The 69,053-nt window shown below is 44.1% G+C and overlaps 2 protein-coding genes and 1 long non-coding RNA gene across 6 annotated transcripts; 1 reads left to right on the top strand and 2 right to left on the bottom strand.

Moving 5' to 3' along the window:
- Positions 1-9,965: 9,965 nt before the first annotated feature.
- Positions 9,966-13,280, bottom strand: LOC144680537 (uncharacterized). Of its 2 annotated transcripts, none has more exons than XR_013576576.1 (2): positions 12,973-13,280; positions 9,966-10,453 (listed from the first exon to the last, which is right to left on the bottom strand). It is a non-coding gene; the product is annotated as an uncharacterized LOC144680537 (long non-coding RNA). The 2 variants fall into 2 exon arrangements; XR_013576575.1 differs by lacking the exon at positions 12,973-13,280 and adding an exon at positions 10,545-12,732.
- A 211-nt stretch (positions 13,281-13,491) lies between these two features.
- klf11a (Kruppel like factor 11a) lies at positions 13,492-19,007 on the top strand. Its single transcript, XM_078541617.1, has 4 exons — positions 13,492-13,741; positions 14,946-15,203; positions 15,457-16,423; positions 18,305-19,007. The coding sequence occupies exons 1-4, from the start codon at positions 13,691-13,693 to the stop codon at positions 18,607-18,609; spliced, it is 1,581 nt and encodes a 526-aa protein (XP_078397743.1). The 5' UTR covers positions 13,492-13,690; the 3' UTR covers positions 18,610-19,007.
- Positions 19,008-36,722: 17,715 nt separating this feature from the next.
- LOC144680283 (uncharacterized) lies at positions 36,723-53,533 on the bottom strand. 3 transcript variants are annotated; one of them, XR_013576520.1, is made up of 4 exons: positions 52,426-53,082; positions 45,270-45,322; positions 42,127-42,283; positions 36,723-36,978 (listed from the first exon to the last, which is right to left on the bottom strand). XR_013576520.1 is itself a non-coding variant. In XM_078541276.1 (3 exons), the coding sequence occupies exons 1-3, from the start codon at positions 53,026-53,028 to the stop codon at positions 36,876-36,878; spliced, it is 759 nt and encodes a 252-aa protein (XP_078397402.1). In that variant the 5' UTR covers positions 53,029-53,533; the 3' UTR covers positions 36,723-36,875. The 3 variants fall into 3 exon arrangements, 2 of the variants coding, with proteins under 2 accessions (XP_078397402.1, XP_078397403.1); XM_078541276.1 differs by lacking the exon at positions 42,127-42,283 and having other exon boundaries at positions 52,426-53,533; XM_078541277.1 differs by lacking the exons at positions 42,127-42,283; positions 45,270-45,322.
- Between the last annotated feature and the right edge of the window lie 15,520 nt (positions 53,534-69,053).

The raw sequence follows: 69,053 nt of genomic DNA, 5'->3' as shown, positions 1-69,053 counted from the left end.
CTTAGGGGCGGGGCTTCCTAGTTGTGGAACTGGTTTAAGCATGTAGCTTCATCAGGAGCTCTGTAAACAAATTTTACTGTTTCTAACAAGAAACCTGTCAGGTACACCAAGTTTATTACAATTTGTGATGAGGATAAATAGCTTCGACGCTGCACCTCTCCTGAATGTGAATATTTCGATTTTTATGGGAAGAAAGAAAAGTATACTCACCAGTCATGCCACTCTTCGGCAGAATCGACCCTTACGACACATCCATGGAGTCAGTGCATAGAAAGCCTAGCTTTCTACTTTGTAGCGAATGAAATAACAGTGAAGGAGAAGCAGAGAGCAATTCTTCTAAGTGTCTGCAGCAGCAAGACACATAGCCTCACCCGTAGTCTCTCTGCCCTGAATGTGCCAAATTCCAAATCTTTTAACGAGCTAGTAGACTTTGTGAAGGCACATTTTCAGCCGAAGCCATCGGTGATTATGCAAAGATTCAAGTTCAACTCTAGAGTAAGGGCTCCCAGTGAGTCAATTGCAACGTATATTGCGAAGTTAAAACACTTGACTGAGCACTGCAACTTCGGAGAATCTCTCAATGATATGTTGCAAGATCCTTTGGTTTGCGGCGTACACAATAACGCCATTCAGCTCCGTTTACTTGCAGAAGTTAATATTGATCTGAAGTGCACCATGGAAATAGCACTAGTGATGGAGAGTGCTGAGAGGGACTCGCAGGCTTTACAGAGTGTGCAACATGGCGCTGTTCTTCAGTTGGGGTGGGAACCTGTCGCCAGGTGTGGGACGAAAACTTGGGAGGCGACCGCGAAGTGGGAAACAGTCTTTACCGCTTGTAAAACAAAAAGGAATACTGGAAGTATCTCACCAGTGATTCAGAAATTAAATTGTTACCACCGTGGGGGTAACCATGTACCAGAAACCTGCAGATTTAAAGAGGTAGAATGCCACTACTGTCATAAAAAAGGACATGTAATAATGCATTGCAGGGTGAAATCAAGACAGCCAATCAGACAGCAGGCCAAGATGATTGAAGTGCACAATATAACTAAACCAGAAGCTGCTGATACTGATATCTATTCCCTATACAATGTCAAAGCAGTAAAAAACTGAACCAATCACCGTCACCCTTCAAGTGAATGGGAAGCCTCTAGCCTTGGAGGTTGACAAAGGAGCATCGACCACAATGGTGGGAGAACACATCTTTAATACCTAAGCGAAGGTACCCAGCCACTGAATTGGGAAAAAACCACAGCTCAACTGAAGACGTACACTGGAGAGGCAATACAGATGAACAGCATCACCTCTGTACCTGTATCCTACAGGCAACAGACAGCCCAGCTGCCAGTGATTGTTGTAACAGGTGAAGGACCTAGCCTTCTGGGCCGTGATTGGTTGAAAGAAATTAAACTCAAGTGGTCAGAAATTTTTCAGGTTAAAACAGGAGGAATCCCTGAGCTGTTAAAAAAGTATGACAGTGTATTCTGTGATGAGTTGAGAAAGATAAAAGGCCTACAAGCAAAAATATATGTAGATTTGGAGGTAAACGCCCTGGTTCTTTAAGGCCAGACCTGTGCCTTATGCCCTAAAGGAGAAGGTGGATTCAGAATTGTGCTGCTCAGAGAAGTTAGGAATAATCCAGCCAGTCCAATTTTCAGAATGGACCACGCCCATAGCATGAAACCAGTGATGAAACCAGATCAAACCATTTGCATTTGTGGAGGCTACAAATTAACTGTGAACAAGGCCGCTAAAGTAGACAAATATCCAAACCCGAGGATTGAAGATGTGTACACTAAACTTGCAGAAGGAAAATCCTACACCAAACTGGACATATGCCATGCTACCAACAGCTAGAGCTGGACAGCACATCTAGAGGGTATGTAACCACCAACACGTTCAAGGGCCTGTACTAATATACATGCCTACCCTTTGTTTTATCATCTACCTGTGCGATTTTCCAAAGAACCAAGGAAAGCCTACCACAAAGACTTTCCCAAGTTGTAGTGCACCTGGATGATGTCCTGATCACAGGATCAACAAAAGCCAAACATCTGGCCAGCCTAGAAGAGGTTTTGAGGAGATTTTTGGAGGCTGGTGTACAATTGAAAAAAAGAGAAGTGTACTTTCCAAACGACTGAAGTCACTTACTTGGGTCATCGAGTGGATGCCCAAGGGGTGGCATCCAGTAGAGGAGAAAGTCAGGGCAATCAAGGAAGCACCCCCTCCTACGAGTGTCACTGAACTCAAGTCTTTTTTGGGCATGGTAAACTATTACGGTTTCTTCTTGCCTAATTTGTCTACAGTGTTAGCCCCTTTACACTTATTAATGCAGCGAAGGTTTACCCGACTGATTCCTGGGATGGCGGGACTGACATATGAGGAGAGATTGAGTCGGTTAGGATTATATTTGCTGGAATTCAGAAGAATGAGGGGGAATCTCATAGAAAACCTATAAAATTCTAACAGGACCATACAGGGTAGATGTAGGAAGGATGTTCCTGATGGTGGGGTGGGGGGTCCAGAACCAGGGGTCACAGTCTGAGGATATGGGGTAGACCATTTAGGACTGAGATGAGGACAAATTTCTTCACCCAGAGAGTGGTGAGCCTGTGGAATTTGTTACCAAAGAAAGTAGTTGAGACCAAAACATTGCATGTTTTCAAGAAGGAGTTAGATATAGCTCTTGGGGCGAAAGGAGTCAAAGGGTATGGGGAGAAAGCGGGAGTAGGCTATTGAGTTGGATGATCAGCCATGATCATAATGAATGGTGGAGCAGGCTCGAAGGGCCGAATGGCCTACTCCTACTCCTAGTTTCTATGTTTCTATGTCTAATGAAGAAGAACCACAGATGGTCATGGAAGATGCAACAAAAAGAAACCTCTCATGAAGCTATTAATGTATATAATATTTAGGAAAACATTTTTCTTTTAAAATAGAGGTTTACTCTGCGGATCTGTCTTAATTGGATTAAAGTCAGCTAGTCTGGGTGCTTTGATGGGTACTAGTTTTGATATGGAAGATAGTGTGCATTTGCATTTTTTGAATAGAGCATTCAAGAAGTGGGGTGAAAACTTGATGCCTTTCTAGCAGCTACCAAGCAATATGTTTATATTATTAATAAAATTGGTTTCAGAATTTTGAAGTTATACCTACCAGCCCCATTGAATGTTAATTCTCATTGTATCAACAACCTCTTTGAACTCCGCCTTTTAACAATGAAACCCCTTTTTCTGAATTTTCAGAATGGACCGTGCCCATAGCCCCTGTGATGAAACCAGATCAAACCATTTGCATTTGTGGATACTATAAATTAACTGTGAACAAGGCTGCTAAAGTGTTGGTTGTTACATACCCTCTAGATGTGCTGTCCAGCTCTAGCTGTTGGTAGCATGGCTTATGTCCAGTTTGGTGTAGGATTTTCCTTCTGCAAGTTTAGTGTACACATCTTCAATCCTCAGGTTTGGATATTTGTCTGCTTTAGCAGCCTTGTTCACAGTTAATTTGTAGCCTCCACAAATGCGAATGGTTTGATCTAGTTTCATCTGAGGGGCTATGGGCACAGTCCATTCTGAAAACTCTGAAAATTCGGAAAAAGGGGTTTCATTGTTAAAAGTTGGAGTTCAAAGAGGTTGTTGATGCAATAAGAATTAACATTCAATGGGGCTGGTAGGTATAACTTCAGTAGTTTTTGGGTGTACAGAGCAGAGGCAATATAAAATCAAAAGGCAGCTGCAAGCCTCCAACTGGCTCCACAGCGAAAAGAACCTCATTTTGAATTCATAATGCGAAAATGCTTTGCCTGGTATTTGGTTAAGTCTATGGGTTGCTGGTGCCTTAATGGAGATTAGTTTGGGAATTTGTTAAAAGTTATGATAGTAGTAATTTGTAGCCATATTTTTAACCTGTATAAATTAATAAAATGTTTAATTTAGTTTAATGCAAAATCTCAACAACTAGTGGTTTGATTCCTGAATTTAGAGTCCCATCTCAAACATAACTCTTAAAATTATTGGTTATGACAGCTGTTTAAAGTTTCCCTCTGGGATTTTTAAAATAACCCCTCTTTACCAACTGCATCATTCATGACAAAGCCTACATAAAAGTCAAGAAGCTTTTACACTCATCATGTCTGCTAGTACACTATAACCTATCAAAAGAATTAATATTAACCTGTGATGTATCTCCCTACTGAGTGGGAGCGGTTTTGTCATACAAGGTGGAAGATGGTTCCGAGAGTCCAATAGGATATGCCTCCAGCCGAGAAGGGTTACTCACAACTTGAAAAATAAGGCTTATCTGTAATATTTGAAGTAAAGAAATTCCATCAATATTTGCATGGTCGACATTTCACCATTGTGTCAGATCACAAACCACTTATGGGTTTATTTAGGGAAAAAAGCAATTCTGCCGATAGCTTCTGCTAGAATTCAAAGATAGGCTTTGATTTTGTAGGCATATGAGTACAGCTTTTATACACTGTCCGAGCGTTCATATAGGAAATGCAGACACCCTCAGTCATCTTCCTGTGCCAGATAGCGTTACACATGCTCCAGTGCCACAAGAAGTTGTACTTGTGTTGAATTTCCTGGACTCCTCACCGGTCTGTGCAAAGCAGATAAAGAATTGGACAAACGGGATCCAATTTCATCAAGAGTCTGAGAACAGGTATTGCAAGATGGTCGGATGCACAAGCCTCTGAAGAGTCAAAACCATTCTATACCCATAAAGCTGAATTAAGTTGTCAAGGTGGTATCTTGTTGCGGGGAGAAATAATCATTGTCCCTTCACAAGGAAGTCTTGACAGAGCTTCATAATGCGCATCCAGGCATTTCAAAAATGAAGATTCTTGCGCAAAGCTATATCTGGCAGCCAGGTGTAGAGAGTGATACAGGAAAAATTGTTAAATGCTGCCTCCAATGTCAGCAACAACAGAAGTTGCCCATTTCAGCTCCACTACATTCGTGGGAGTGGTCTGGTTGACCCTGGTTTAGACTACATAAAGACTATGTAGGTCCATTTTTAGAAACCATGTTTTTATTGATCATCGACGTGCATCCTGAATGGATGGATGTGTATGAAGTTAGATCACCGACATCATGTGCAACTATTGAAAAGCTGTGCCAATGTTTTCGTGTACATGGCCTACCAGAAGTCATTGTTTCAGATAATGGTACTGCTTTCACTAGTACAGAATTCCAGAGATTCATGTACTTAACTGGAATTAAACATATTAAAACAGCCCCATATCTTCCCTCATCCAATGGGTTAGCAGAAAGAGCAGTGCAAACTTTTAAAACAGGAATGAAGAAATTATCTGAAGGAGCGTTAGAAGTACGAATTTCACGATTTCTTCTTAACTATCGCACGACTCCTCATACAACTATGGGTTCAACACATCTGGATTATTAATGACATGCTGCCTACATACAAGATTGAGTCTGGTGGTCCCTAACTTAGAGGGGAAGGTAGAGAAGAACCACATTAGTCGGAAGGTGAATCATGATATTCACAGTAAAGCTCGAATATTTACTGTGGGAGAGATAGTTTTTGTACGAAGTTTTGGAAATGGACCGAGATGGGTTCCTGGTATAATTGCCTCTGAAACAGGGCCTTGGTCATACCAAGTGGAAGTGGAAAACAAGATTGTTAGGAAACATGTGGATCATCTAAGAAATAGAGAGACACTCCAGCAACCAGTTACTCCACCTGAAATTGAAGACAAACCTTTGACCCCTGTGGTGCCAGATCAGCATAGAATAGACATACCTGATGTATCTGTTGAAGTAAATAATTCTGAACTGCCATTGTCTAAGGATGTCCCTGATGGTGCAGTTCCTGGTCAAGCTAATCCAGTGGTAGAATCTCAAGCCGTAGAGCTACGTCGCTCCACCTGAATCAGAAAACCACCTCAGAGATTTAATCTATAATTGCATGAACTGTGTATATTTGTCTTTGTTATGGTTTAAGATATTCTTCTGAATAAGAGATGTAAAACAAAGTTAAAGGGGGAGGAATGTAGTGATTGTAAGTAAACCTTTCATACTGTTTTGGGGATCATGTGACTGTACAGATGAATCAGTCCAAAGTGTGGGTGATCTTAGGGGTGGAGCTTTCCATTTGTGGAACTGGTTCAAGCATGTAGCTTCATCAGGGTCAGATTGGCTTTGTCCTGTTTTTTTCTGGACAGGACATACCTGGGCAATTTTCCACATTGTCAGGTAGATGTCAATGTTGTAGCTGTACAGGAACAGCTTGGCTAGGGTCACAGCTAGTGCTGGAAGAAAATTCTTAACTCTACTGCCGCGATGTTGTCAGGGCCCATAGATTTAGCAGTATCCAGTACCTCCAGGCACTTCTTGGTACCATGTGGAATTAATTGAATTGACTGAAAACTGTCATCACACTGGGGACCTCTGGAGGAGGCTGAGATGGATCATCCACTCAGCCCTTCTGGCTGAACATGTTTGCAAATGCTTCAGTCATGTCTTTTGCTCTGATTTGCTGGGATGCCCCACCATTGAGGATGGGGATATTTGTGGAGCCTCCTCCTCTGGTTAGTGTTTAATTGCCCACCACCATTCAAGACTGGGTGTGGGAGGGCTGCAAAGCTTAGATCTGATTCAGTGGTTATAGGATCGCTTAGCTCTGTCCATCAAACGCTTCTTCTGCTGTTTGGCATGCATGCATTCATCGAGTTGGCACCTTATTTTTAGGTTTGCCTGGTGCTGCTCCTGGTATTCCCTCCTGCACCCCTCATTGGGATTGTAAGTAGTATAATGTTAATGTTATGTAAATGCTTGCCATTTATGTTTCAAGAGTGTTATTAATTATGAGGAAGAGATAGGTCATCCAATTATAAACAAATACATCCTCTAACACCAGGATATCCATAGCAGCCTTTTCAGCAGATGAGAGCTTATGAAACAATATAGTCCCTTGCCCTCTGCGACTCCTCTACCCTGGTATTGCGCAATAATTTGTCCCCTGTAGGATTACATAAGCACAGAAAGTAATTAAGACAACTAGACAGGTATTTGGAAGGGTATACAGGTACACAGCAGGCTGGGAACTGAGAGTTTAGTGTAAGGGTGGAATTAAGGTCAGAAAGCAGAATGTGATAATAGCAGGACAAGGGTGCTTACCCTTGTCCTGCTATTATCGCATTCTGCTTTCTGATCTTAATACCACCATCAGCACCTCTTTTAGCCAGTACCACTACCATTAACACCCCTTTGTCCTTTAGTCCATGACATTTCTGGCAATCTCTCCTATGCCTCCACCTATCACTGGCCATCTATCCAGCTTCACCTGCTCCACCCCCCATAAACAGTATAAATTTCATCACATTTTTACTTCTCTTTAGCTCTGAAGAAGAATCAGACAGACTCGATACGTTAACTCTGTTTTTTTCTCTCCACAGATGCAGTTAGACTTGCTGAGTTTTTCCAGCATTTTCTGTTTTTGTTTTGATACTGTAATTGTCTAGTATTGTTTGTGGTCATGTGACAGACTGGATACCTGAGTAACAAGCACAATTGTAAAGTGTATAATTATGTAAAGCAAACTTTGTTCGTTGAACAGTCTCTCCTGAGCTGTATCCCCATATGCATACTGGTAGAATAAAGTCTTTGTCTTGTTTGGACCTTTAACATTTCGATGTCGAGTGTCATTTGATACACTACCACATCCCCAAGGGGTGAAGGAGTATTTAGTGAGTGGCATGCTAAACATGGGCACATAGGAGCAGAAATAGATCTTTCAGCCTCTCAAGGCTATTCTGCCATTCAATGAGACATGTATGATTTGTAACTTAATTCCATATACCATTCGTAAAGTGACCAAACACCTCAATTTTCCAGGGACAGTTCCCAGGTGAGGTACCGCAATTTTGTGCAAACAATGCCCATGGAAGAGATCCCACTTCACAAAAATCATCCACAAATGAATACCATAACTATTAATGGCCAGGTGAGTTTAAACCAGGAGCCCCCGAGCTGCCCTTCAGCTGATCAATTAAGTGGGTGTGCGGCAAGGTGGGTCCTGACTGGTGGGAGGGATGTGAATCTCCTGTTTTTGACCAGTACAAGGGGTTTACTCACTGAGGGACTTTAACTTATGTAGAGATCACACTCTGTGACAGCAGTATGCATCTTCTGCACCTCCACCCTCACCCCCACCACCAACACCCCCCCCAATCCCAGACACTTCCCAAATTTTGCGCAGTTTTCCTGCAGAATTTGGTTGAAGAGAAAAGGAAGCCAGACCAAAATAGCCGAGTTACAGAGGCTGTTTGTAACCAGACTAATGAGCAGCAACTGGCGCCATGCGTTTGGATTTCCTGGAAACAGCTCAGAGCTGGCTCTGCAGCCTCAGACTGTATGAGCACATGTTGGGCATTTGTCCCTGAATTTGATTCAGAAAGTATGGTCACCCTAACATATCCATGTTGCCCCATGTCAACCTTTGGTTAACAAATCTATTAGTCTCAGGTTTAAAATTAGTACTGAGGGTTACTGTGCATGCATGTGAATGCAGACTGTGGTAAATAAGATTGGTGAGTTACTGCCCAGGATTGCCATGTTGAAATATGATATTTTGGCCAGAAGAGAGACCTGGCTGAAAGAAGGGCAGGACTCAGTGTTAAATATTCCTGGATATGAGCTGTTCAGGAAAGATAAGAAAGGAAGGAAAGCGGGAGGAGTGTCAGTATTGATTAAGGAGAACATTGCAGGCTGGTGTGAAAGGATGTCCCAGAGGGGTCAAGGACAGAATATATTTGGCTAGAGCTAAGGAACAAAAAATGTGCAATTACATTGCTTGGTGTAGTCTATAGGCCACCAACTAATGGGAAGGACGTAGAGGAACAAATCTGCAGGGAAATTACAGAGAGGTGCAATAATTATAATGGGGTCTTTAATTATCTGAATATAGATTGAAATAGAGGTAAAGGGCAGAGAGGGTCAAGAGTTCCAAGAGTGTGTTCAGGAAAATTTTCTCCAGTATGTTTCCAGTATAATGAAGAAGGAGGCACTGCTGAACCTGGTTCTTGAGAATGAGGTGGGCCAAGCAGATCAAGTGTCAGTAGAAGAACATTTAAGGGACAGTGATCATTGTATCATAAGGTTTAGGTTGGCTCTGAGAAAGGACAAAGAACAATCTGGAGTAAGGGGAAAGCCAACGTCAATGGAGTAAGAATGAATCTGGGCCAACTAATTTGGAACCAAAGATTGGCAGGCAAAACAGTAGCTGATCAATGGGCTATCTTTAAAGAAGAGATAATTTGGGAACAGCCCTGGCATATTCCCACAATGGGGAAAGGTAGGCCAAACAAATCCAGAGCTCCCTGGATGACAAACAAGATAGAGATTAAAATGAAGAAGGAAAAGTATGCTTATGACAGATGTCAGGTGGATGATTCTTTGAAGAACAAGACTGAATATGAAAGGTTCAGAAGGGAAGTGAAAAAGCAAATAAGAGAAGCAAAGAGAGAGTATGAAAAGAGATTGGCAGCTAACATAAAAAGGAATTCCAGAGTCTTCTATAAGCACATAAATCGTAAAAGGGTGGTAAAAGGAGGAGTAGGGCTGATTAGGGACCAAAAAAGGGGACTTGCGAATGGAGACGGGGGGGCATATTTGAGTATTAAATGAAAACTTTGCATCTGTCTCTACCAAGGAAGAAGATGCTCCCGAGGCCATGACAAAAGGAGGTAATTAATACGTTAGAGGGGTTTATAATTGACAAGGTGGGGATGGGGTATTAGATAGTGTTACAACCGGTTCCCTGGTGAGGTTCCCCCAATTTGTTATGCTCCTGAGTGAGGAGGAATAAACTGGCTCCCTTTCTTTATTCAACTCCCTCGGTTAGTCGCAACAAGAATAATTCAAAAAGGATCCCTTCCCTTGTGGATACCTTTTCCCAGTCCAAATATATGTATGTTTAAAAGGCCAATTTAACCAGGCTTTATTCAGTTAAAGAAAGAGCGAGCTTATTAGTTACTAAATTGCAAGAAAAATAAATAAAAATGTAATACACATACACACAGATTAAAAATGAGAAGTGAGTCCAGAAATAAAAGCTAAAAAGATATACGAATCAGTTTTTGGCCAGTCCATGAGGAGTAGATGATGAAACATTGCAGCCATTAAGTTGGATGATTCCGATAGAGCTGACTTTGGTAGTTGAGCAGCAGGTTTGGAGATTCTTGGTTCTGCAGGTTAGCTGAAAGGAGTTGTCCTGTTTCCTTTTTGACTGTGGCTTTGCTGTCTTGTGACTTATTTCCAGCAATCAGAGAGAGAGGACCTTTCTACCTGCAAGCGCAGAGATGCCTAGTTGATGTTCTTCAGCTGTGACCCTCACAGCACACCCTCGCACACCAGGCCTGGAACACCAAAGCTAACACACGCAACTGGATTTTTGTTGGCTTTTTAACCCCTTCTCTTGTGTATTCCTGGAAGGGAAAAAACAAACAAACATGTCTTTCACCCAGATCTGCTTTCTTTTCAACTCACATCATGTCCACGGTCTGGAATATAACTCACAAGTGATGGTTTCTGTTAAAATGGTAATCAGCCTTCATTATCTTCACAACCACAGGAGATTACAGTTCAGTTTTTGCATTGCATCTTTTCCTTTGAAGTGTCTCTGTCTGAAGGAGGCCTTGGCCCCTTTTTAGGTGCGACATTCCGTTCTCTGGGCTAGTTGGTAATCCACATAGGAATTTTCCAGCAAGTGGTTACTTTACTGTCTCAGCCAGCTTTTGCCTGTTGGTCCTACTGAAAAAACATGTCTTACTTAAACAGTTCAATATGTCCATATTCATGGCTATGATCAGTTGTCATGACAATAGGCTGTTTGTATTTAAAGTTGATAAGGCACCAGGACTGGGTGAGATGCCTCCAAGGATACTGAGGGAAGTGAGTGGAAATTGCAGAGGTACTGGCCATAATTTTCCAGTCTTCTTTAGACTCAGGGGTGATGCCAGAGGACTGGAGAACTGCAAATATTAAACCCTTGTTCAAAAAGGGTGTAAAGATAAGCCCAGCAATAACAGGCCAGCCAGTTTAACTTCAGTGGTGGAGAAATTTCTAGAAACGATAATTCAGGACAAAATTAATAGTAACATGGACAAATGTGGATTAATTAAGGAAAGCCAGCACGGATTTGTTAAGGGAAAATCATGTTTAACTAATTTGCTGGAGTCTTTAAGAAGGGGTAACCGGAGAGGGTTGATGAGAGTAATGGTGATGTGCTGTTGATAAAGTACCACACAACAGACTTGTGAGCAAAGTTATAGCTCATGGAATAAAAGGAAAGTAGCGACATGAATACGAAATTGGCTGAGTGACAGGAAACAGTCATTGTTAATGGATATTTTTCGGACTGGAGGAAGGTTTGTGGTGGAGTTCCCCAGGGGTTAGTGTTGGGACCCTTGCTCTTCTTGATATACATTAACTTAGATCTTGGTGTACAGGGCACAATTTTAAAATTTGTGGATGTAAAGAAACTTCCAAACTGTGAAGAGGATAATGTAGAATTTCAAAAGGACATAGACAAGTTGATAGAATGGGCGGACAAGTAGCAGGTGAAGTTCAACGCAAAGAAGTGCAAAGCGATTTAATTTGGTAGAACAAGGAGAAACAATATAAAGGATACAGCTCTAAAGGGGTGCAGGAACAGAGGAAACTGGGTGTATTTGTGCATAAGTCATTGACAGTGTCAGGACAAGTTGGAAGTGCAGTCAATAAACCATACAGTATCCTAGGCTTGATTAATAGGGGCATAGAGTACAATAATGAGGAGGTCCTGTTGAACTGGTATAAAACATGAGTTTGGCCTAAGTTGGAGTATTGCATCCAGTTCTGGGCACCACACATTAGGAAAGTTGTAAGGCATTGAGGGAGTGCAGAAAAGATGAATGAAAATGGTTCCAGGGATGAGGAACTTCAGTTACAAAGATAGATTGGAGAAGTTGGGATTGTTATCCTTGGAGAAGGCTGAGAGGAGATTTGATAGAGGTATTCAAAGCCATGAGGGTTGTGGACAGAGCAGACAGGGAGAAACTGTTCCCACTTGTGAAAGGTTTGAGAACAAGAGGGCACAGGTTTAAAGTAATTGGAAAAAGAAGCAAAAGCGACACGAGGAAACACTTTTCCACGCAGCGAGTGGTCGGGGTCTGGAATGCACTGCCTAAGAGTGTGACGGAGGCAGGTTCAATCGAGGCATTCGAAAGGGGAATTAGACTGTTACCTGTAAAGGAAGAAAGTGCTTGGTCACAGGGAGGAGGCGGGGGAATGACACTAGGTGAATTACTCATTTGGAGAGCTGGTGCAGACAGATTCTGTGAATCATTTGACAGTTTCAAATTTCTATCATCCTTTGTGTGTAGGAATGTTTCCTAACTTCATTCCTACGCCTGGATCTAATTTTTAGACTACGTCCTGTTGCCCATGAGTCCTCCACCAACTGAAATGGTTTCTCTCTAGCAGCCTGGCCAGTTCCCCTTTGACAGCATGAAAACTTCGATCAAGTCAAATCACCTGTGCCCTGGGATGAAAGGGTGGAGGTGGCTTTCTGTCTCACCTAGCCTGTCAAGATTTGTAGAACAGTGCATGGAAAATGGGGCAGCGGTGAGAAGAAAGCACAGCAAATAATCCTGGAACCTTTACAGGGTAGCAATGGGGCATAGGTCCATGAGAGCTAAGCACTTAGGGTGCTGGAAATCTGAAATAAAAAACAGAAAATGCTGGGAAAGCTCGGCAGGTCTGGCAGCATCTGTGGAGAGAGAAACAAGAGTTAACGTTTCGAGTCCCATATGACCCTTCTTCAGCATTTTCTGTCTTCGTCCATATTCCGAGGGCATTCGTGCAAGTTTTCCAAAGGAACATAAATTCCTCCGTCGAGAATTTGTTAATTATAAAAAAAATAATAATAAAGTCAGCCTGGGTTGAATGGGAAATAAGTGTTTACATTTTCTTTCCATTCTGTACAGGTCAGCCCCTTCAAGTAACAGAGATGAAGTTGCATTTTCAAAAGCCAAGAAGAAACCAAAATGCTGACTTCATCCTTCCAGAGGAAAACAGTTTCCAGATGGGTGGGTATCTTTCTCCCCCCCCCCTCTCCTCCTTAGCCCTCTTGATGTTGACATAGCAGCTGCTTGCAACAGCAACAGCAGCAGCAGCAGCGCAGCGGCGGTGGTTCAACACAGCCCGGCGCGACCTAACCTTTCCCCTAGTTTCCAGCGCTCGAGTTCAGTCAGTTCACACTGACACGGGTGACTCTGCATGTGGGCGGACCTGGTTGAGCGCAGGGCGAGGGCGGGGGTGGGCGGGGCCAGCCGCAGCCTCCCCGCCAATCACGCTGGTGACGGCGCGGGGCCACGCCAGCGATCAGCCCCTGATCACGCGCTCACTGCGCCCCGATTGGCCGGCGCTGGCTACACCTTTGTCTCCCATTGGTGGAAGCTTCACAGCCGCCAGCTGTAATGTAATTTTTTGTTGTTCTTGTGTGTGTTGCAACTGGGTCGTTATGTCCACCCCGCAGAAAATCTGTTATTTCTGTTGCTCCCATTTGTGAGCTCCCACTCCCTTCTGCCCTTCTCTACCACTCCACCCCCCCACCCCCCCACTCCCCGCACCAGCGTTATAATTGTTTCGATTGGGGATTTTTTTTCTTTTTTCATCAAAAGATGCGGTGTAATTCTCCATGTCAAGCTGCAGAAATGGAAGATCCACGCAATGTAAGTACATTAATGTGCAGCAATGAATGTATAAAATAATGAACAGTATAAAACAAATGAACAGTACTCATTGACGGTTCTAAGGATCCTGTGTCTTTCAGCTAGCTAATATACCTGAGGGTGCGTTTTAAGAAAGATTTTAAACCGCTAAGGGGGAAAAAAAAGGAAAGGCGTTGATTGCAATAGTGGCAAAAGGGTTGCTGTTTGGCGTTAATAAGTATAGATGGTGTAATGTAGACAATATTGTATTAATGTAAAGTGGGGACGACAAATCCGTTTGTTACAATCAGCCCTTTCTTTAAACGTGGTGCAAACATTATTCATCTCATGCTCGAGAATAAGACCTTTTGCGGATTTGAATGTACAACGTAAGCATTGATACAAACTGAAATAATTTTAGCATCACGCAGAATTTTCCCCAGATAAAAACACTTCCAGTTTTCCATTCAGATCAGAGTGATGTCGTAGTATCGTCTGGAAGTTGGATTTCGTATGAAGCTAGATCAGTCACTGAGTTTGTTTTCTTGGACAAAGAGATGTTGTAGGAGGGGACTTCCTGGTAGAAGCTTCGGAGACATGCAGACTTCACATGGCTGCTTAGTCGATGACGTAAACACGATTCTATATTTGGAGTGGGAGGATCACTGAATCCAGCCTACCCCCCGATGCCTCTTTACTGAATGTTGCCAGACCCACTATTTTGGCACTATCACGTTTGGTCTGAGGTGGTATTTTAAATGTATATTAGCTGAGAATCTGAATAATCAACTGATGCAACCAAAACGTTGGTCTGTTTTAAAGTTAGGTCTGAAAATAAATCAAAATTCCTATTTTACTCTTTTCTAAAATTGTGCACCTAATTTTTCTGCATTGCAGTTTGAGATTATTCTGACGTTTATGACTGCAATTTACATTCACCATCATAAACCCTTTCTGCCAATTTTCTGACAATTTGTGGAGGGAGGGGAGGGAGAGGGAGACCTAAACTCCACTTCTCAGAAACACCTTGGGATTTTCTTCTATGTTAAAAGCCCTATTATTAGTATTACTATTACTATTATCATTTCAGCATCTTGTTGTAATTGCACATCTGCCAGCAACGGATGCAGAAATGTTAATACTTCTCTAAATTTAAGGTGCATCAAAATGGACTGAAAGTTCAAGTTAATTTTTATTTTAAAATTGAGATTGTTTTTGTTTCCAGGTTGAGATCATGGGCATTTATGAGTCAATATTAGAAAGGAAGCGTCACGACAGTGAAAGATCCTCTGGCAGTACATTGGAACAGAATGATATTGAAGCTGTGGAGGCTCTTGTTTGTATGAGTTCCTGGGGTCAAAGGACCCAAAAAGGGGATCTCTTAAAAATTCGACCACTGACACCTGCTTCAGACACAGATTCTGTGCACTGTGAATCTGTTCCCCCAATGTTGCAGAGGGACTACCACTCGTTGTCTTTACTTGTAAGTATGCAGTTTTTCTAAGTGATTCCTATTGGTAACAATGAAGTCAAAGACAAATATGTTAGTCTTGGCAACAATTGAAATTCATGAACTTGTAAACTTGCTTTGTAATTATATGTGTTGGTGTAATGTATTTAGGATCAAAGGTAACAAAAGAATAAGAAAAAAATTGTGTGCGTGATAGTTGAGGAAAAAGCATCATTGATCTTGTTGCAATTTCAAACTCAGCTTAAAGTTTCTTTTGTCTTTACAGTGTATGACTCCACCACACAGTCCTGGTGAATCAGGTAATGCTGCCCTGGTGCCACAACTTACTTACGCAAAGCCAACAGCGGTCACTGTAAACACTGGAGTCTACACAGTCAACACCATGACCACAAAGCCTGTCTCAGTGAACATTCAGGAGTTTTCATGTGAGAAGCCTCTTTCAGCTGAACCTAGTGTTGCTCATCACTGCAGGTCGGTGGCCACTAGTGTCATCCGTCACACTGCTGATAACTCTCCCTGCAACCACATTCCTTCATCACCGCTGATTGAAAGACTGGACTCAAGTAGTTCAAATCTTAGGACAGAGATGAAAGGAAAAGTATCAAGCCAATGTAAGCATGCTAAGGACATGCGCACTTCTACAGATTTTGCAAGTAAATGCTTTTTGCAGCAGAATTGCACCAGCCTAGTTACCAAGGACCAACAGCAAGCAGTGCCCTCCTTAGCATTGCCTTGTGCACCAGACAAAGTTGATACTGAACATCAAAAATTAGCCAGATCTTTACCAGCACGCTTACCATCTATACCTGTGACAAACACTCCAGTTATTTGCCAGATGTTCCCAGTGAATGGAAGAGGAAGAGGAGGAGGGGGAGGTGTCATTTCGGCATTCATCCAAACCCAGACCAACTGTGTAAAGCCTGCAGTTACCCAGGTGACTCCAGTTTCTCAACCTCTTTTGATGGGAACATCCATGCCACAAGGAGCTGTGATGTTTGTGCTACCCCAACCCTCTCTCACTCCACCTTCTCCAGGTCAACAGACAGTGATGACAGTTGGCAACACAAAGTTATTGCCGCTTGCACCAGCTCCAGTCTTTGTCTCGTCAGGCCAAAACTGTGTACCACAGATGGATTTCTCTAGAAGACGCAATTATATTTGCAGCTTTACTGGATGCAGGAAGACCTACTTCAAGAGTTCTCACTTAAAAGCACATCTCCGAACTCACACAGGTATACTTTAATTTGAGCATAATAATGGCCCCGATTTTGTGATTATAGAACTGTCAGCATTCCCTGTCATCACAACAGTGGAGCAGAAAGCAACTTCTGGTGTCCGCACATGTGCAGTTAAATATGGAAATCCAGAAGTTGCTGTCACTAATTCTCTGCTCCTTCACAAAGCGCACTGTCAATGGCCCTGCAGACAGCAAACTTTAGAAATTATTTGAACTGATGTGACCTCCCCCTTTTATGCTGTAATAAAACACTCTGAGAAATTGTGTTTTGTTGATTTAAGTTTAACAGAACCTTTAACATCGCACTAAGTCATAATTACTGTTGAGTAATCTCTCTGGCCCTGAAAATCTAATTTTATATTTGTGGAATGTCAAATTTACACCTTATGATAATTCCAAAGGTTTTAAACAAAAGTTTTTAAAAAAATTATATTTCAGCATCTAATTTATTTCCAATTTATATCCCAATTTTTTAACTCTCTGTAAAACTTTAAAAAATTGAATAATAATCAGTCCATTTTAATTCCTGGTTTGCTATCTGTAAGAATTTTTCAATATAATTGATGCCTTACCCTGCTTGATGACACCATTGTTGCTGGACAACTGGATAACCCCTAGACCTGAGTCAAACTAGCATCAGGAAATAGGAAATCCAAGCTACAGAGATCACTGGATCTTTTTGGGCAGCTTTCTTTGAGGCCATCAGCGAGTGCTGTTGCTTCACTGCTGACTGAGAGATCTGAGCCAATTTATAATATATTCTGATGTGATCTCAATTTTATGATGAAATGGTGCATATTTAACCTGAAAGATTGTATATTTTATTACAATTTCTTTTAATATACAGTTCTTTCTTCCATTGTATTTAGTAAATTTTAAAAGCAAATTACATCAGTTTTAAGTGATAATATCCAAATGTAATTAAAAATCTAATATTTTGCACATCACCTTAAATGTAGAAAATAGCACCTACGCTGGTTAGTATAAGAAAACAAAAGTGCATTACATATAATGATCCTGAGGGACCTTGACAGCGTAGATCCCAGGAGGATGTTTCCAGTCTTGGGAGAGACCAGAACTAGAGGACACAGTTTAAGAATAAGAGGTCTATCGTTTGAGACTGAGATGAGGATGAATTATTTCTGTCAGAGGGTTGTTAGTATGTGGAACTTTCTTTCCCAAAAAGCAGTGGAGGCTAGGCCATTGAAGTTATTAAAGGCAGAGTTGGACAAATTTTTGATGGACAAGGGAGTCAAGGGTTTTGGGGGGGTTCAAACAGAAAAGTGGAGTTAATACCACAACCAGAGCAACCATGTCTTGCTGAATGGTGGAGCAGGCCCGAAGGGCCAAATGGTCTACTCCTGCGCCCATGTTCCTAGACTTTACTGATGGTTAGATAGTTTCTTTGAACCAATATTTACTTTCAGATGTATACAAGCAAAAAGCAACTACCTGAAAGACCACAATATTAAACATCTAATTTTTCATTCGTTGCTGTCACTGTTTTTATTTCTGACCAAGTTAGATATTTATTTGTATAAACAACCAGTTTAAGAAAAAAAACAATAAACATTTTATAATTTCCTCCTAAAATGATGAAAGTTACTCATGCTTTTAATGTTGATTTCCAGAGGCCTGCCAGATCTGGAGGAACCTTATCACTTACAACAATGCATAGCCACTTACCCCTGTTATATTTCTTTTGCTACCTGTGAATATGACCATGGGAGATGAAACAATTTCAAATACATCTCAGGAAAATGAGGCTTCTTAGCCTAAAACATGGTCTCCTTTTACTAGATGGTGTGGTAGAATTCCTTTAAAGAAATTCAGGTGAAGGGCTGGAATTGTGCACTAATCATTTTTATTTTCGCAGGTGAGAAACCATTTAACTGTAATTGGGAAGGGTGTGACAAAAAGTTTGCACGCTCAGATGAGCTTTCGCGACACCGCAGGACTCACACCGGAGAGAAGAAGTTCAAATGCCCTGTTTGTGATCGACGCTTCATGCGCAGTGACCACCTCACCAAACATGCTCGTCGTCATATGACTACAAAGAAAGTACCCAATTGGCAGGCTGAGGTTAACAAACTGAATAAAATTGCTGCATCGGCACCTTCTGTCAGGAATCCTGCCATCCCCATGACAAGTGTATTGATTTCTCCACCAACTTCCGCCTAAATGAGATAACCTACAGAGAATTTGCACTATGTTGTCAGAAAATTAAAACTGACTAAGTTGTCAGTAGGGACTGAACAAGCAGCTGTTGTCTGATGGACTTTTAAAGCAATTCTGAATGCTGCATGTTTTTACTGGATTCTCAAGTATGAGTTCATTTCTCTTTCCTATGTATGTGAGTAGTGACAAGATACATTTGTAAACTAGCTGGACATGAAAATCTGATAAGCCTAAGGGTGGAATTTTCCTTTCATTTGTAGCAGTGAAATTCCACCAGTGTTCAGCATGGAAAGCTATCATCATATTGTAAACCTTTAATTGTAATGTAAATAGTATTTGCTATGCACATTGTATACTTGCTCTATTTAATAAAACAATTTTCATGTATAACAGATGAAAAATATTGGACTTTTATTATTGTGTTTTCTCCCAATACAGGAAGAACATTGACTTGTTTTGCCGGCAGAAGTGGGGTTTTGAAGCAAAAGTTTGAGCAATCTCTTTTTAATCTCTAGCCTACTGATATCGACAATTAACAGGCTATGAATTGAAATTACTAAGTTGTACATTTTAAAGAAAGTGCAAAGTTTTGTAAATTCACTATGTTCTGTCCGAGTGACATTAACTGTAGACTTATGCACCTTATTTTAGATGCCCGGCGTTTACAATTATACATGCTGTTTTCAGCATGACCATATGTTGGCAAATTGCATGTAGCTGCATGAAGCATCCATTTAAAACAAAAACGACAGTAATCAAAACAAGAACTCAGTGAACATCTGTCTAAAACATCTCAGACACAAACTTCATGTGTCCGTTCATATTGAGGTGGGTAAGAAGCAAAATTCATCAACCCACCTCATCTGAATGATTTTGGCAGTGTTCCTGTGCACCCAGCATTCTCTGTCTTCAATACAGCCATCGAGTTCTTCACACAGTAGGAGGTCCAGACAGTGTTGCTGCAGACCTTGTGGGCACAGTCACCCTGCTCTTTCTTAAAGGCAGGCTGCTTCTTAAAAGGGAGCTGCACAAAAAGATTGCTACGATAAAAATTTTTGCCAACTGAATACCAAGGTAAAAAGAGGGATCCAGACTGATGGAAGCTGTGCTGGAGGGACCAGTGATGCAGGTCTGCATGAGGAGAGACCCCATTGTTCGGCAGGAGTCTAAGAGACTTTCAAGGACAATCATCAGAAGGGAGTGGGAACAGGTGGCCAAAGAAGTCAACTCCCAGAGTCTGGACCCGAGGAGCTGGCAGCCGCGCTACAAGAGATCCAATGACCTCACGCAGGTGATCAACATCAGTGAATGCTTCTTCGTATGACATCTACCCACTGCTAACCTCTACGCTGTTCAGTGCAACCAGGCCACATATAAAGGATGCATTATTTGTCAGCTAACCAGAGGGCAATGTGGCAGGTAAGTACAACTGCAGAGGACATACAGGCACTGCTGAATGGGAATGCATGTTGAGATGCTGTGTGCATTGGTCGGCCTGCCAGACAGCCTCCTGTCACTGTCAAGGGGCTTAGGCTCCAGCTTGGAAGAGGGTATGGTGCAGAAGATGCCCTCCCCGCAGCCTCTACTCCATCTCCCTGCTGCGCTGCAGACTGAGAAGCACTGACTCTGGAGGCCCTGACCTGGTTGCAACCTTTGCGTAGATGAGTCACCTACTCCACTGCTATCTCTTGTGAGGATACAGTAACAATGTCTATATGTCCACTACAGTTGTACTTACTTGCCACATTGTCCTCGGGTTAGCTAAAACACCTCCAAAAACAGTCCAGATATTTCCAGACACTTTCCAGTAGAAAGAGTTCCAAACATTTAATTTACCTGCAATCGGGATCCATTACCCTTTAAAAAACATTCCTCCAGGGCCCATTTTGCTTTTTCATGCTTCTTTTTTCAAGAATACCAGGACCTGCATTGCTCAAATTTTGAAGCCTGGCATCCCATCAGCTGATGGACAATGTGACATTAGGATAGCGCCAATTAATTGTGGCTGCATGCAGCCATATTCTCGGAGAATCCTGCATTGGTCACACAGGTAGTGGCCTACAGTCGGCCCACACCAGCACAGCCAGGTAGGCCTATGTAGTGCCGTTACGTAGTTCAATTTTGTGCCCCTAATTTCAAGAAATAGTAGGGATAACTCTGACATTAGATGACTGTGTATTCTCAATGGTAATTGAGAGAAATATTTTAAAAGGCAGACAAGACAATTTTCTTTTTATTCATTTAGGGGACATGGGCATCGCTGACGACGTCTACATTTATTAACTGTTTCTAATTGCCCTTGAGATGGTGGTGTTGAGCCACCTTCTTGAACTGCCACAGTCTATGTGATGAAAGTATTCGTCACAATACTATGAGGGAGGAAGTTTCAGGATTGACCCAGCAACAGTGAAGCAATGGCGATATATTTCCAAGGATGGTGTGTGACTCAGAGAGGAATTTGTAGGTGGTGAGGTTCCCATGCGTCTGCTGCCCTTGCCTTTCTATGTGATAGAGGTCGTGGGTTTGGGGAGTTCCATTGAAGGAGCCTTGGCAAGTTTTTGCAATCCATCTTATAAATTATACACACTGCTGCCAGTGTGCCACTGGTGAAAGGAGTGAATGTTGAAGGTGGTGTTCAGGATGGTGCCAATTAAGAAAACTGCTTTGACCTGGACAGTGTCGAGTATCTTGAGCGTTGTTGGAGCTGCACTCATTCAAGCAAGAGAAAATGTGTTCCATTAGACTCCTGACTTGTGCCTTGAAGATGGTGGAAAGGCTTTGGGGAGTCAGGAGGTGAGTTAATTGCCTCAGAATACCCAGCCTCTGACCTGCCCTTGTAGCCACAGTATTTATGTTGCTGGCCCAGTTGATTTTCTGAGCAGCGGTGACACCCAGAATGTTGATGTTGAGGTATTCAGTGATGGTAATGCCGTTCAAGATCAAGGGGAGATGATTAGAACCTCTCTTATTGGAAATGGGAATTGTCTGGGAATTGTGTGGTGCGAATGTTACTTGTCACCTACCAGCCCAAGCCTGAATGTAGTCCAGGCGTTGCTACATGCAGACACAGGCTGCTTCATTACCTGTGCAGTTAGGAACGGGACTGAACACTGTGTAATCAGCAACAAACTTCCCATTTTCTGACCATATTATGAAGTGATGGCCTGAGGCTGAGGTAATTGGCCATCCACAAACACGCTGATCTTCCTTTGTGCTAGGTATGAATTTTCCCCCTGATTCCTACTGACTTCAATTTTACTAGAACTCTTTGATGCCATGCTTGGTCAAATGTTGCCTTGCTGTCAAGGGCAGTCGTTCTCATCTTATTTCTAGAGTTCAGCTTTTAGTCCATGTTTGGACCAAGGCTCTAATGAGGTGTGGAGCTGAGTGGCCCTCACGGAACACAAACTGAACATTGATGAGCATTTATTGTTAAGTGCTGTTTGATAGCACTGTCAATTTCACTGTCCATTACGTGGCTGATGATTGAGAGTAGTCTGATTGGCTGGATTGGATTTATCCTGCTTTTTGTGGACAGGACATACCTGGGCAATTTTCCACAATGTTGGGTTGATGCCAGTGTTGTAGCTGTACTGGAAGAACTTGGTTAGAGGTAGGGCTGGTTCCGGAGCACAAGTCTTCAGCACTATAGCTGGGATGTTTTTGGGGCTCATAGGCTTTGCAGTGCCCAGTGCACTCAGCTGTTTCTTGATATCCTAGTGGTAATGTTACTGGACTAGTAATCCAGAGGCCCAGGCTAATGGTCTGGTTCAAATTCCACCATGGCAGCTGATGGATTTTCAATTCAATGAATATAAAACTAGTCTTAGTAATAGTGACCATGAAATCACTGTCAGTTGTTGTAAAAGTCCATCTGATTCACCAATGTCCTTTAAGGAAGAAAATCTGCCATCCTTATCTGATCTGGCCTACAAGTGACTTCAGAACCACTGCAATGTGGTTGGCTCTTAAATGCCCTCTGAAATGGCTGAGCAAGCCACTTAGTTTTGTCAAACTGCTACAAAGTCATAAAGGAATGAAACCAGACAGAACCCCAGGCATCGACCTAGGCACGGAAATGACAACAGATGCTGTCAGACCTGCTGAGTTTTTCCAGCAATTTTTGTTTTTGTTTCAGATTTCCAGCATCCTCAGTATTCTGCTTTTATCTTAGTGTTTAATTGACTGCCACTTCTCTTCCAGGAATGCCTACCTTGAAGAAGTACTGCTCTTCTCTCCGACAGGATTTCCGCTTGTCTCTTTTGCCCTGTTCACCTTCATTGCTTTCCATTTCTCTCCTGGTGTTTGACAAGGTGTTTACTAAAACTCGCTTTCACAGCCACATTTCCTTCCTCAGTGACTGTCTCCATCTCTGACTTACCCCACGTGGATTCCAACTGACGTTCCATCCGTCGTGTTTCGAACCCACCCAGGATTAAAGGTATCTCCGGGACATACAACACTCCTCGGACTGCCGTTCTCGTCGCATCCTGAGATCCACACTCAGTGCCATGCGCCACTATATGAACACACTCGACCTCTCCCTCCAGCAGCACTGACTCACCCTATCTCTAAGCTGTCCTTGCCCCCAGTTTCATTTTATTCTTTGTCTTATCCGTTGCCTTAACAAGAAACTTTATCTCTTTCTTTCAGGTGCTAAGGAATGCAAGCTCCAACAACTCATCGACACCAACGCCCATCCAGGACCCTCCAACCCTGCCTGTCCCTCTGACCCCATCCCGTCTTCTAATCCCAGCCCTCGCCGTGTATTCACCATACCCCCTGACCTTCCCCTCTCTGATGCTGAACGTTCAGTGCTCAGCAAAGGACTCAATTTCATACCTTTACGCCCTCACCTCAATGAATTCCAGGCTTGGCACGATGCTGAACTCTTCCTCAGCCGCCTTCGTTTCTGTGCTCACATCTTTGGGCAGGAGTCCTCCCCCCATTCAGCTGATCCATTCACCTGCCTCCAATATTCTCCCTCCGCCTGGAACCCTCCCTCTGGATTTTTACCTGCTCTTGGTCTTTTCATTGAGAACTGTCGGCGTAACATCAGTCATCTCAATTTCTCAGCTCCTCTCACTCATTCTAACCTGTCTCCTTCTGAACTTGCCACACTCCATTCTCTCAGGTCCAACCCTGACTATGTTATCAAACCTGCTGACAAGGGTGGTGCTGTTGTTTTCTGGCGCACTGACCTCTACCTCGCAGAGGCTAAGCGCAAACTCTCAGACACTTCCTCCTACTTACCCCTGGACCATGACCCCACCACTGAACATCAAGCCATTGTTTCCAGGACTGTCACTGACCTCATCTCCTCTGGAAATCTTCCCTCCGCAGCTTCCAATCTCATAATCTCCCAACACTGGACAGCCCAATTCTACCTCCTCCCCAAAATCCACAAACAGGATTTGTCCTGGTAGATCCATTGTTTCAGCCTGTTCCTGCCTCACTGAACTCATTTCTTCCTATCTTGACTCCGTTCTCTCTCCCCTTGTCCAGTCTCTACTCACCTACAACTGCAATTCCTCGGATGCTCTGCGTGATATAAACAATTTCCAGTTCCCTGGCCCCAACCGCCTCCTCTTCACCATGGACGTCCAATCCCCCTACACCTCCATCCACACCAGGATGGTCTGAGGGCTCTCCGCTTCTTCCTTGAACAGAGGCTCGAGCAATCCTCATCCACCACCACTCTCCTCCGTCTGGCTGAGCTTGTTCTCTCACTGAACAATTTCTCCTTAAACTTGTCTCGCTTCCTCCAAATAAAAGGTGTGGCTCTGGGTAACCGCATGGGCCCCAGTTATGCTTGATAAAAGCAAAATACTGCAGATGCTTGAAATCTGAAATAAAAAACAGAAAATGCTGGAAAAACTCAGCAGGTCTGACAGCATCTGTGGAGAGAGAAACAGAGTTAACGTTTTGAATCCATATGACCCTTCTTCAGAACTCTGAAGAAGGGTCATACAGACTCAAAATGTTAGCTGTTTCTCTCTCCACAGTTGCTGTCAGACCTGCTGAGTTTTTCCAGCTTTTTCTGTTTTTATCCCAGTTATGCCTGTCCCTTTATGGGGTATGTGGAACATCCCTAGTTCCAGTCTTACTCAGACCCCCTCCCACAATTCTTTTTTCAGTACATTGATCACTGTATTGGTGCCGCTTCATTCTCTCGTTTGGGCCTGTAAAAATTTAGCAATTTTGCTTCCAATTTCCACCCCTCTATCACTTTCACATCTCCGACACTTCCCTTCCCTTCCTTGACCTCTTTGTCTCCATTTCTGATGATAGACTGTCCACCAATATTCATTACAAGCCCACCGACTCCCACAGCTACCTCGACTACAGCTCCTCACCCCCTGCTTCCTGTAAGGACTCCATCCCTTCCTCTCAGTTCCTTCGCCACCGTCACATTTGTTCTGATGATGCCACTTTCCAAAATGGTGCTTCTGACATGTCTTCCTTCTTCCTTAACCGTGGTTTCCCACACACTGTGGTTGACAGGCTGTAATCTCCTTCAGCCCTATAAATCTCCTAGATCTTTGTGTGCTGACAGTCCTGGCCTCTTGAGCATTCCCAATTCCATTCACTCCACCATTGGCAGCTATGATTTCAGTTGCCTAGATCCTAAGCTCTTGAATTCCCTCCAGAAGCCTCTCAGTCTCTTTCCTCTCTTCTACTTTAATATGCTCTTTTACATCTACCTCTTTGACCAAGCTTTTGGTCACCTTGATTAAGATCTCTTTATATGGCTTGGTGTCAAATTTTGTTCCATAACACTGCTCTAAAGCACCTTGGGATGCCTTATTACATTAAAGGTGCTTTATATATGCAAGTTGTTGCTGTTGCATGCTTGGTAAACAGTGTTGAGGGGGAACTCATTCGTGTAGCATTGTTTCAAGCAACGCTGCGCAGACTTAATTGATTCCCAGGGGAAAGACAGAGCCACGGGACACTACCCGTGCAGTCCGAGCAGGTTTGTTCAATGATATAAATGGAGAAACCTGCCTGAGTCACACAAGTTCTGGCTCAGCGCTGCTGCCTGTCCCTGGAAAATCAATGTAAGTGAAGAACGAATTTCCGCCACTATGTTTTCAGTGTAGGTGCATATTGCAGTTGGCTCCCAGTATACATAGGGAAGAATTTTCCTGTCAGCGACCGGGGGTGGGGCCCGCTCGCCGACGTGTAAAATGACGTGCGGTGACATTGGGCGGGTGTCCCGACGTCACCGCGTGTCATTTAGATTGTCAGTTCTAAATGCGTGCCCGCCGAACTGTCAAAGGCCTATTAAGGCCACTAACCAAGTAATTAAAGCTGTTAAGAATGCTGCCTGTCCAACCTTAAGGTTGGCGGGCAGGTGAAGAGCCCAGGTGGCCTTCGCATTTTTCATGAAACCTCATCCACAGGTGGGATGAGGTTTCATGAAGGGTTTATTAATTAAATAAAATTTTTTGGAAGAATTAATGGACATGTCCCAGCTCATGTGACAGTATCACATGAGGGGGACATGTCCTTAAAATTTTTTTTTAACCTTTATTACATTTTTCAAAACTTAAACTAATCTTCCTGGGGTACCTCCGTGCCTCAGGGAGATTTCTGTGCTCTTTTGCGTGCATGTGCGCGAAAAAGCGCAAGCCCCGACTCAGGGAATCCCTTCCACCCACACAGGGAGCGCACAGCGTCATGTGTGTCATGCTGGGCGGACCTTAATTGGCCCACCCATGTAAAATGGCAGTGCGCACCCGATCGGGGGCACCGACCGGGTTCGCGCTCGCTCCCGCCTGCCCCCACACAACCCCCCTGACGGGGGGACAATTCAGCCCATAATAATTACAAAATAACAGATTTGTATTTTTCCAGTTATATGTCATTGCTGTTAGCCAGCATAAAATATTTACTTTGACAAGGAGTATTACAAATTCTTGCATAATGTTCAGAGACTGCTTTCCAGGGTTATTAATGACAAATGGGTGGTCAGTAACATAATATAATTATATTGGTAAGCATGTATTCTTTTATAAGCTTTTTAAGTTTGAAATAAAATGTATTAATCGTCTAGAGTTTGCTGCGAAAATAATAGCAAATTTAGTGGCGTCCACTGTTATTAATGTGTAAGTTCTCCAGAAACGTATGGCGAAGAAGAGTTATACCAATATGAATTACTATAAGTTGCTGGGCAATTTGTGTTGCTCTGCTGTTAGCCTGGCAAAAATTTCATTTGCACATTAATTGCTAATCAAGCTCACTGAGAAAGTTAGGGCTTCAAGTACCTTTTTTTAGCAATGAGATTTATGTTCCTTCAGTGCTGCTCACACTCTCCTGCCAGAAAGAGAACAATTGAAACTGCTGGGTCTCATTCCTGCAGGTATTAAATTCTTGTTTGAGATTTTTAACGTTTTAAATTTTTTTTTTTACTTTTTATACTTTGAAATTTTATGTGGTTTCTTTTTGTATATATTGTAATGTATATTTGGCCTGTCACAACTTCCTCCCAAACCGTGATGAAGGGATCATTAATGGGTTGGGTGCCCAAATTTAGAACATGTGATAGGGGCGCCCACCTCGCGGAGAAGATAGAATCATGGACGAGCCTCCTGTCACTGCATGAGAGGAATGCACAGGTCAGCAGAGTGGAAGAAGAGCTGACCGTGACATGTTGCATTGAAATTCACAGAAAAGCAACTATTTTAAAGGAGCTTGGTTGAAATTCTAACATTTTAAATAGTTGGATTACTGTGGGATCTGCATTTCACTGAATTGGTATGGTTAAGTCGCCTATTTGAGCCAACGAGAAAAGAATGAACTCCATTCCTTCTGTTATAGACGAATTTAAAATGTCTGATGAGCTATGTGTAAGTGTTAATTATATAGATTGACATCTTTACAAGGAGGAAAGATTCCTTTTTTTACACTTCAGATCATGCTGTCACTTAATGAAAGGCAAGTCACAACTAATTTTAATGAATGTTTGCATATTCAGAGCATATACTTCAGTGTTTAAAAAGCGAAAATTGAAACATAAGTCAACCAGAATAACAATGAAATAATTGAATATATTATCCATTCTGAATATTGGGGTTGGGGGGATGGTTTCCTCTTGCTGTTCCAAGAAAGGTGTGATTCGGGAATGGAAAGTTTTCTTGGTTTTGAATCCAAAAGGGGCATTGGGCAGGCAAATCTGGTTTTAAGCTTGCCAAACATGAGTAATGTACAAGTGAGCCAAGTGTAACTTGCTAAAACATTCCCAAGAGTGTGTAATACTGGTGCTGTGAATTGTTCCCTGCAATGCATGTTGCTACTACATAAACCACTCATCCCTTGAATATGCTTTGAGGCAGTTATTGGGCTTGCAGAAAAGGTTGGGTAAATGCTTTTGCTATAACGAGATCACACCCTATGACTGCACCAGGACCAATTTAGTTGAAATCCATGCCAACCCAGAAAATCAGGGAGTGCTGACACGATACTAAAAAAACCGCTTACAATTCAAAACTAACCTCTCAATGTCGACCTGTGACACACACATATAGTAAAGCTCAATGGGTCACAGGTTTGTCAAAACCTAAGCTTCAGGTACACCCAACATTTCATGACCTTTTATATAGATTGTGGATAAAATTTTTGGAACTGTTCTTCTTGCCGAAATAGGGGAGGGAATGGCGTAGTGGTATTGTCGCTTGACTAGTAATCCAGAGATACAGGGTAGTGCTCTGGGGAACTGGATTCAAATCCTGCCGTGGCAGATGGTGGAATTTGAATTCAACAAAAACCTGGAATTAAAAGTCTAATGGTGACTATGAAACCATTGTTGATTTTCATTGTAAAAACGCATTTGGTTCACTAATGCCCCTTAGGAAAGGAATCTGCTGTCCTCACCTGGTTTGGCCTCCATGTGCCTCCATGTGACTCCAGGCCCACAGCAATGTGGTTGACTCTTAGATGGCCTCTGAAATGGCCTAGCAAGTCACTCAGTTTTATCAAACCGCTACAAAGCCTCAAAAAAGGAATTAAACCAGAGGCACTGGAAAAGACAATGGCAAACCCAGCCCTGTTAACCCTGTAAAGTCCTCCTTACTAACATCTGGGGGCTTGTGCCAAAATTGGGAGAGCTGTCTCACAGACTAGTCAAGCAATAGCCTGACAGAGTCATCCTCACGGAATCATACCTTAAAATGTCCCAGACACCACCATCATCATCCCTGCGTATGTCCTGTCCCACCAGCAGAACAGACCCAGCAGAGTTGGCGGCACAGTGGTACACAGTCAGGAAGGAGTTGTCCTGGGAGTCCTCAACATCAACACTGGACCCCATGAAATCTCATGGCATTAGGTCAAACATGGGCAAGGAAACCTCCTGCTGATTATCATATACCGCCCTCCCATCTGCTGGTCATGTGTGACATCATTTTGGGCTCTAACCCTTAGACTGCCTGATGCCCTTATGCGAGTGTGAGTTTGGAGTGAGGAGAAGTTTCACTTACCCTGGCAGAGCACCTCAGATCATTCATTCTTTTCCTACACTGCAAGGCGCTCCCTTTTTGTGTGCCACGGGCAATGACCTCCCTGGTGACCTCCTCCCAGGCCAATGTGGTCAGGTGGGAAGACTTCCTGCTCCCCTCCCTCAGAAAGAGAACCTCCCACCTTTCCGGGACAGCATTGGAGGAGAATCCCCAGGGAGGCCTTGCTGAAGCATGGAGCGAGTGTTTAGTTCTTTTGGGCGCCATGGTGAAGCAGAACTTAATGCTACAAATGGCCTGCAGCAAGTGAATGCCTAGGAGGTGACGTAGTGGCATTGTCACTGGACTGATAATCCAGAGACCCAGGGTAATGCTCTGGGGACCTGGGTTTGAATCCCACCACGGCAGATGGCGGAATTTGAATTCAATAAATCTGGAGTTAAGAAGCCTGATGATGACCATGAAACCATTGTCAATTGTCGTAAAAACCCATCTGGTTAATTAATGCCCTTTGGAGAAGGAAATCTGCCTTGGTCTGGTCTACATGTAACTCCAGGTCCGCAGTAAGGTGGTTGACCCTTAACTGCCCTCTGAAAGGGCCTAACAAACCACTCAGTTGTATCAAACCACTACAAAGTCAATAAAAAGGAATGAAAACAGATGGACCATCGGCCTAGGCACTGATAATGACAACAGCAAGTCCAGCCCTGTTAACCCTGTAAAGTCCTCCTTACTAACATCTGGAGGCTTGTGCCAAAATTGGGAGAGCTGTCTCACAGACTAGTCAAGCAACAGCCTGACAGAGTCATCCTCACAGAATCATACCTTAAAATGTCCCAGACACCACCATCATCATCCCTGCGTATGTCCTGTCCCACCAGCAGAACAGACCCAGCAGAGTTGGCGGCACAGTGGTACACAGTCAGGAAGGAGTTGTCCTGGGAGTCCTCAACATCAACACTGGACCCCATGAAATCTCATGGCATTAGGTCAAACATGGGCAAGGAAACCTCCTGCTGATTATCATATACCGCCCTCCCATCTGCTGGTCATGTGTGACATCATTTTGGGCTCTAACCCTTAGACTGCCTGATGCCCTTATGCGAGTGTGAGTTTGGAGTGAGGAGAAGTTTCACTTACCCTGGCAGAGCACCTCAGATCATTCATTCTTTTCCTACACTGCAAGGCGCTCCCTTTTTGTGTGCCACGGGCAATGACCTCCCTGGTGACCTCCTCCCAGGCCAATGTGGTCAGGTGGGAAGACTTCCTGCTCCCCTCCCTCAGAAAGAGAACCTCCCACCTTTCCGGGACAGCATTGGAGGAGAATCCCCAGGGAGGCCTTGCTGAAGCATGGAGCAAGTGTTTAGTTCTTTTGGGCGCCATGGTGAAGCAGAACTTAATGCTACAAATGGCCTGCAGCAAGTGAATGCCTAGGAGGTGACGTAGTGGCATTGTCACTGGACTGATAATCCAGAGACCCAGGGTAATGCTCTGGGGACCTGGGTTTGAATCCCACCACGGCAGATGGCGGAATTTGAATTCAATAAATCTGGAGTTAAGAAGCCTGATGATGACCATGAAACCATTGTCAATTGTCGTAAAAACCCATCTGGTTAATTAATGCCCTTTGGAAAAGGAAATCTGCCTTGGTCTGGTCTACATGTAACTCCAGGTCCGCAGTAAGGTGGTTGACCCTTAACTGCCCTCTGAAAGGGCCTAACAAACCACTCAGTTGTATCAAACCACTACAAAGTCAATAAAAAGGAATGAAAACAGATGGACCATCGGCCTAGGCACTGATAATGACAACAGCAAGTCCAGCCCTGTTAACCCTGTAAAGTCCTCCTTACTAACATCTGGAGGCTTGTGCCAAAATTGGGAGAGCTGTCTCACAGACTAGTCAAGCAACAGCCTGACAGAGTCATCCTCACAGAATCATACCTTAAAATGTCCCAGACACCACCATCATCATCCTTGGGTATGTCCTGTCCCACCAGCAGAACAGACCCAGCAGAGTTGGTGGCACAGTGGTACACAGTCAGGAAGGAGTTGTCCTGGGAGTCCTCAACATTAACACTGGACCCCATGAAATCTCATGGCATCAGGTCAAACATGGGCAAGGAAACCTCCTGCTGATTATCACATACCGCCCTCCCTCAGCTGATGAATCAGTGCTCCTCCATGTTGAACACCACTTGGAAGAAGCACTGAGGGTGGCAAGGGTGCAGAATGTGCTCTGGGTGGGGGACTTCAATGTTCATCACCAAGAGTGGCTCGGTAGCACCACTACTGACCGAACTGGCTGAGTCCTAAATTACATAGCTGCTAGACTGGGTCTGCGGTAGGTGGAGAGGGAACCAACAAGAGAGAAAAACATACTTGTCCTCATCCTCATCAACCTGCCTGCCGCATATGCATCTGACCATGTCTGTATTGGTAGGAGTGCCCACCGCACAGTCGTTGTGGAGACGAAGTCCCACCTTCACATTGAGGACACCCTTCATCATGTTGTGTGGCACTACTGCCGTGCTAAATGGGATAGATTTCGAACAGGTCTAACATCCATGAGGCGCTGTGGGCCATCAGCAGCAGAATTGTACACAATCTGTAACCTCATGGCCTGGCATATCCCCCACTCTACCATTACCATCAAGCCAGGGGATCAACCCTGGTTCAATGAAGAGTGCAGGAGGGCATGCCAGAATCAGCACCAGGCATACCTAAAAATGAGGTGTCAACCTGGTGAAACATTAACACAGGACTATTTGCGTGCCAAACAGCATAAGCAGCAAGTGATAGACAGAGCTAGGTGATCCCAATGAGTCAGATTTAAGCTCTGCAGTCCTACCACATCCAGTCATGAATGGTGGTGGACAATTAAACAACTCACTGGAGGAGGATGCTCCACAAATATCCCCATCCTCAATGATGAAGGAGCCCTGTACATCAGTGCAAAAGGTAAGGCTGAAGCATTTGTTACAATCTTCAGCCAGAAGTGCCGAGTGGATGATCCATCTCAGCCTCCTCCAGAGGTCCCCAGCATAACCAGGTATTTTTTATTTTTTGTTTTGGATTTCCAGCGTCCGCAGTTTTTTTGTTTTTATTACCGATGCCAGACTTCAGCCAATTCGATTCACTCCATGTGATATCAAGAAATGGCTGAAGGCACTGGATAGTGCAAAGGCTAGGGCCCTGACAATACTCCAGCAATAGTAATGAAGACTTGTGCTCCAGAATTTGCCACGCCCCTAGCCAAGCTGTTCCAATGCAGCTACAACACTGGCATCTATCCGGCTATGTGGAAAATTGCCCAGGTACGTCCTGTACACAAAAAGCAGGACATATCCAACCCGGCCAATTATTGTCCCATCAGCATACTCTCAATCATCAGTAAAGTAATGGAAGGGGTCATCAACAGTGCTATCAGGCAGCACTTGCTTAGCAATAACCTGCTCACTGGCGCCCAGTTTAGGTTCCGCCAGGGCCACTCAGCTCCTGGCTTCATTACAGCCTTGGTTCAAACATGGACAAAAGAATTGAACTCCCTAGTGAGGGGAAAGTGACTGTCCTTGACATCAAGGCCACATTTGACTGAGTGTGGCATCAAAGAGCCCTCGCAAAACTGGAGTCAATGGGAATCAGGGGGAAAACGTTCCACTGGTTGGAGCCATACCTGGCACAAAGGCAGAAGGTTGTGGTTGTTGGAGGTCAGTCATCTCAGCTCCAGGACATCCTGCAGGAGTTCCTCAGGGTAGTGCCCTTGGCCCAACCATCTTCAGCTGCTTTATCAATGACCTCCCTTCCATCATAAGGCCAGAAGTGGGGATGTTCACTGATGTTTGCATTATGTTCAGCATCACTGGCGACTCCTCAGGTACTGAAGCAGTTCATGTCCAAATGTAGCAAGACCTGGACAATATCCAGGCTTGGGCTGACAGGTGGCAAGTAACATTCACGCCACACAAGTGTCAGGCAATGACCAGCTCCAACAAAAGAGAATCCCTTGATGTTCAATGGCATTACCATCACTGAATCCCACACAATCAACATCCTGGGGGTTACCATTGCCCAGAAACTGAACTGGACTAGCCATATAAATACTGTGGTTACAAGAGTAGGTCAGAGGCTAGGAATTCTGCAACAAGCAACTCACTTCCTGACTCCCCAAAGCCTGTCCACCATCTACAAGGCACAATTCAGGAGTGTGATGGAATACTTGCCACTTGCCTGGATGAGTGCAGCTCCCACAGCACTCAAGAAGCTTGATACTGCCCAGGACAAAGCAGCCCACTTGATTGGCACCACATCCACAAACATTCACTCCCTCCACTGCCGACCGCCAGTAGCTACAATGTGTACCATCTATAAGATGCACTGCAGGAATTCACCAAGGCTCCTGAGACAGCACCTTCCAAACCCATGATCACTACCATCTCGAGGGGCAAGGGTAGCAGATAGATGGGAACACGATCACCTGGAAGTTCCCCTCCAAGTCACTCACCATCCTGACTTGGAAATATATTGCCGTTCCTTCACTGTCGCTGGGTCAAAATCCTGGAACTCCCTTCCCAACAGCACTGTGGGTGTACCTACACCGCATAGTATTGTATTGCACTATCCAGTGGTTCAAGAAGGCAGCTCACCACCACCTTCTTAAGGGCAGCTAGGGATGGGCAATAAATGCTGGCCCAGCCAACGAAGCCCACATCCCATGAATGAATAAAAAATAATTACAGGCCATTGCAGGTCTGTGTCGGTACTCTTCAGTGCGAAATCCAACTGTTGAATTGTATTAAAATTGCTTATACAGTCTCAGTGACACTGAAGGTCTTTTCTTTCTTCTTCCCTCCTGTTTCAAGGAGACACTCGTCTCAGATTTTTCCCCTTCCATACAAGGTACTTGGGCACCGTTCTGTCAGACTCCTCCCTTAACCCCGACCTGGAACTATCACTCTGAGTGATCAAAGTATAGCTGCAGGCTGTGGGTGGGACTTATTGATCTTATGAATGTATCAGGAGAATTCCTGCCTCTCAGTTCTGTAGCAGAATTTGTGTCCCTCAGCTTCAGATAGGGTGAGATGTGAGGCTGGGAGTAGAGCTACTTTCTATTCATAAAAATAAACAAGTAGACAACAGTCTGGATCTACATTGGGTTCTATCTCTATCAGGGCCAATCTTCCACCCGCCACAGAAATCCACTCCTGACTCCAGCCAATCTTTCAGCTTTGAAGTCAGTCAAATTTTGGAAGCAGGGTCTCCAACATTTGTCAGGGAATTGCACCATGCTTTGCTCGGGATGATAGCTGAGGCCTCTACCATGCCTGCAGAAGAGCCCAAATAATTCAAATAAATACTTTCAGGGCTTTTTCTCTTCGGTCTGCACAATCATTCCCGCTGTGAGGAACTGCAAAGGTGGTGGCAGCAAATTAAAATTAAAATACCTGCTTCCATTACAACCCTGACTGCCTAAGTCTAACAGGTGCTCTTTGCATTTCACAATATTCTCCTTAATGACCCACCCTGACAACAGTTAAAAGGCAGACAAAGCAATGGTTGAGTTGGCTGGTGGGGTGGGGCTGGGGGGGTGGTTATTAGTGGGTATGGGGGTGGGTGGGTGGCGACTGCGTGGGGTGAAGGCACAATATAAATGCATTGTGACAGCTTCCAGGAACATGTTTTCTGCCTGCCTGATCACACACCAGTTGCTCAGTAATGGAGGGAAAACCTTAGTGATTAATGAGAGCAGTGAGCTTGTGCGAAGGATTCCACAGAAAGAAATAAATGCAGCTGGTGAGGTTCTACACTTGGGGAAGCCTTGGAATTGGCAAATTCCAGAGTTCCGACTTGTGGTTTTTTCGGTTGCCCATGGGGAATATGATGAACGCGTTTGCTTTGATACACATGAAATTGATTACCTGCGTAATGTGAGTGTGAATTATACACTCACTAATATTACTGATATTCCCTATTGCCAGAGGCAGAGGCAAAGAAGTTCACGACTGCAGTGACTTTGACTGCAACAGGCAATGCTGTGCCAGTGGGTTGCAGGTCTTGTGGTGGGAGGTGTGCAGGTATATTGTCCTCCTGTGAACCTTATATGTCAATGATTTTGGATGAGAGCTAACAATAGACTGATTGCATAACCTGGAATGCATAAAAACGCATCATTTCACAAGGCAATTTGTGACTTAAATTGCTGCAACATCCAGCTATTCAACTGACAGCAGCTTTGAACCCCTTCCTGAAAGAATTAAACAGATAGCCAAGTTAGTTGCAGATCTTCCAAATAAACATATTGAGCATCACGGGCAAGGCCAGCATTTATTGCCCACGCCGAATTGCCATACAAAGGACCATGTTTTACTTATTTGAGAAATAGTGATGGACCAGTAGATCATTTTCAAATGGACTTTCTATGAAACAAAACAAACTAAGTTGAGTATCGTTTTACGGCCCCCTCGCCGGCTTTTTGAAGGTGGGAGGGCTCATAAAATAAAACGGGTGGTATTTTCATTGCCTTCCCACCCACCCCAGCCTGTTTCCCATATTATGGCGGGCAGTGAAGGCATCAGGTAGCCCACCCTGAGGCCTATTAAGGCCCTTAAGTGGCCAATTAATAGTCCATCAGAGGCACCCCACCCCCTTTAATCTCTGCCCTGGCCCTTCAAATCTGGCACACCCCACCTCTCCACCCCCTTCCCCCCCTCGCTGGGGTCTGCCAGCCAGATTTGTCCAAAATCCCAAACTTAATATTAAGTCTGGGCTCCATCACTTCTTTTCAGACAATGCCTGTAGCCCTAGCTGTTGCGACTGCTCAATCCTGGCACTGCCTGATTGACCAGCAGCTCTCTAGGGCAGGACTTCTTCCAAAATGGGCGGGGTGGGGGGGGGGGGGGGGGGGGGGGGGGGGAGGGGTGGGCGGGTGGTACATCCCACTCTGAAACGATTAAGGCTGCTCCCAGTGTAATATTGCTGTGGGGCAGCTGGGTTTTGAGTGAGCGGGCAAATAGCTGACTTTTCTGTTGGGGAGGGTCGGGGAATATGTCTCTTGTAAAATGCAGTTCCCATGTGTCTGGTGCATGCTTAAGTATGGTGGGAGAGGGTAGAGATGAAAGGGAAAGATGCAGTTTCAGCTCTGCTGCGAGTTGTGTTTAGTCTTCTCTCAATTATCCTAAGAAGTGAATGCGCTCTTCTACCGTAAAGACTACAAGCTTTTGAGAGAAATCAAAAGGTCAAAAAAAGTGATCATTCTCACCAGAACAGGAAGACTTTGTATTTCATCATATGCTGTAGCCTAATTACTGATAAGCTCAATTGTGGACCAGTTGTAAATCATTCTGAAGTAAGCGTTAAGGTATATTTATTGATTAAATTGCTTCTTTACCAACTGATATTAATACGTTTTGAATCAAATATCCTGCAGCAAATTCAGCTGGCAACAGAGAACTTGCCCTTTACATTTGAAATATCAAATTGTTGGCTTTCTAATGCTGTTTGGTTGTATACATGAATCCTAGGCACCTACTGTGATCAGATATCTCTTTCGCTGTATCTTTCTCTGGCTATTGCTAATTGTCAATACACCCATTCAATTTGAAAATCCAGCTTCAGAAAAACACTTATTGTCAGCAATTGTTAATATCCAATAGTGAATGAGTATTCCTTATATAAATCATTTATTCTTTAAAAAGTATATACAAACAATTATATTACAATAAGTGTTTAATACATTTAAAGTCATTCCTTTTCACTTTGGTAAAGTATATGGATCCTGTCTAACAGGCCAGGTTTCATTTCTGTTTTAACTTTTGGTTAGCTGTATTCTTTTACAATACTGGCCATTAGTTCCTCTTCAGAGTAATCATACCGAATTGGAGTGGAGTTCAAAGATGTATTCTTTCCATTGATATGGAATCTGAAAAAGAGGAGAACACATTTTTCAATATACTTGTAGACGTCTCCATTCATTTATGGCCAGGGGAGGGTTTTTTTTCAGACATGAAATTTCAGGAAGTGAAGAAAGAGAATGAGTTTAAAAGTATGCCTGCAATGGCACAAGATTTTATATTACGGTCCAATTCTCTCATGGGTAGGTTTAAATGCTTCTCAAATTTTGTAGCCGTAGTTAAATCAAAATGATTCTGTGCTGCTTTTCTAGGTTAGCTTTACAAAGCGAATAGGAATCTTAATATGATAAAATCCTGTCATTTTTTAAAAATTCATTCACAGGATGTGGGCTTCGCTGGCTGGGCCAGTATTTATTGCCCATCCCTAGCTGCCCTTGAGAAGGTGGTGGTGAGCTGCCTTCTTGGACCGCTGCAGAATGTGGTGTAGGTACACCCACAGTCTGTTAGGGAGGGAGTTCCAGGATTTTGAACCAGCAGCGGTGAAGGAATGGCGATGTATTTCCAAGTCAGGATGGTGGGTGACTTAGAGGGGAATTTCCAGGTGGTGGTGTTCCCATCTACCTGCTGCCTTGTCCATCTAGATAGTAGTGGTTGTGGATTTGGAGGGTGCTGTTGAAGGAGCCTTGGTGAATTCCTGCAGCGCATGATCAATATTAACATGTGAACATCCCAGTTTTCATACTCAGATAAGGGCATTGTCTCTCAATCTCACCACATGCCAAAATCTTGACATATTTAAATGTGTGAAGATCAAATTAAATATTATGTTCCTGTGGCTAGGAAGATCCCTGTAAAGAAAAAAATAGATTGTGGCTGCCGTCTGAATGCCAAGACTGAATTATCAATTTATCCGTAGTTATCCTGTATTCATAGGATTGTGTAGTTCATCTAATTAAGTTAAAAGAAAAGGCTTACACAAATGCAAGGAGAAGCAAAAATCCAGAAGACTGGAAGAGTTATAAAAAGCAACGAAAGTATACAAAAAAATTAAAGTAATAAATGCACAGAAAATCAAAACTAATAATAAAAGCTTTTAGAAATATATTAAGGGGAAGAGAGTGGTAAAGGAGATGGTGAGCCCATTAAAGACAGATGCAGGAAAAACTATGGGCAAGAATTGATAAAGAAAATAGCAGACAAATTAGTACTTTGTATCTGTTTTCACAGAAGATGAAGAGGACAAAATAATGCAATGGAATCTAAAAATAAATCAACATCTTAAAATGGTGATGGAGAAAATAATGGGACTTAAGGTTGAAAATTCTTCAGGACCTATTGTTTTCGGCCCCAGGGTATTAAAAAAATGAGGAAATTATAGATCCATTAATCATAATTTTCCATAGCTGTCTATGTTCTAGAATTGCACCTTTAAGATTGAAAAATTGCACTTTTAAGAAAGGAGGGGGGGAAAAACAGGTAACTACAGAGCAGTTAATTTAACATCAATTGTTGGGAAGTCACTGAATCAATCATCAGAGAGAGAATGGATAAGTACTTTGATGGGTATGAGTTGATCAAGGATAGTCAGCATGGATTTGTGAAGAAGAGGTTATGTCTGACTAATCCGAGGAGGTCATACCTGATAGATGGGGGAATGTCTATGAATGAAGGCATTTGACAAGTTTCTACATTGACAGATTATTAGAAAAACTGAGAGTGCATGGAATTGGGTGTAACCTTGTGATTTGGGCTAATAATTGGATGGGAGGCAGGAGCCTGAGAACAGAAATAAAAGGTTCATTCTCTGACTCACATGATGAAAAAAGTGGAGCTCTCCAGGTATCTGTACAGTGGCCTCAGCTTTTCACCATGTATATAAATGGCATGGTTGAAGAAGAGAGAGTTGCATATCCAAGTTTATAAATGATGCTAAGTTAGGAGACATATTGAATTTTGTGAATCGGGGACAAAGTTACAAGGGGCATAGACAGAATTAGTGAGTGGGCAAAGCTATATCAGGTAGAGTTCAATATGGGCAAGTGTGAGGTCATCAATTTTGGATCTGTGAAACAAAATCAGGGGCAGAATTTTCCCATTGGCATGTGGGGGCAGTGACGTTGGGCGAGCACTCTGATGTCACAGTGCGCCATCGCGATATTTCGTTGGGCGGGCACACGATGATGTCCGATGCGCGCCCTCCATTAATTAACAGGCCGCTTAAGGCCCTTGACTCACCAATTGATGCCGATTTTTTGGCACACGGGCGCAACGGGCAGGCAGGTAGGAGATATTTGTATAAACCTCATCCACAGGGGGATTAGAGGGGTGAGTGGGGTCGTGAGTGTGCACTGTCAAGTATTTATTTTTCAAAGTTATTGAAACTTGCCTGTGTGATCTGCAGTACTTTAAAACCCATACCAGCTGCTTTGTCTGGACTCTTAACCTTCAGGTCAGCACACTGCAGTGAGTAATCTTTTCTGGGCCTGCAGGTTTCAGGAAGCCTTCCCTTAGCCTGGGAATGGGAGCTGAACTGTCCACTGGAGGCAGCTCCTCTGAGGAGGAAGGGAGGGCTAGAAGGCGGGGGGGGTGGTGGGGGGAGGTCAGGAGTGCACATTCAGCCTCCAGGGGAGCCACTTTGGGAGGACAGAGGCAGGCACAAGGGGTGCAGGGCCAAGAGGTAGACCAAGGCGGAAGGGGCCGCAGAAAACGCCACTATCCTGCTGCCAGGGTATACAGGCAGCGAAGCACCTACCTCAATATGTCTGAGGTGCAGTGACAAAGGAGGCTCCATCTCTCAAGGGAGGCAGTCAACTACATCTGTCAGATGAATGGGCCTGAGATCTCCGCTAACTGTGTGGGTGGTCACCCCATGCCAGTGGCACTGAAGAGCAGAGCTGCCCTCAACTTCTATGCCTCTGGCTCCTTCCAGGGGTTGCTGGGTGATCTTTGCGGTGTCTCCCAATCAGTTGTCCACACTTGTGTCAAGCAGGTTACAGACGCTCTGTTCAGACGTGCATTGACCTTCATCCACTTCCGCTGCGACCAGGCAAGTCAGACACAGTGAGCCAGAGGCTTCGTGGCCATTGCTGGCTTCCCCTGCGTCCAGGGTGCTATAGACTGTACACATGTGGCCATCAAGGCACCAGCAGGTGAGCCCGGTGCCTTCGTCAACAGGAAGGGATTCCACTCCATGAATGTGCAGGTAGTGTGTGATCACAGGATGCAGATTCTGCAAGTCTGTGCAAGGTACCCAGGCAGCTCCCACGACTCCTACATCCTCAGACACTCACAGGTGCCAGGGCTCTTCAGTGCTCCAGCCCGGCTGGATGGTTGGCTGGTGGGTGACAAGGGCTATCCCCTCAGAAGGTGGCCCATGACGCCTCTCCGAAATCCAAGAACAGGGGCTGAGCAGCGGTACAATAGGAGCCACGGCACCACAAGGGTTTTGGTGGAGAGAATCATCGGCCTTCTCAAGATGCGCTTCCGATGCCTGGACTGCTCACGGGGCGCACTCCAGTACCCCCCAGATCGTGTGTCTCTGATAGTGGTTGCATGCTGCGCTCTGCACAATCTTGCGCTGGAAAAGGGGGGCGCAGTAGATGATGAAGACTTCGACGCAGTGGCTGCAGCTGCACACGATGAGTCCAGCAGTGAGTCCGAGGATGAGCAGGCACAGGGATATGCTGAGGGGGTAGGCGCTGACCCGGTTATACTGCAGGGAGGCAGGGACACCCTGGAGGCTTTAATCCAACAAACTTTCAGCTAGCACACCACAGATGGACCTCCAGGACAAGCCTGGGCTGTAGGCTCCATACTCGACACCTAAGTGCAAAACCTGCCAGGTTAGGAACATTAACTAAAGGCCTTGTTAATAAAGCTGAATGTCCAACAAAGCACTCATTACATTTTTGGAAACCATCCACATGCAGAAGAGGCACCCTCAGCCATGGGACGTATCTGAATTTAATATGCCAAGCAAACAAACTTATGCAAAAAAAAGACAATAGTGTTACAAATCAGAATAAATCATAAGGACCTCATCTCGGCCCAACACAAAAGGGCCAGTGATAAACCCGTAGTGTGCCTAAGGTGCCTTATGTTTTTGTTTCTGGGTGCTGCGTCTTGGTGCTGCCCCATCGCTCGGAGTGGCATCTGAGACAGCCTGCTGACTCTGCTGTCCTCTGGCCCGTGGAGCCTGTGCTGGCCCCGCCTGGGAGGGAGCTGCCATTTCCGCAGCTGGCATCTCCCCAGTCGTCACAGCCTCACTGATGCTACAGTCACTGGGAGAGGGGCAGAGGAGCTGCCGCCCTCATCCGAAGCGCCCTGAGAGGTGCCCGCAGAGACGACAGGCAGCTGCTACGCTGATGTGAGGTCGCTTTGGACCTCCCTGTTCACTGTGGATGGATGGGCACCAAGCTGGTAAACTTGATGCTCAGACAACTCCCACACTGGCAATGACCAGCTGAGGTCAATGCCGACGTGAGGGCTTGCTGGTCAGATCAGATCCCCAGGAAGCCTTGATGGGTCTCCTGGAGGAACCTCTCCACGAGAGTTGCCACTGTCTCCATGGAGGACGCATGGCGCTTGGGCATGTGGCTCATTGCATTCGGCGATTGTCCGCATAGGCTCCTCCACCACGGAGACCAAGCCAAGAATAGCCTCATGTATCTTCCCCTGATGCTCCCGCACACCCGGCCGCATTTCCTGCACCTGCTGCATTGCGGACAACTCCAGAGGCACATCATCAGGCACCGACCGAACATGTGCCTCATCTCCTGCAGTCCTCCAACTGCTGGTGCCATGGGCACTCTCTGTCTCTGCCAGCTCCTCCAGCAACTGTGAAGTGCCCTCACCACTGTGTGACCCGGCACATTAGCTGATGTTCTAATTCCCACCGAGGTGCTAGTACTTGCGTTGGTGCCTGCCTTACGGAGATGGTGTGACGCTGGTGAGACTGCAGGGCCCTCAGGTGTGAGAGTGGGCCCTTGCTGCTCCTCCTCCCAGCCCTGCTCTGGTGATGCTGAAAGGAAGGACAAGGACATTGGATCAGTTAATGTGCAGACAATGTCAATGTGCATCCCTGTCCCCCGGATCATTATGCGCTCATCCTTCCATTAGCAATGGTCAAGCAATATTGCAAAATTAAATCAATTAACATTTAGCACTGCTTTGGCTGTTGAGAGAATAATGGTGACCTTACTGCTGGGCAAACATACCTGCCCGTGGCACCCCAGCCTCACCGACACCGGTGAACCTGGGCACATGGCGCCTCTCCAGATCCAGGTCCTCCTGCTCGAGCCGGCTCAGAATGGCGATCTGCGTCTGGCCACCACCAGTCCTCGCACGCTCTGCCGCGTTATGAGCATTTTTCTCCTGAAAATGAGAGACGAGCATTGATTAGTGCAAACTGCACAGGGACTGGTGTCGCGCACAGCCCACCCCAACCCAGAGTGGGACATTGCAGGGCTCCAGTGCCTCCTCACCCGCTGCTGCCGAACACTCACACAAAGATGTCAGGCCTGCTCCCCACCACCTCCAGCCCCCCAACCCACCCCCCACCGCCCTGGACACATGCTGCCTACATCACATTAGGCACCACATGGTATATCCTTCCATAGCAAGGAGGCACAAGCACGCGGATTGCAAAGGGCAGCAGATGGATCGGTGCCCCGCCACCTGGAAGCTCCCCTCCCAGCATGTCACCACTCTGACTTGGACATGTGCTGGAGTTCCAGTTCCAGCACTGCGCCTAGGTGCAGATCCTCCAGGTTGCCCCCGAAACAGTAATGTGGGACTCAGTGTACCACATGCTGTGGGGGCAGAACCTATCTCTTCACCACCCTCTCAGGGTGACCTCAGCATGGGCAATATCTGCTGGCCCACCCAGTGAAGGATAAATGCCGTCAATGATTCAGTGCAGTAACTACACTCACACTGGGTGGGGGTGCGGGTGGGGGGGGTGGGGGGTGTGTGTGTGTGTGTGTGTGTGTGACATGGCACTCACCCTGCCAGAGCGCAACAAGTCATTGACGCGCTTATCGCACTGGATTCAGCAGGAGCTCACCACCTCCGCCACCTCCTCCCAGGCACGTTTTGTCCGGGTTTGGGGGCGGGGTCTCCTCCTCCCATCCTGGGGAACCAGCACCTCCCGCCGTGCTACCACCTCCTCCTCAAGGAGGACAGCAAGGCAGCCACCTGAAAAACGAGGGGCACACAGGCTTATCCTCTGGCCTGGCCTGCCCCGATGGCCTGGTATGAACCTCATTGTCCCTCTGCACAGCCCTTCACCCAGCCTTTCCGAGGCTGCCAGGACCTTCCTTTATACAGGCCACTGTATAAAGTCGCCATTGGACCCTGCGGCCTGAGCGCGCCCGCCCACCCCCGCTATGCATGGGAGTCATGAAGTACGCTGGGCGAGCCTTAGTTGGCCCACCCACGTAAAATGGCGGTGCGGGCCCGATTGCGAGCAGCGATCAGGTCCACGCCTGCCCATGCTCGCTCCACCACACCCCCCCCCAAACCAGAAAATTCAGCCTCAGGTATATTTTCTTAACGCTGAAAGATTAGGAGCTGAGGAGGAGCGACGAGATTTCCATGTACACAAAGCACTAAAGACTAGTGCATAGGAACAAACAGTAATCCAAAAGCTAATAGAATATTGGTCTTTATCGCAAGGGGATTGGAATTGTAAAGTGGGGCAGTGATGCTTCGGTTATACTCAGCCTTGGTCAGACCCCATCTGGAGTACTGCATTCAGTGTCGGGCACTGAATCTCAAGAAAGATATATTGGCATTGGAAGGGTTAAGGGCTGATGTATTTGAGGTATTTAAAATGATTAAGGGCTTCATAAGGGTAGATGAAGAGAAACTATTTCCTTTGTGGGAAAATCCAGAACAAAAGGCAATAATTTTAAAATCAGAGCTAGGTCATTTAGGAATGAAACCGGGAAGTACTTTTTCAGGCAATGAAGATGTGATTGCACTGGAAGGGGGTGCAGAGGAGATTCACCAGGATGTTGCCTGGGATGAACAATTTAAGTTATGAAGAGAGCTTGGATAGACTTGGATTGTTTTCGTTGGAGCAGAGAAGACTGAGGGGCGACCTGATCGATGTGTATAAGATTATGAGGGGCATGGACAGGGTGGATAGGGAGCAGCTGTTCTCCTTAGTTGAAGGGTCAGTCATGAGGGGACATAAGTTCAAGGTGTGGGGCAAGAGGTTTAGGAGGGGATGTGAGGAAAAACCTCTTTACCCAGAGGGTGGTGACGGTCTGGAATGCGCTGCCTGGGAGGGTGGTGGAGGCGGGTTGCCTCACATCCTTTAAAAAGTACCTGGATGAGCACTTGGCATGTCATAACATTCAAGGCTTTGGGCCAAGTGCTGGTAAATGGATTAGGTAGGTAGGTCAGGTGTTTCTCACGTGTCGGTGCAGAGTCGATGGGCTGAAGGGCCTTTTCTGCGTGATTCTGTGATTCAAAAGGGTAGTGGAAATTTGGAACTCACTCTCCCCAAAAGGCTGTGGATGCTGGGTCAATTGAAATTTACAAGGCCGAGATTGATATTAGGTTTTTTTATTAGGTAAGGGCATCAAGCAATATGGAATAAAGGTGGGCAAATGGAGTTGAGATATGCATTAGCCATGATCTAATTAAATGCTGGAATAGGCGTGAGGGGACTGAATGGCCTAGTCCTGTTCCAATGATGCAAGTATCTCCATACAGGAAATATTGCTTGATGAAGTAACTCAGAAAAGAATGCAAGCTTATTTTGATTTGAGTTACATGAAATTTCACAACATGTTAGACGATACTTTGGAAATTGCTCTATTGAGTTTTTTATTGAGTATTCTATTAATACTATATAATCTACTATTACAGAATTATTACAATACTAACTACAAGAAGAGACATTAACATATCATATCTTTGGGTGTAGCGATTTCCATCCCTTGTGAAAAATCATGCAGTCCAGCTTGAAAAATTAGGGAGAAACAGTCCCATGTGCTAAATCCCAGCCAACAGGTTAATGTTCTGGCAGTTCATTTATTTGCATTTTGGAATATTTAAAATCAGTTCCACAGCGTTAACTGCAACAAAGCACAGCCAACCCCCTCAATTAAATTTCTCCCTAAACTGCTTGTTTTACAATATGTTTATACTTTGGGATCTGTGGAGATAAAAAAAAAAATACTCTTGATGGTTAATGATGTACTTGCTATTAACAGTGACAAAGGTGATTTGGGGGACACTGTGGAGATAGACTGAACCCCATGAATAAGAGACAATTGCATAAGAATTTATTTAGTGTTCCAAGATCCCACATGAGTGTTACAGGCGGCAGTGTTTAAATTGGGCTTACCCATTGGCCAAGTTGTTATTTTCTATGTCCTGTGCACTGATAGTAAATAAATCCTAGAAAATTTAAAAAAGAAATTACATACAAATCAGATGAAGTTTCTAAATATCCATTCAATTTACACAACAATAACTTGCATTTACGTAGCCTCTTTAACATAGCAAAAACATCCCAATGCACTTCACAGGCATGCAAGGATAAAATGAATACAGAGCCCAAGGAGAAAGGTGACCAAAAACTTGATCAAAGATGTGAGTTTTAAGCAGGATCTTAAAGGAGGAGAATGAAGTGGAATTTTGATTAAGTCAAAGCCCTATTTTTTTTGTGGATGTAAAAGATTGTAAGGAGCTAGTTGAAAAAAGGCAGGGAAACTTCCTCTCAAGTCCAGGCAACATTCTTTTCTTAACCAGCATCACCAAAATGGGCTTATGCTTCCATTTTCACTTCCTCGTTTGCTATTTATGAGACTGCTCTGTATGCAAATTGGCTGCCATGTTTGCCCACTGAACAGTGATTATACTTCAACTACAATGACATTAATTTAGCTACTTTAGCGATTCACAAGAACATTATCAAACAAAATATGACACCAAGTCAAATAGGGAGATAGTGGGACAGAAGACTAGAAGTTTGGTCAAAAAGGTCGGTTTTGAGGAGCATCTTAAAGGAAGAGAAGGGAGTTCCAGAAATTATGATTGAGACAACTGAATGCACAACTACAAGTGATGGAGTGATTAAAATAGGGGATTTGTAAGAGGCCAAAATTGGAGGAGTGCAGAGATCTCGGAAGGTTGTAAGGTTGGAGGAAATTACAGAGATGGAGCGTTTGGAGGGATTTGAAAAGAAGGATGAGAATTTCAAAATCAAGCTGTTGCTTAACCAGGAGCCAACGTAGGTTGACAAGCTCCAGGTAGATGGCTGAATGGGACTTAGTGTAAGTTAGGATACAGACAGCAGAATTCTGGATGACCAAGAAATACTTTGAGATACTCCATGGCCAGGTTAAGGTTCTATAGAAGCTCAAGTTGTTTGTGAATATAAAATATATATTTTTTGTTCTTTTTTGTTAATATTTTCCTTTTCCCATCTTCCCATTTTGATTGCACTATTACTAATTTGCAGGCTGTCAAGGTCGTGGCTACTGCGAAATAAAGTTGGTGGTGTTCATTCCTAGAAAATGGTCTTTGATTCTCCCCAGTTACAAATACTGCTCCTCTGGAGAGGGAACTTCAGGACATTTTCTTGATACCCACTGCTTACAGATAAGCATCAAGATAGTCAAATATTAAATACCCTAGGAACTGTACATTTCCATGGATGCTGAGAGCCTAAGTAAAGGTGGGTTGTGGCCATTGGTAGAGCTGACTGGGACCTCAGGAATAGCCATTTTATAACGCCTCAGCAATGTATTGACCAGAGGTAATTGACTAGCCTAATACCAACCTAGAAACAAGGGGGTTGGCTGAACAGTAGTAAAATTGAGGAGATTGCAAAATTCATAAATGATCATCAGCACCGACCATGGAAGCGTAATGCAAGATATCTGTATCTGGATTTAAATGTAATACATCCCTGAGTGGTTATCCCGATTTTAGCCTTCTGCTATATGCTCCATAACTTTGCCATCGTGAGGGACCAGCCTTTACCAACACTTGGACAGGGAGAGGTGCAGAAGGAGGAGGTAGAAGAGCAGGAAAGACATCAATCACCAGTGCCCCTAGCTACCAGAGCACTCAGAGAGCAGTTCATTGAAGAGTGTTTCCCCTAAACCAGCCTTCCCATCCCCTATACACCAACTGTTCCATAATTTTTATCACTGTCTTTCCTGCCATTATCCGATTGCCTTCTTTCAGTCTACCCTAATGAGTCTTGTATTCACTTCACTACAAATATAAATACCAGCACCATATCCATAACAAAAAACACATTTATCAAACAACTCAATTTCCTCTGTGCCTAACAGTTAACAGAAATAATTATGGAAAACCATAGTGCTAGCCCATGGTGCCCATGAACTTTGCTCATTTACCTATCCTCGTGCTCTCACAAAGTGTTTTTCCCAGTGGCTACAGTTTGGAAGGTTGCTGAGCTTTCACTGATGACATTGCAAGGTAGTGAGGACCTTGAGCAGCTGTGGGCCTTGAAGGTCCGGCTGTATGATGCTAATCAGTGCACTGGCAGAGCTGATAATGGGGGAGTGACACGCTGCCAACCTGAGAGGAGGCAGCAGGTGCATTTCTAATGAAGTCTATTCTCCTGGAACTGCGCTTCAACACTCCTGTAGCTCTGTGCAAGAACAAAGTGCAGGAGGAACAAGATGGTTCAGAAGCCCCTGTCAACGGTGGCCCCCAAAGTTAAGATGGCCAGTGTCAAAGTTCCCATGGCAGCTGTGAGAGCTGTCAGGAGGGGCTCCATGATGGTGGATATCACTGTTGTATTGATGGAACTGATCTCTCAGTCCATATTGGATGGAATGGTTGACAGAGATGACCCTAAAGTAAATCAGTAAATAAATGTTATACATTTAGTAAAATCAAAAGCAGGTAATGTTATTCATGCATTTTCTTTCAATGTGGCCAGCATTTATTGCCCATCCCTAATTGTCCTTGTTCAGAGGGCATTTAAGAATTAATCACATTGCTGTGGGTCTGGAGTCACATGTAGACTTTTAATTCCAGGTTTTTAAAATTAAATCCCATCCTCTGCTGTGGTGGGATTTGAACCCAGGTCCTCAGAACACTACCCAGGGTCTCTGGAATACTGGTCTAGTGGACAATACCACTATGCCACCACCTTCCCACCAAAAGGAGGTATCTGAGGTAAATGTACCAAATTCAGGAGAATTGCCAATGATGAAAAGTCAATGATTCAAGGTGTACATCTACAATATGGTACATGGTTCACAGCACTTGACATAAGATTATATGTGTATAACATTAAAACACAAAGTTGGAGATCACTATTCTAAAGAGGGAAAACCATCCTAACCTCAAGATTAAATTACAGCCAGCAGTTTAGTGGCACTTATAGGGGTAAGCATATATATTTTTTATTTTCAGAAAGGTGGGGGGGAGGGGGCAGAGGCATACTTTCACAGAAAATGTAAGGTTTTTGGCAATTTATTTAGTACATTTTGGAGTAGACTTTTAAAATATAAAGTTTTGCACATAATGTCACCACCTCCCAATGTCCGGGCTACTGCCACTGAGGCGCTCGATGCCACTGGTTGTGGTTCTCGGTGCCACCCGGATGGGAAAGTTGCAGTTGACACTGGAGCTGGGCTGTGGGTTCTGCGTGGACATCGTAAGCGCCGACTTGATGCAGGGGAAGCCGGAGATGGGGTGAGGGCCTCTGGCTGCTGTTCCCTCCCTCAGTCCTTATGACTGGTATCAGCGGCTCTGGGTTCCGTATGAGTGGGCCCAGGGTGAGAGAGGCTGAGTTCCCAGTCACAGTCTCTCCCGGGTGGGATCCCTGTGGTCAGAACCTGAGCTGCTATTTTCCAGCCTGTCTGGATTGAGGTTCTAAACATTATTTAAAGGCTTATTTGGTGAATAAACATAGCAAATGAAATGGGGATGGAAAAAGACCATTAATAGAGATTAGGTATAGCATATAGCACGTGGTATATTAAGCTTCATTGGTTCATTCATGTGTGCTCTGCGCAAAGGCAGGTCCTTGGCTCATTCTCTGCTGATGCTTCATCCTGAGCTGTTCTCTGGGCAGTTTTTGTCAGTGGTGGTCTGCCATTGTCTTCCACTCTCAGGGGCAGGGTGAGGAGGCAGGTCCCAAGTTTACCTCAGCAAGAACAGGAATTAAATCCACATTGTTGGCATTATCTGAAACACATGCTAGCCAGCTGAGCTTACCGCCCCCGCCACCCCACCCCCCATGTGTATGAAGGTATGTGGGTTATATTGTTAATAAATGCGCTGAAACTGTGCATGGGCTGGAAGTGTGCCCTCTGCAGTTGCAGTGCCACCAAACACAATTGATGCAGCAAAAACAGAAAACGCTGGAAAAACTTAGCAGGTCTGGCAGCATCTGTGGAGAGAGAAACAGAGTTAATGTCTTGAGTCCGTATGACCCTTCTTCAATTGATGCAGCGCTGCTGGACACAAATCCTTTCCTGTAGATCATGGCAATAATGAAGGTAGCAGCTATGCTCATTTGTGTGCTATCTTGGAGCTTTGTATGTGGGGGTAATCCAGTCACTGTGAAAATTGTAGTGTCCTGTCATGCTGCTGTTGATAGTCCCAGGGGAAGAACTGACTTGCCCCACAATGAAGAAGCTTTACATCCCCAGTGTTAACCTGGAAGACTATCATATTGTAAACATTCAAGGAGCTTATGATTTTTACGGCCCCTGGCTGTGCTGTAGAGGAGGTGAGCAGTAGATTGGGTTGAAGCACTTGGTGTAAATGTGAAGCACAGCCTTTGCAAGTACCAAGTAAATGTAGAAACATCTTGGTCTATTTAATCTCGTGCGGTTTACTGCTGGGTGGATATCATGCACCTCCTGTGGTGCCTGACCAACCTGTTCTTCCTCCGACGAGAAACAGGATACAGGAGTGTTCCCAATGTGCCCCTTTGCACCCTCTGTATTCAACTCTGGGTTCAGGGGAACAAGTTCAGCCCCATAACAGAAAGCACAAGAGCAGATGACAAAACAATAGTCCGCCTTAGTAAATAGCTCAGAAGTTCTAACTAGGCTTAACTTGCTGTGCCTTTTGAATGTACTTCTGCCTTTTCTGTAGCACCCAGTCGGATGGACAGCTATTTCTTAGTGAGTATAATTCATGTCCAACATGGATAGGGCCATGACAGAAAATGCCACGATATCATAACCTCCTCATAGAAATATGTTCACCCATTTGAGGGCAGGTGCTTTGAGCAGGTGATGGAAAATTGGTTGGTTGAGAAGATGTGTGACGATGTGAGCATCGCGGAACCACAGCCCATTTCTCACTCCCATCCAGCCAGCTAAAACAGCAGCAGGAAACCCTGTCCTTTTGTTTAATGTCAAATTCACAACAACCTCCAGAGGCAAAATGGAAAATACTTAATCTTATCAAGTCCACTTACACTCGTGCTGCCAAAAGATTACAGAAATGTTTATAGAAATGCTTTGCTGGGTGAATGTTAAGTGGCCTGCAGCCAGCAAGTGTTGGACCCTCGGGGAGCGGGAGGGAGTGCTTTACTGGCAGCTGTGAGATTTGCTGTCTCAATATTACAGATTGAAGCACCAAATAGTGCAACCTGATCTATGGCGGCCACTTAAATACCAATGCACTATCTGTTATGACCATTTTGAAATGCCTGTAATGTTCTTCTGATTGTATAGAAGCACCTCAGGGTGCAACATGATCTATGTAGAAAACATGGATATTATTGCACTTTCTGTGATGGTCATTTTGAAATGTTTTGTAATGTTCTTTCAGATATTTTGTGAATAAAATATATTTTTGCAAAAAGCATGACAGAAAAACCCCTGGCCAGTGAGCATCACCTGATTTCAGAAGCAAAAAGCGAGCTTACTCCCCACCACCAGCACCATCACTCGCCTACCCCTCCCCTTTATCATGTCCTTTGGTTTGTTGATACACAGTTTGAACTTTAGATTGGTTTGATCAGTTTTGTCCCAGCAGTAGCCAGGTGGGACGTAGTTTGCCTTCTGGCCTTGATGCTCAGTAACATTCACTCAGTAGGGTTGCCATGAGGCTGTGGCAAATTTCCCAAAGGAAGGATATCCTGGACAGAATCATGTGGAAATTTGCTGCATTGTCTAATGCACTAGACTGAATAGTTTCAGAGGGAAAAGTAGAAGTAAACACACAAAAAGGAAGGATTACACAAAAAAAAACATGATAAGGGACTTAAGACTTTTAGTTATGTTAGGGGGAATACAGTAAGAATTTATTGAAAGGGAATTACATAGAATCTCCAGGCAGACAATGCCATCAAGTACATTAACAGTTAAGGGTTACCAAATGAACTTTGCACATGCTTAGGGCTTGCAATCACCAGAAAGACAGTGGGAACTAGACTGGAGATGGAGGATGAAAACAGGATAGATTAAGTGTGCTCTTCAACAGATAAGGTAAGGACAGATGGTCCCAGTTTAGATAGGGGGAGAAGGCTCTGCCTGGGTGAAGGCTGAACATGTTCTTGTCAGTGATGTATAAATAAGCTGTATACTTGTAATTTGGTAGAGTGCTACCTCAAGCAGCTTTGAGGTGGTTCTCTTCTTGCAATTGCTCGAATAAACGATCGTAACCTGTACCTGAGCCTCCTGTGGTTCGTTTGTGAAAGCTACCACAACAGTTGTTTAACTCACTCCTGACCAGGTAAATGATTAATTGATGTAAAATCAGAAACAATCTTCAAGAAACATGGGTGAAGTTAATAAGGCTTTTAGAACCCCTTCACCCCCATTTTAAGGGTTATTAATGGTGAGATATGATAAATTAACTCTCCCAGGGGCAACAATTTTAGACATTTCATCCGGAGATTATACTCCAACTTCAGTCTCGACCATTTTCAACCTGGCCACAGATTTTGACTTTCTGCTTTTAGCCAGAACACTGATTTAGATATTTCAACATATTGAAATTCTTATAAGCAATGAAGTAATTAATATCCTAACTGTTGGGGTTTTTTTTTTCCCCGAAATAAAGAACACCGCTTTCATTTAACGTGGTCAAGAGTCTGTTGCCATTGATCGGTCTTTAAATGAAATTGTGCGGCAGGCGAATCACTGATTTACTTTTTGAAAAAGCTACTGTTTGGTTGAAGTATTTCCACTCGGTATTCGGGGTGCCTGTTTTTAAATAACAATGTAAAAACTCAGTTTTTAAATAACAATGTAAACTCAGTTTTTAAATAACAATGTAAACTCAGTTTTTAAATAACTGAATGTAAACTCAGTTTTTAAATAACAATGTAAACTCAGTTTCCAAATAACAGAATGTAAACTCAGTTTTTAAATAACAGAATGTAAACTCAGTTTTTAAATAACAGAATGTAAACTCAGTTTTTAAATAACAATGTAAACTCAGTTTTTAAATAACAATGTAAACTCAGTTTCCAAATAACAGAATGTAAACTCAGTTTTTAAATAACAATGTAAACTCAGTTTCCAAATAACTGAATGTAAACTCACGTGTGGCAGATTTTGTTGGTTCCTGTTGAGTTTGGAGTTGCTCAGTGCCGGAGCCCGGCTTTGAGTTGCCCCTTCCCTCTCTCCCTGTTGACTTTGACCCCGCGGTAACGGAACTTCCTCGCAGCCAAGCAGCGGGTCGGGTGGCTTACGGCTGGAGGGGTTGCCACCCTGGCCGGCGGGAATCTGGATAAGAGGAGCGGAGTTAAAGGCCGGCTCGCCGCGGGGGGACATGGAGTCGGTGCAGGTGTAAGTGTTGGGCTGCTGAAAGGAGCCGGGCTCCGCTTTCCAGTCCGAATTGAGCCACCAGTCCTGGCACTCCGCCAGCGCCCTGTCCAGCTCTTGGTCGATGCTCCCACCCTCGACAGGAGGCGGCGAGCGGTCACCTTTGCGCCCGTCCTCGCTCCTGGTCCCGGGGGGATGCTGCGAATTTCCACTTTCTTCCCTCTCGGGCGCGCCTGGTCTCTGCTGCCCTCCGCCACTCTCCCCTTCCTGCCCTGGTAGCTGTCTGTCTCCCCGATCCTGTGTGGAGCTCTCCTTTCTGTATTCACCTGGCTCCGGCGCTCCCACTGAAATCTTTCTCCATTTACTACCACCGCCACCCATTGTACCCTCTTCTCTCAGGGCCAATCTTTACTTTCTGGACCACCCGTTGCATCAGTGGCTCTTCCTCTCCAGAAAGTCCCTCCCTCCTTCCTTCTTCTGGCTGCCCTTCCTTTCCTTAGCGGCTTTTTTTTTCCGCTTTGTGGATAAACAGCAAAACTGGTCAGTCCAGCCCATGGGCGGGACACATCGAGGCAGCCCAGCCCAGCTCAGTCCCCTTCTCCCCGAAAATCTCCTCCCTTCCTAGGCACTTCCTCAGAACCGGGGGGTGAGTAGCTTCCCCCTCTGGTGTGATGGGCTCTGAGATGACTGACACGCCCAATACTGCACCTGCCACAGGTGGGGCAGGTGAGGGTTGGAGGGTTGGCTGGATGGGTGGTTTGGAGGATTGTGTGCTCCCTCATACGCCTGGACTTCACCTTTGCATATTCCTGATGAAGTCTTTCAATGTCCAGCGCCTTCCCGAATCAGCCTTCAGGAACATAGGCCAGGATTTTCCGTCCCCATCATGGGCGAGATCCGCCGCAGGAGATTTGGCAGCCCAGCCACAAGTCCATTGACCTTCCTGGGACCCGACGATCCCGGCAGCGGGCGGGTCTGGAAACTCCCGCCCATGGTTAACATGTCAGTTTCAGCTCTGGCCAACAAATGAAGGGGATGAGCCTGATGTTTAACGGTTTCCTGACCTAAATAAACAATGGATCTATATTTTTAGAGTATCAACCTCTTACTTTCCGTCAAGATTCCAGACCTACGGTGAGTTTCCATTTAAGGATGTGAGATTCAGATGGAATTCCTGAAACCATTTTGATCACCTCTAGTGAATTGTAAGGGTTTCGGTTCTAAGTGCTCACCGTAATAACAAATGGGACTAGTCCATTTTGGGGCAGGTGGGCTAAGCCTTTCATGCTGAACCGTTCAATGCAAGTGAGATATTTAACTTAGGTTTCTTTAGTCAAACTGAGCTCATGTAGATTTATTAAAATATCTCTCGCAGTGTTGTTCACATTAAGTTAACATGTTGATAAATAACGAGATGAGCGATAATCAAAGTTAACACTTTGTTAAGGTTGAAACTCCAGTCAAATCCTATAATTTTTCCATGGAGTGCAATTTTCCTTCATTTCTCCACACATTGGCATTCTAATTTTACTCAGTTTTATGGTTTGGAGTACTGCCACTCTGTCTCTCAAATTGCTTCGCTGGTTCCTACAACAATTGTCTGCACAGATGGCGTGTACTTAGTTTTACCAATAATTTAATCTAATCTCTAATTTTAGATAGTGCTGTTGAGTCCAACAGTTGCTGTTAAATCATTATCCAATGCCCTCTTGAATGCCTCAATTGAACCTGCCTCCACCACACTTCCAGGCAGTGCAACAGAATTGTTAAGTAACTGGTTAGAAACTTCTTTCAGTGGTAGGTGGATAAGCAGAACTAGACATGGACACTTTAAAACAAGCTTCTGCTTAAAATTAACTTGCAGTGAGGGCAAAAAAATCACAACTGCCTGCCAGGCCCTGCTGATAGCCCCGCTAACTTACCTTCAGTCCGGTCTCCATTAGCTCCTATCTTTGGGGATTGGCTGTAGTCCCAGCAGTGGCCACCTAGTACTGATTGGATTACAGAGCTGCCGGCCATCCAATTGGCTGGCAGCTCTCTAAGGCAGGACTTCCCAAATGGTGACAGAAGTCTTGCCATTAGCCAATTAATACCCCACCAAACATTAAATGGATGCAGGCCAGCTGGTGTCAGCAGGGATGTGTTCTCTCTGGCTCTTCAGGTGTCGGAGCGGGAAACCTCACCATCTGAAAAACCCTGCCCAATGTCTTTCTTTTACATTTTCTTTTACATTACAACTCTATGTCACTGTTGATCTTTGTATATCATTTTTGCCGGCATAGGCCTTTTTTGTACATTATCCCACATGATCTCTCATGCAATGCCCGTCTGCTTTTCCCTCTGTTTCTTTCTATTTCACATTGATTCTCTTCCCCCACACAAAATGTCACCCTCTCTCACTTGCCTTCCTTCACCTACCTTTGCCCTCTTTCTCTCCTTCAGCCTCACTCCCTCCTACATTACCTTTCTGTAAATAAACAATTCATTGAAATTAGCTATCCTGTCAAAACCTACCATAAATAAGTTCAAGGTTCAACCTCTCTTCTCTAAGGTGAACAACACCAGTAAACCTGCTGACAAGGGTGGTCCAGATGTTGTCTGGCATACTGACCTCTACCTGCAAGAGGCTGAGCGCCAACTCTCAGATGCTTCCTCCTACCTCCCCCTGGACCATGATTCCACCACCGAACATCAAACCATTGTTTCCAGGACTGTCACTGACTTCATCTCCTCTGGAGATCTTCCCTCCACAGCTTCCAACCTCATAGTCTCCCAACCCTGGACAGCCCACTTCTACCTCCTCCCCAAAATCCACAAACAGGACTGTCCTGGTAGATCGATCGTGTCAGCCTGTTCCTGCCCCGTGGAACTAATTTCTTCTTATCTTGGCTCTGTTCTCTCTCCCATTGCCCAGTGTCTTCCCACCTACATCTGTGATTCCTCTGATGCCCTATGTCATATCAACAATTTCCAGTCCCCTGACCCTAACTGCCTCCTCTTCACCATGGATGTCCAATCCCTCTACACCTCCATCCCCCACCATGATGGTTAAGGGCTCTCTGCTTCTTCCTTGAACAGAGGCTGAACAACCTCTATCCACCACTACTCTATCCACTCTATCCACCACTACTCTATCCACCACTACTCTCCTCCATCTGGCTGAACTTGTTCTCTCACTGAACTATTTCTCCTTTAACTTGTCTCACTTCCTCCAAATAAAAGGTGTGGCTATGGGTACCTGCATGGGCCTGAGTTATGCCTGGCTCTTTATGGGGTATGTGGAACATTCCTTGTTCCAGTTCCAGTTCTACTCAGGTCCCCTCCCACAACTTTTTCTCTGGTACATCGATGACTGTTTTGGTGCCGCTTCATGTTCCTGTCTGGACCTGGAAAATATTATCAATTTCACTTCCAATTTCCACCCCTCTATCACCTTCACATGGCCCATATCCGACAGTTCCCTTCCCTTCCTTGACCTCTCTGTCTCCATTTCTGATGATAGACTGTCCACCAATATTCATTACAAGCCCACCGACTCCCAAAGCTACCTCGACTACAGCTCCTCACACCCTGCTTCCTGTAAGGATTCCATCCTATTCTCTCAGTTCCTTCACCTCGGTCACATCTGTTTCGATGATGACTTTCCAAAATGGTGCCTCTGACATGTCTTCCTTCTTCCTTAACCGAGGCTCCCCCCCTCCCCCCACCTCCACACCATGGCTGACAGGGCCCTCAACCGTGTCTAACCCTCTCCTGCGCCTCTGCCCTCACACCTTCCTCTCCCTCCCAGAACCATGATAGCATGATAGGGTCCCCCTTGTCCTCACTTTTCACCCCACCAGCCTCCGTATTCAAAGAATCATCCTCCGCCATTTCCGCCAACTCCAGCATGATGCCACCACCAAACACATCCTCCCCTCATCCCCCCCATCAGAATTCCGTAGGGACTGTTCCCTCTGGGACACCTTGGTCCACTCTTCCATCACTCCAACACCTCATCCCCTTCCCACGGCAGCTTCCCATGCAATCGCAGAATGTGCATCACCTGCCCTTTTACCTCCTCCGGCCTCACCATCCAAGGGCTCAAACACTCCTTTCAAGTGAGACAGCACTTCACTTGCACCTCCTTCAATTTGGTCTACTGCATTCGCTGCTCCCAATGCAGTCTCCTCTATATTGGAGAGACCAAACGCAGACTGGGTGACCGCTTTGCGGAACACTATCGGTCTGTCCGCAAGCACCTTCCTGTTGCTTTTTGGGCAAACTTGGGCCCCGTATCTCAGGAAGGATGTGCTGGCCCTGGAGAGGGTCCAGAGGAGGTTCACGAGAATGATCCCAGGAATGAAAGTCTTAACATATGAGGAACGTTTGAGGACTCTGGGTCTATACTCGATGGAGTTTAGAAGGATGAGGGGGGATCTGATTGAAACTTACAGAATACTGAAAGGCCTGGATAGAGTGGACATGGGGAAGATGTTTCCATTAGTAGGAGAGACTAGGACCCGAGGGCACAGCCTCAGAGTAAAGGGAAGACCTTTTAGAACAGAGATGAGGAGAAACTTCTTTAGCCAGAGAGTGGTGAATCTATGGAATTCATTGCCACAGAAGGCTGTGGAAGCCAGGTCATTGAGTGTATTTAAGACCGAGATAGATAGGTTCTTGATTGGTAAGGGGATCAAAGGTTACGGGGAGAAGGCGGGAGAATGGGGTTGAGAAACTTATCAGCCATGATTGAATGGCGGAACAGACTGGATGGGCCGAATGGCCTAATTTCTGCTCCTATGTCTTATGGTCTTATGGTCATTTCAACACCCCATCCTGCTCCATTTCCCACACATCCGTCCTTGGCCTGCTGCAATGTTCCAGTGAAGCCCAACGCAAACTGGAGGAACAGCACCTCATCTTCCGGTTAGGCACTTTACAGCCTTCCGGACTTAACATTGAGTTCAACAACTTCAGACCATGAGCTCTCTCCTCTATCTTCACCCTTTTTTTCAAAATTCATTTTTATTTTTTATCCACTTATTTTTAAAATTTATTTTTATTTGCATTCATTTATTCATTGCTTTATCCCCCTTTTTATCCCATTTTTGATCCTTTTCTCCCACCACCACCACTCCCTCCCCTCACCCCGCCCCCACAAAGGCCATCTATTACTTGTTCATGTTGTTCTTTTCAGAGTGCTTACCCTTTTTCTGCTACTATCACATTCTGTTTTCCTACCTTTGTCACCATCGGCACCTTTTTTAGTCCCTACCACTGCCATTAACACTCCCTTTGTCCTTTTGTTCATGACATCTTTGTCAATCTCTCCTTTGCCCCGACCTATCGCTGGCCTTCTATCCAGCTTCATCTGCTCCACCCCCCTTAAACAATACAAATTTCATCACATTTCTACTTCTCTTTAGCACTGAAGATGGGTCATATGGACTCAAAACGTCAACACTGTTTCTCTCTCCGCAGACGATGTCAGACCTGCTGAGTTTTTCCAGCATTTTCTGTGTTTGTACCAGCTTCTCTAATCTATTCCCGTAACTGAAGTCTCTTTGTCGTAAACCTTTTCTGCATTCTCTCCAAAGTCTTCACATCCTTCCTAAAGTTCAGTGCCCAGAAATGGACATAATAGTCCAGTAAAGGCCAAGTTAATGTTTCACAAAGGTTCATCAAAACTTTGTTGCTTTTGTGCTCTATGCCTGGGGTAGAGTTACAAACTAGTGTTCTAAGTGCAGAGTTTCAGGCATTGGAATGGACATCAGAAATAGAGCCATGGAAGTTAGCACATCTTCCACGTTTTTTCCATCTATTAAATTTAATGGCACTGTCTAAACATTGCTGAATTTCCTAAAATGCTTTGGTCAGCATTCTATTAAATGATTCTATCAGAGTAAATGGCAGTCAGATTTATAATTGGAACAGCATATTTCCTAATGGTGTAAAATGATTTTTTGAGTTGTACCAGGCAAGTTTCAGAATACATTTTTCAGGCAAAGTTGCATGTTTAATTTTTAACTCAGAGAGACAACACAAGGCAGAGACACTTAAAAGAGAAAAGGATAGAGATTGACTGACTGTACCTTTCCTGATCCTAATTTTAATTTGTTTTGCTCTTCCCCAACAAAATACAAATCTATTGAATTTTGAAAGTTTCTCAGTGTTTTGTTGGTAATTGTAAATTGTGAACTCTGTAATTAATAACAATTATTTCTTATACATAGAATTCCATCAGGAAGTTGGGTGTTGCGAGTATTTATTTGTGTGTGTGATAGGCGCTCAATGGAAGTTGTATTTTTTACCCTGCTCATGTGCAGTTACTTTAGGCAGAGTGCACAGGGATAACAAATGTTTCTTGATAACCAGTGGATAAGAACTAGAGGGTTCTGGTTCTTCTTGACAAATTCTGAATGTGCGAAAAAAAATGATTCATGGGACACAGCCACAAAATCCCAGAGTGTACTTTAATAAACCGGCAAACCATTTACAAATTACAAATTTAAGGTACTAACGGGATGGGTTCCTCTTTCCTCTTTCCCCTCCCACCACTTCCCACCCCCACCACCCCACCCCCCCCCCACACACACACACACACAACCCCAGCTCCCCCACAGCTTTCAGCTTCTAAACAACTCATGCCAGTTCCAAATGAATAGCCTTGTTCAGGATGACGTTTTTGTGTTGGCAAAAGGGAAACTGACATTTGAGATGGGGTCAGAGGTCAATGTTTATGAGGTATTTTAGTGCCAACCTCAAGGCTGTCAGCAGAGTCAGCTTCCTCACCAGGCTTGACCCATAACAAATGACCTCCTTTACAAAGTCAATAAAATTATGGCATTTAAAGCAAGTTCAAATCCAATGTGGAAGGTAGACCAAAGATTTTATAATGGGGAGAGAGTAGATTTCCTGAATTTCCACTCCAGCCACAGGGCTACATGCAATGGAAGCAGATATTTGCCTTTATAAAATATATCTTGAGAAGTATTGGAGAAGGAACAACAAAAAATTACTCACATCTTAACCAAGTTTTGTATAAAGGTAGATACACAGTATTATGAATAGGTTGACAAGATGTGTACCTTTCAGTATCATTAATATATATTGTTTTAACCTGGACTCAGTCATGTGAGATATTGGCTCAGTAAGCTTGCTGTACGGTATTGTGGATGGATGAATTGCAATCACGTTTAAATAGCAACATCCCAGAAAACATCAAATCCACCAATCAAGGCCCTGGACTACTGTACCTGTAAGTAATGCCACAGGAGATCTGAAACAAAAAACAGAACATGCTGGGAAAAACTCAGCAGGTCTGACAGCATCTGTGGAGAGAGAAACAGAGTTAACGTTTCGAGTCCGTATGACTCTTCTTCAGAGCTAAAGAGAAGTAGAAATGTAATGGGATTTATACTGTTTCAGTGGGGTGGAGCAGGGGAAGCTGGATTGAAGGCCAGTGGTGGTGGGTGGGGGGGCACCACAAGATATCTATCGGTTTTCAGTCAATTTCCCAGTCGCAGCTAAATATAGCCGCCAATAAATCATTGTGTTATGTGAGTTCAACGCCTGTGCTTTAGAATGGATCCCATGAGCGATCAAATGGCTAATTAAAGTTCATTTTCTGAAGAACAACAATGAGTGTATGTTGTTTTATATGTTCACAGTTTTGTGTTAACTTACAAGCATTTAAACTTGCATAATTACAATCGGAAATCGTCGTTTAAAAAAAAACACTTCTGCGCCCAAGAAATCCCAGCCAGTAACATTCACAGGGATACTCAGTAGAACAGTTCATTTTTATTGACCTGATTTAAATGGCGCTGTGCTCGCTTCGTTTTGTAATTGTTGCTTAGGATCCCGATGGTAAATGATTGAATTTTCTCTTTGTGAAGAGTCGTACATTCCTTCTTGGGACGAAGGGCATCCCAGAGATCACTGACAAAGCCATTCATTCAGTATGTTTTTACAACGCTAAGGCAACAGAACCGGTAGAAAAATTCCACTTCTTCATCTTTTCAAGTTAGTTAGAGTCGGACGTCAATGGATTGGTATGTTTGCCCACACCACAACCTTTCCGATAGAAATGGGCAGAGATTGACGCAGTCCAATCTGCGCTGGTCCTCCTTTGATGGCATGCTCCCTCCGTTATTTTCTCAGATTGAGACAACATATCAGATTGCGCGAACCTTCGGGTTCGATGCCAACGAGATCCTAATAACCAGCAGCTCTTTAGGGCTCTTAGCTCCAAATTATTAACAGGCCAGTACTCAAAGTCCCGAATTCAGGACGGAAATAGGAGAGAGTAACTACCGCTGGTGGAAGGAGTGACATCTACTGCAAGGATCCGGCTTTCATCAAACTTGTAGAAAACAAATGTTTATACTGATAATGTTGACCTTCTCAAATAACCTACTCTGCTTGCACAGTGCTCCGATGTGAAGTTCCCAATCCTAGCTTCAAAAAGATTTGCATTTATATAGCGCTTTTCACAACAGTTGGGCATCTCAGAGCACTTTACAGCCAGTTAAGTACTTTCTGAAGTGTAGGCACGGCTGTGAGGTAGGAAACGCAGCAGCCAATATGCACACAGTAAACAGCAATATGATAAAGACCAAATAATCTGTTTTTGCCATGTTGATTGAGCCATAAACGTTGGACAAGGCTGTTATTACAGCTGAGCCCATTGTGAATGTTTGGCTGAGTTTCAGATTCTACAAAACCACTTATCTCAGTGGGGAGGGGGAGCTGATTATACAATTTGATTGACAGTTTTAATAGGCTATTAAAGGATTAGCTGACTTTGATGTGGTTACTGAATAGAAGTTTGTTTTTACAACAGATTGCCCACTCAATGTGATCTAAAACTTTTGAATGAGTTTCACGAATGAGTTTTGTTTCTGTATCAAGTGTGTATGAGTGAGAGCTCTGTTAGATTGCTAGAAGTTTTTTTCCATCTCCACAGGGCTGCTGAGATCTGCCCATAGTGGATAGTGGGTAAGTGGCTATGCAAGTGGCATGGGGGTATGAGGGGCCAAGGTAGTGGCTTGGGATATGTGGGGGGCATAGAGGTTTCATGTTGGTATTGGGGGCATGGAGATGGTATTGGGGTATGAGGGAGGATGGGAGTATGAGGGGGCATGGAGATGAGATCCTGTCTTAATGGAAAAAATCCAGCACAGCATCTCTGACAGTGCGATGCTCCCTAAGTACTGCACTGTGTGTCAGCTTTGATTTTTGTACTCAAGCCCTGGCGTGGAACTTGGACCCAGAGCATTGTGACTCAGAGATGTTACAACTGAGCCACAGCTGACACTGCCACCCACTCTTTTTTCTCCATCCCCCAAAACATTGGCACATCCATTGCACATAGCCAGCATTTCCTGTTTGAGAGAAAATGGAAGCTATAGTTAATACCTGAAGTTATTAAAAGTAATACTAAAACCAGAGGGCTTCAAAGTGATGTTTCTCAAGAATGTTTTTCTAATTGTAATAAATAGAGCATTTAAGTATTTTTTCTTTTTTTAAAAAGAATGTGATTGAAAATTATTTTGCAACCTCTTTACTTCTGTGTCTTTTAGTTCATCTATAAATTTTCTTTTTGGCATTTCTATATTTTTTGTTCTGCCTTATTGAAGCTTATTCAACACCCCAGAATTTGTGTTGTAACTATGATTTTGCATTTTTGTGTAAGTTTGAGTTCTTAAACTGGTTCTTACCGATGCAATCCTGGATTTTCTGCTCCTTGCCAACCGGTTATAGTGGCCAACAGCAGAAAATGAGTCACAGTTTCAAAAGAATGGAATTCCACCACTTTAACACCCATTCCATTTATGGCAAAGTGACTGAAAAGCTACAGCTGTTCTGGAGTATTCCCATCACAATTTTGATGGGAGTGCAGAGGAAGTTCTAGATATTTATCCTCACTTGGGTAACTAAAAGAATTATAGCAATTTTACACCAGGTCTGCAGAGAGAGAGATCCCTTGAAGTAAGCAGAGGCACTCAAAACTGGTTTTGAATAGAACCAGGGTAGTCTGCATCAAGACTGTTGCTGCTTAAAACAAGGTCTCTTGCATCAGAGGGAACCAGGCCAGGGCAGGGGAACTCACAAGCTAGGACTGTCCTCATCCCCAGCCTGGTGGAACAACTGTGGACCAGTAGACCAATGAATGAAGGCATACTGACCACTGTAGAGGCATTAGTACCACCCATCTGTGGAACCAGGCCTGAGTCATGGTCTGAAACCTCAAAGACAGTTGTTTCTTCAATGATTTTTTCTTTTCAGCTCCCTGCCAAAGAGAACTAGTAGGCAACCTTGTGTCATGTTTCCAGGGGCAACCCAGCATTTTCCCCATATTTTGCAGCCTTTTCCTTCTGGAGGGCAGGTTTCCCCTCCAAAATTTAACAAATGTTCCCCTTTCAGGTACTGACTCACCTGCTGTGCAATTTCAGCATTTTCTGGTTTAATTTTATGATTCACACTACAGTGGTTATAAGTTGTTTATTAATCCAAGATTTCAGAGTAATCACTATGGGTCCTACAAGTAGCTGCAATTATGACCAGGAAAAGTATGTTAATGATCAACCCTGTATCTACTGAAGTGTAGAATCAGTTTTGAGTGCCTCTTGTGTATTTGATCCCTCCAGGAGATTTCTTAGTCAGTGGTAAAGGTGCAGTGATTCTCCTGAGTACCCAACTGGGAACATACATCTGAGTATTTGATCCAAGAATGTCAGTATAGACTGGGGAAATGATTACAATGTTCACTATGTGCAACACAGGTCTTGATACAAGTTACACAAAAAACAAGTACTGTTCACGAAGATTTTATCTAATTTCTACCAAAGATCTTTCTCTGTCACTCTTTCAACCAATTTTCTCTTCTATCCAGCAGGCATTACTTATTTACTTAGGCTTAATTCCTCCCATCGCATGCAATGGGATGACGATGGGCAGCAAGACTCTGCCACCAGCCCTGGTCCATCACAATCTCCTTTGCTCCAGCCCAGATGGTGTCCTGCTCTTGGAGGTACTCCTTAAAGGCATTAACTCCTTATTTTTCTTTCTTATTTATTCATGTGAGACAGACAGTACAAGTAAGGCAGCGGAATATATTGCCTATCCCAAGTTGCCCTTGAGAAGGTGGCAGTGAGCCTTCTTCTAGGGCTGCTGCAGTCTGTGTGATGAGGATATTCCCACAGTGCTATTAACTAAGGAGTTACAGGACATTGACCCAGCCATGATGAAGGAATGGTGATATATTTCCAAGTCAGGATGGTGTGTGACGCCGAGGGGCATTTGGAGGTGATGGTGTTAGAAGCACCTCCTGCCCTCATTCTTCGATGTGGATAATATTGCAGTGAGTATTAGTGGGTTAGTTGATCACAAAGGGCATCACAACTGAGCCTGATCAAGTAGGAATACTGGTTTTATTTCCTCTTCTGTAACCCAGGAAAAAATACATAGAAACATACAGAAAATAGGAGCAGGAGTAGGCCATTTGGCTGTTCGAGCCTGCTCTGCCATTCATTATGATCATGGCTGATCATCCAACTCAATAGCCTGCTCCCGCTTTCTCCCCATATCCTTTGATTCCTTTCACCCCAAGAGCTATATCTAATTCCTTCTTGAAAACATACAATGTTTTGGCCTCAACTACTTTCCGTGGTAGCGAATTCCACAGGCTTACCACTCTCTGGGTGAAGAAATTTCTCTTCATCTCAGTCCTAAATGGTCTACCCGCATCCTCAGACTGTGACCCCTGGTTCTGGGCTCCCCCACCATTGGGAACATCCTTCCTGCATCTAGCCTGTCTAGTCCTGTTGAATTTTATAGGTTTCTATGAGGTTCCCTCTCATTCTTCTGAACTCCAGTGAGCATAATCCTAACCGACTCAATCTCTCCTCATATGTCAGTCCCGCCATCCCAGGAATCAGTCTGGGAAACCTTCGCTGCACTCCCTCTATAGAAAAAACATCCTTCTTCAGATAAGGAGAACATAACTGCGCACAATATTCCAGGTGTGGTCTCACCAAGGCCCTGTATAATTCCAGCAAGACATCCCTGCTCCTGTACTCGAATCCTCTGGCTATGAAGGCCAACATACCATTTGCTTTCTTTACCACCTGCTGCACCTGTATGCTTACCTTCAGCGACTGGTGTATGAGGACACCCAGGACTCATTGCACATTCCCCTCTCTCAATTTATGGCCATTCAGATAATAATCTGCCTTCCTGTTTTTGCTACCAAAGTGGATAACCTCACATTTATCCACATTATACTGCATCTGCCATGCATTTGCCCACTCACTCAGCTTGTCCAAATCACACTGAAGCATCTCTGCATCCTCCTCACAACTCACCCTCCCACCCAGCTTTGTGCCATCTGCAAATTTGGAGATATTACATTTAGTTCCCTCATCTAAATCATTAATATATATTGTGAATAGCTGGGGTCCCAGCATCGATCCCTGTGGTACCCCACTAGTCACTGCCTGCCATTCGGAAAAAGACCCGTTTACTCCTACTCTTTGTTTCTTGTCTGCCAACCAGTTTTCTATCCATCTCAATACACTACCCCCAATCCCACGCGCTTTAATTTTACATGCCAATCTCTTATGTGGGACTTTGTCGAAAGCCTTCTGAAAGTCCGAATAAACCACATCCACTGGCTCCCCCTCATCAACTCTACTAGTTACATCCTCGAAAAATTTCAGTAGATTTGTCAAGCATGATTTTCCTTTTGTAAATCCATGCTGACTCTGTCCAATTCTGCCACTGTTTTCCAAGTGCTCAGCTATTGAATCTTTTATAATGGACTCTAGAATTTTCCCCACTACCGACGTCAGGCTGACTGGTCTATAATTCCCTGCTTTCTCGCTACCTCCCTTTTTAAATAGTGGGGTTACATTAGCTACCCTCCAATCTGTAGGAACTGTTCCAGAGTCTATAGAATCTCGGAAGATGACCATCAATGCATCCAACATTTCTAGGGCCACTTCCTTAAGTTCTCTGGGATGTAGATTATCAGGCCCTGGGGATTTATCGGCCTTCAATCCCATCAATTTCCCCAACACCATTTCCCTACTAATACTGATTTCTTTCAGTTCCTCCCTCTCACTAAACCCTGTGTTCCCCAACATTTCTGGTATGTTATTTGTGTCCTCCTTTGTGAAGACGGAACCAAAGTATGTATTTAGTTGGTCAGCCATTTCTTTGTTCCCCATTATAAATTCCCCTGTTTATGACTGTAAGGGACCTACATTTGTCTTCACCAATCTTTTTCTCTTCACATACCTATAGAAACTTTTACAGTCAGTTTTTATGTTCCCCGCAAGCTTACTCTCATACTCTATTTTCCCCTTCTTAATCAATCCCTTGGTCCTCCTTTGCTGAATTCTATACTGCTCCCAATCCTCAGGTCTGTTGTTTTTTCCTGGCCAATTTGTATGCCTCTTCCTTGGATCTAATACTATCTCTAATTTCCCTTGTAAGCCATGATTTGGACACCTTTCTTGTTTTACTTTTGCGCCAGACAGGAATAAACAATTGTTGCAGTTCACCCATGCGCTCTTTGAATGTTTGCCATTGCACTGTCATCCTTTTAAGTAACGTTCCCCAATCCATCAAAGCCAACTCGCGCCTCATACCATCGCAGTTTCCTTTATTAAGATTCAGGACCCTAGTCTCAGAATCAACTACGTCAGGAATGCTGAGAGTTGTGCACCTGCTACCCTGGCTGAGGTCAGTTAACTCAGCACAGGCCAGAGGTCAAACCTGGGACTTTTCTGGCTTGTTTGCTTCAACCACATATTGTTGTTGGCTAACACCAATGGCATAGATTTTGACTTTGCGCAACAGCCTGCTGAGTTTTTCCAGGTAATTCTGTGTTTGTTTTGGATTTCCAGCATCCGCAGTAGCTTTTTGTTTTTAGCCTGTTTTACATCCCACCTGATTTGCTATTACCCATTTAACACTTTCCCACATAGTCAAAACCTACTCCAATGAGTCAATTGGCAGCTTACAGACATTGTTAAACAATGAAGACAAACTATACAGAAAATGATTCAAATATGTACACTCACATGTAGAGCAGGCTTCCTCAATCTATTAATTGTGCAATTTGTAGAACTTTCAAGCCCAATCTTCTGCATATTTTGGGGTAGTATTCCCATGAGGGATGCGGACGGGGGTTTCTCTGATTTCCTAATGCTATTTTGGCAGAAGATCAGCAGAAACACTTCTGTTTTGTTTTGCCAAAGTTCCAACAGATAGTCAGAAGAAACCAGACGAAAATGACTGGCACTTGTGTCAATGCAGTTTGGTTTACCTTACACGAGAACAATCTGGGACTGCTGTATAACTTGGGCCTTCAGATTCTGTACCAATCTAAATGAGTACAAATCTTAATTACATTTGGCAAAAGAGGCTAACAAAAGCTGAAGGTTTGTGGTACTTCATAAATTCCAAAAACCCTTTTATTCATATGATTTTTACAAGAATTTATTTATACCAGGGACCCATCTATTATGATTCACACCTAGAAGGAAAAAACAGTAAAACTTGGAAATTAGGGTACCAGTAAAGCTTGTCTGAAATGGTCTTGCATACCTTAAAATGGAACTCCAGTATTAATGGTGCCAGTATTATTGATTTTTAACTGGGATTTGACAATTTTGACTTTATTATCCCTTCTGGGTGGTTTCTGCCAAAGTATACCTAGTACTGCTTGCTCATATTTACTAAATCAAACAGATTCCATAGACAAGCTAGTGCTTCCCATAAACTGAAACCTTACCTCAATATATTGACAATATAAGATGTAGTGGGCCATCAGATGAGCAATTTACTTTGCATTGTAAACTCACCACGGCATAGTGTGTAAGATTCCATGTAATTTACTTCACTTCACAAAATGGATTATTTCAATGATGTAAGAACTTTTGGTAACAAGTTAATCCAGTGCTTGAGATTTACTATATTTATATTGCAGCTTTAATGTAATGAAACATTCGCAGAAGCATCATAAAACAAATTATGAAACTGAGCCACTTAAGGAGTTGTTTGGTCAGATGACCCAAAGTTTGGTCAAAGAGGTAGGTTTTAAGGAATGTCTGAAAGGAGAAGAGCGAGGTGGAGAGACAGAGGTGTAGAGAGGTTATTCCAGAGCTTGAGGCCTAGACAACTGAAGGCACCAAGGTTGGAGTAATTAAAATCAGGGATAATCAAAAAAACAGAATTAGATGAGCACAGATATCTCTAAGGGTTCTGGGGTTGGAGGAGAGTACAGAGATAGGGAGGGGCAAAGCCATGGAGGGATCTGAAAACAAGGACGAGAATTTTAAAATCAAGACGTTGCCCGAACGGGAGCCAATGTAGGTCAGTGAGCACAGGGGTGATAGGGGAAAGAGGCTTGTTGCGAGTTAAGACACAGGCAACAAAGTTTTGGATGATCTCAAGTTTACGGAGGGTAGAAGATGGGAGATCATCCAGGAGTGCATTGGAATAGTTGAGTCTAGAGGTAATGAAGCAGGAATGAGGGTTTCAGCAGCAGATGAGCTAAGAATTGTGTAATTCAACTATGTCATGTTTGAAGACCTCTTCCGTACAGTGGAGGTACCAACTCTGAAAGGCTGACCCTATGGTATAGTTATGATTCAGCTATTTGTGGTTCAAAATAACTGATTTCCATTATCAGTGTGCTTGTATATCCCATATTTGGCTTTTTATTTCTGAAATTTGGAATTTAATTTTTCAGAATCCTTTAAAAAATATTAGCCCTGCAGAAATACGACAAAATAGCAGCATTGCTCCAGAAAAATTAGATCTTTTTAAAATCTGGCATGCAGTATGAGTCATACCGCAGAGTTTTAATAAAATCTTCAGTAAAGTACCACAAGAGAATGGAGCAATAAGCAAAAGAATTAAGAGATTTGGCTGAAAACGTGCTTGGAAAGTTTTTGAAATGGCTTTTGGAGTTGGGAAGGGAACGAGACAAAGAGGTTTAGGGAGAGACTTCCAGAGATTAGAACTGACATCACCAGATCCCTATGGCAAAGGAAGGCCATTTGGTTCATCTTACTACATCCATCCAGAGCGACCCTGTGCTCCCCTCATCCATCCATTGCTGCACCTAATTGTTTCTTTTATTACTCCAGGCTGCCTCCACCACACAAAGCCATCCCATACTCTGTGTGAAGAAGGGCCTCCTGATATTATCCCTAAAGTTATATTTTACTAGTATGAAAGTGCACTAATAACAATGAATGCTGGAAATACTCAGTAGATCAGGCAGCATTTGTGGAGAGAGAAAACAGAGTTTCAGGTGAGAAGTTCTCACCTGCCTATTCACTTGAGTGTTTCTGGCTTGCTTGACTTGGAAGCTGCTTTTTTAATTATCCCCAAACACTCGCTGACCT

This window comes from Cetorhinus maximus, chromosome 5, assembly GCF_964194155.1.
Source record: "Cetorhinus maximus chromosome 5, sCetMax3.hap1.1, whole genome shotgun sequence".
Lineage (NCBI taxonomy): Eukaryota > Metazoa > Chordata > Chondrichthyes > Lamniformes > Cetorhinidae > Cetorhinus > Cetorhinus maximus.
This window is presented reverse-complemented; position numbering and strand designations above follow the sequence as displayed.

What these genes read in the sequence shown, in the direction of transcription:
- klf11a (XM_078541617.1), top strand. Translation starts at nt 13,691, where the DNA reads ATGCGGTGTAATTCTCCATGTCAAGCTGCAGAAATGGAAGATCCACGC. An exon ending in AAATGGAAGATCCACGCAAT is followed by an intron (nt 13,742 to 14,945) that starts GTAAGTACATTA and finishes TTTTGTTTCCAG; the next exon opens with GTTGAGATCATGGGCATTTA. An exon ending in ACCACTCGTTGTCTTTACTT is followed by an intron (nt 15,204 to 15,456) that starts GTAAGTATGCAG and finishes TTGTCTTTACAG; the next exon opens with TGTATGACTCCACCACACAG.
- LOC144680283 (XM_078541276.1), bottom strand. Translation starts at nt 53,028, where the DNA reads ATGGGTGGCGGTGGTAGTAAATGGAGAAAGATTTCAGTGGGAGCGCCG. An exon ending in ACCAACAAAATCTGCCACAC is followed by an intron (nt 45,323 to 52,425) that starts GTGAGTTTACAT and finishes TAAATTTTCTAG; the next exon opens with GATTTATTTACTATCAGTGC. An exon ending in AATAACAACTTGGCCAATGG is followed by an intron (nt 36,979 to 45,269) that starts GTAAGCCCAATT and finishes CCTCTTTTTCAG; the next exon opens with ATTCCATATCAATGGAAAGA.